General features: G+C 41.6%; 4 protein-coding genes across 7 annotated transcripts in view; 1 reads left to right on the forward strand and 3 right to left on the reverse strand.

Annotated features, from left to right (window-relative positions):
* The window catches only part of acbd6 (acyl-CoA binding domain containing 6), a 49347-nt gene extending 49216 nt beyond the window's left edge, over positions 1-131 (forward strand). The window contains exon 8 of the mRNA XM_019897259.1: positions 1-131. This exon is cut by the window's left edge and continues 641 nt beyond it. The gene's annotated coding sequence lies outside the window, so the exon portion shown is untranslated.
* A 7013-nt stretch (positions 132-7144) lies between these two features.
* lhx4 (LIM homeobox 4) lies at positions 7145-19621 on the reverse strand. The gene is made up of 6 exons (XM_019896450.1): positions 19382-19621; positions 16138-16309; positions 12953-13155; positions 11980-12134; positions 11132-11303; positions 7145-8793 (listed from the first exon to the last, which is right to left on the reverse strand). The coding sequence occupies exons 1-6, from the start codon at positions 19458-19460 to the stop codon at positions 8405-8407; spliced, it is 1170 nt and encodes a 389-aa protein (XP_019752009.1). The 5' UTR covers positions 19461-19621; the 3' UTR covers positions 7145-8404.
* Positions 19622-28104: 8483 nt separating this feature from the next.
* Positions 28105-55553, reverse strand: qsox1 (quiescin Q6 sulfhydryl oxidase 1). Of its 2 annotated transcripts, XM_019896945.1 has the most exons (14): positions 55125-55553; positions 53160-53260; positions 51638-51686; positions 50956-51058; positions 50757-50847; positions 50508-50653; positions 46665-46799; positions 46468-46597; positions 40471-40593; positions 38731-38869; positions 36193-36369; positions 30622-30783; positions 30184-30393; positions 29730-30070 (listed from the first exon to the last, which is right to left on the reverse strand). In XM_019896945.1, exons 1-14 carry the CDS (start codon positions 55504-55506, stop codon positions 29850-29852), a joined length of 2169 nt encoding a protein of 722 aa, XP_019752504.1. In that variant the 5' UTR covers positions 55507-55553; the 3' UTR covers positions 29730-29849. The 2 variants fall into 2 exon arrangements, with proteins under 2 accessions (XP_019752503.1, XP_019752504.1); XM_019896944.1 differs by having other exon boundaries at positions 28105-30393.
* A 4406-nt stretch (positions 55554-59959) lies between these two features.
* Positions 59960-72089, reverse strand: part of cep350 (centrosomal protein 350) — a 27146-nt gene continuing 15016 nt past the window's right edge. For 2 of the 3 annotated variants that reach the window (XM_019896756.1, XM_019896757.1), the window contains 14 exons: positions 71968-72089; positions 71716-71876; positions 70376-70498; positions 68615-68853; positions 67932-68122; positions 67647-67782; positions 67006-67166; positions 66773-66906; positions 66639-66691; positions 64913-66564; positions 63400-63936; positions 62634-62780; positions 62422-62544; positions 59960-61979 (listed from right to left, as the gene is read on the reverse strand). The exon at positions 71968-72089 is cut by the window's right edge and continues 28 nt beyond it. In XM_019896756.1, coding sequence (XP_019752315.1) covers positions 61824-61979; positions 62422-62544; positions 62634-62780; positions 63400-63936; positions 64913-66564; positions 66639-66691; positions 66773-66906; positions 67006-67166; positions 67647-67782; positions 67932-68122; positions 68615-68853; positions 70376-70498; positions 71716-71876; positions 71968-72089 — 3935 coding nt within the window. In that variant the 3' untranslated portion in view covers positions 59960-61823. The remainder of the gene's footprint in view (positions 61980-62421; positions 62545-62633; positions 62781-63399; positions 63937-64912; positions 66565-66638; positions 66692-66772; positions 66907-67005; positions 67167-67646; positions 67783-67931; positions 68123-68614; positions 68854-70375; positions 70499-71715; positions 71877-71967) is intronic. The other variant, XM_019896758.1, reaches the window with a different exon arrangement.

Here is a 72089-nt window from a genome sequence, read left to right on the forward strand (position 1 = left end):
CAATCGTATCCATTTTTTTTTTTCAGCCCAACACCCAAATTAGTTTCACCGTGTGACTCAATCTTGGAAAAATACAAGTGTAACCATGATAACATCGACCTATGTTTTTATCATCCTGGGAAGGAAAAAAATAAAATAACGGAGATAATTTGCTTGCACAAATGTGCACACCCACATTTAACTCTTATGTCACATTCAAACTTGGCTGAAATGGGACTGAGCACACATCTGCCGTCATTTAAATTGCTACTGATTTACTGATTACTACCAAGCAAAGTTCAGATGTTCTAGTAGGCTTTCCCTAACATTATTATTTTATTGCTTTGCCGTTTTCTGCTACCACTGACTGGTGTTTGAAACTGTTCATAATCCACTCTACCTTGACTTATCTCCGTTCTTTCATTTTACTTTCTCTTTGGAAAGGTTTTTGGGCCCCCCGAACCCAACTAGAGTTGTACAGGTTGCAGGTCACAATGATGTAAATAAAATTATCTCTGTCTCATTTTTTGGATACCACAAAAACCTGGAATTTGACGTTGCGTAGACTTTTTATATCCACTGTGACTTCATTGAGTTAACTACACAAACTAAACTGTACGTCATATAGGAGCCATCCAGATGTTCTGCAGAAATAACCAGCACATGGTGCATGTCCAAATCTGCTTTCCTTGTCAAGCTGCTTTGATCAGTATAACACACACACACACACACACACACACACACACACACACACACACACTGACAGATGAGAATAGGCTAAATCTGGATTGCGGTTCTTAACTACAGCTTCCTGATGAAGACACAAATACAGAATAATGTACAGTGGCGAGGGGACACGGCTTAATCCTCCTCTTTCTAGCGCACTGTCAAGCGTCTCACCCTTGCCCCCCCGTCTTTGGTGTTTAACTCAAATGTCAATCTGGCCTGATTGGAGGTGTTAGATAACAGTCTCAACGTGTCTGCTTGGAGTTTGTCACTCACCCGCGCAGCCAGCGTTTGCGCTCATTTCACCTTCGGTATATGTTTTGCGTGCGCTGTAGTGGGTGTGAAACGGCGAAACCCGAGTGAAATTAGATGTCTTGATTTTGCGTGCAAGCCATGGCCTCCACTTCTCAGGAGGCCCTCTCACAGAAGTCGCCTGGCTCACGTCTGGAGAGTCTCGCCCTGCTCTATAAATACTTTCAATGTCCCTTTTATGAAATCTCGAAGAAGAAACGATGAAAGAAGCCTCACGTGAGTTGAAAGCTTTTCAGTATTCTGAGGCATGAAGGGCTGCACTCCCACAGAGAGACTGAGTGACCATGTCATGGATTCCATTAGGCAGTGGGTGTATAGTTAAAGCCAGTTTTTTTTTGGGGGGGGGGGGGGCCCCTCGTGCCTTCCTAAAGCCTGTAATACCAGCTTGAATTAAGAGAGGGTGACGGCAGCCGCACAGCCCCCCTCGGCCTGTCTGCAAGACTCTGACACTAAGCCCATTATGTTTCCATTATGGGGCTTCAATTTTCCTCTCTGCTTCTTTTTTTTTTTCTGGGCACCGCAGCTCCCTCCCTCTCCACACCAAACCACCGTACCTGCATGTTGTTCAAACAAATTTAACTTTTTGTCTTTATAACCTCATTGTTGCTTCAGAGAGCTCTTACAGAAGCTTTTCAATGCCGGTGCTTGTTTGCCTATAACTACATTTAGAGAACAGGAAAATACTTCAGTGGGATGCTTGAAAACAATTTGAGTGAAACTTTTTACATCATCGTCTCCCCCCAAGGACAATGAGTCATGTCTAGGGACAAATCTGGAGAAACTCCTGCAAAAAGTGCCGATGTCGTCATTACGGAATGATTAGATTTTTTTAATGATTTTCTTTGGGTAAAAAGGTTCCGCTGTGAATACAATATATCCAAACCTTGAAAGTCATTGAAGAACAAACATGATACTGTACAGCAGGGGTGTCAAACTCATTCCACATTGTGGGCCACATACGTCCTCGGTAGATGTCAAGTGGCCCGGACCATTAAAATGATACCATACTCTGCTATAAATAACCAAAATAACATGTCTTTCCTTTGTTTTGGTCTAAAGAAGCACATGAACAATTGGAAAATGTTGAAATTCAATGAACATATCTTTTACAAAACATTTCATGAAACACTTGAGATTTCCTCAGAGAAATGTACAATTTACTTTTATCAATCACATATATGCATTGCAACTGATCCCACTGATTGTACAAAGGCACAAAACTTTAACAAATAATTGGTACAGAAAAATATAGTAATGCACTTTAAGATTGAACGAGATTTATAAAGAAAGGAATTTTGAAACCATTTACACATGTGCACATAAAATCTAAATTTAATCCCTGCCTACACCTTACAAACTAAGAAGAGTGCTATTAACCCTTGTGCTGTAAAGAATAAAGAATAAAGTAATGACATACTGAGACAGTGTGTCCTCTAGCGGATAATCCATGAATTGCACCTTATTAAAATATTCATACCGTGTCTTTGATGCATTTTTTTCACTTTTAAATTATCCTGCGGGCCTGATCGAACCTCCTTGGTGGCCGGTTCCGGCCCGCGGGCCCTATGTTTGACACCACTGCTGTACTGTACTATAATTCCTTTGGTATTTGTCATGTTTTCCTGGCCCGTGTGGCCCCGCCTCCTCTGGTGACTTGACACGCTGCTGATATTATTGAGTGGAAAAAGGCCAGTTTCGCATTAAAACAGCACGGAGCTCACAACCTTGAGGGTGTCATTGAGAGGCCTCTGTTTGACTGCGGCTCCTCTCTTTAAGACTCACTCCATCATGCTGAGCATCATTGTTCACTAAATGGAGGAGAAGAAGTCGGGGGGAAAAAAAGTCTGGTCTTACAGCCGCTAGACTGACTTCCAGGCCAAAACAAATTACGTCTGTTTTGCATGTTAATTTATTCATCTATTTAAAAAAAAAGGCTTCCCTTTAGAAAGTTAGTAATAAAAGCCCTGGCGATCGATGATAATGGCATTTGTGCTTGTGTTTGTCATCTTCTCAAAAGCAACGGTGGTGGAGTTGCCGCAGATTTATTTGTATACTAGTGCTGTAAGTGGCGTGTAAATTATCCTGACTGTCGGTGTGGCTTTTTGTCTTTGTAAGGCACTACTATTAGAGCCCATCCATTAATGCCCATAGTTCAGCCAATCAATGCTTAAATAAAAATCAGCTCCATTTGGAACATTTTTATGCAAACTTCTACGGGGGCTGACTCTTCGTTTTTTGTTGTTATTGTTGTTGTTTGTATAATGCAACACGAATAGCTAAAACGCACAGAATCAATATCACTTAGGTTTAGGTTTGCTTTGGCCCGCCCTCAGACTAATGCTTCATGTTGCAGCATACAGATGAGCTTATGGATGCATGCTGGGGTGTAATTTCATTGTGTTTCTGTATGTTCTTTGGAAAAAACAAAACAAAACTGAACAACAAAACCGCTTAAAGCCATGACATAGTCATGAAGCTCAACTTTTGTGCAATGCTTGAGATTTATGGAACTGTCATTGTCCAATGAAGAGCGTTTATCTCCAAATTTCTGCAGTGTTTGTCCAGTGGATATAAAAGGTTAACACACCCCTGTTCCAATTGCCAGGTTTTTATAATATAAAAAAAAAAAAAATGAAATGTTCTAGGAGTCTTTTCCTGACATTCTTGTAGTCACATGTCACAACAGATGCAGAGAGCTTCCACAGCATCGTAGTGATCTCATTCTTCAAAGGTATGAGCCGGGAATAAGGTACAAGAGAATTTCCAAGGCATTAAATATAGCATGCAACACAGTGAACACATCAAGTGCGAAAAATATGGCACAACAGTGACGAACCAGCCCTTCAAAATGGATTGGAAAGAGATGAAGAAAACGAGGCTGCCAAGAGACCGACAGTAAAATGTAAGGAGCTGCAGGAATATCTGGCTATTGACTACATGTGACAACAATCCCTCGTGTTCTTTATATATCAGGGCGTATGTAGGGTAGCAAGACTACGGGCTGAAACGAGCACCCCGGTTCAAAGAAATACTGTCGGCATGATTTTCTCCCTCGAGTACCTGCTCATTACGTTCACACTGTCAAAGAGTCAAGGCAACCACAGCAAAAGTTGTTCTTGCTGTGCGTGACAGTAATGCTCAGCCAATGCGGTGGGAGGGCCAACTTCAAAATAAAGCTCAAATTGTATCATTATGGATGGCCATCGCAGCCTGGGTGAGCTTTTATTTTGAAGTTATTCACAGCAGCGCGTCGCTGCATAATGCGTAACTTGACTTGTCTTTCAGACTCTTGTTTGAGGAGTTTACAACGTTGCCAAAAATGTCAGGAAAGCCCGGAAGTGCTACCATACAGTATATGGTAGACAATGCGGTTGTTTACCACTTTGCATTCCTAGTTTGGATAGGCCATGTTTACAGATCTGCCTGCCCAGAGAGATTATTAACACATATTTCACAAAGCGCCGCACAATTAGTTAACAGCATGGGGATTAAAGTGAGCTGGAACAATCTGCTGCAGTCTCTTTAACAGTGACAGGATCAGGCAGCTGTTTCTCTACTTGTGTGTGTTTTTTTTTCTCCTCGTCACGTCATGTGTCTTTGTGGTCGCCCCCACCCTGAGAGCGCATCAATCACTGTTAACTGACCCACCACTGTCTGCTGCTTCTGCTAAATGGATCTCCACAATTGAATCGAGGTCTAAGTGTGTGGTAAATGCTCTCTATGGCTAAATGAATTTGCGGGTTAACTCTCTCTAAAGAGTGTTTCGATACGGGACACCCCCCACCCCCAGAAAATAATGCAAACACCTACAGCAGCGCCTATTTTGTTGTATATCGTATTGACTACAAAGCAGCCGACTTTAACCCAAAGACAATCCATCTTTATTGTCCTCATATAGATTTGACTGTACACAGTTCATACCATTACACAGAAGGCATAAATGAATAAATTCAGTGCTCTCCTTTACATCTTTTTCCAAAGACACATGGCAATAATAAATAGCACTCATGAAACAAGACGATCAAGACGCCAAACTGTACACAATTTACAACAATTAAGATGCAAACTTTCGAGGCAACGCAGACAGAAAAAGCGGTTTGGGATGTTTTGTACATGTTTGTAACGGAGAGGGGAAAGAACAATGGGGTTTGTTTGATTAATCTCTTCAGTCGACAAAAGCAAAAACGTGTCGAGATAAAAATGCAGCAAATGTGTTTGACAGGCCAAACAGAAATTGACATTTAAGTCTTGTCACCGCCCCCCAAAAAAATGTTTCAATGCTGAGATATATGCCCATGCTGAAACTGTTTTAAAAATATCTCAAAAACCTGATAGGCTGGGAAAAAGGAAAGACATTTGTGAAATCAGTGTCAACATTTTTTTGATGGACACAAGCCATCTCTGATTACAATTTGCTGTTGACCATTTTAATAATCCTCCGTGTTGACTTGTGTGCTTGCTTCTCAGCATTGACACACTAACAACTTTCGATGCACAATAGCCTTTGTGGTTCATCCTCATTTCCGAGCATTCACACATCTATGGCTCCTCTTCCAGTTGGTTGAACGATTGCACTTTGAACAAACAAAACAAAAATCTGCTTTACTTTTGAAGCCCCGAACTGAACTGCAAGATATCTCAGCTTTGCCACTGTTTGCTAGACCGTTGGAGAACAGGCTGACAACACATCTGGCCTCAGTAAGTAGGATGATAGCGGGCGCGGCCAGCTAGATCCCCGCTTCACTGAGTAGATTACGAAGAGAAGCCCGGATCAGACGGAGGGGAAGTACAGAGCTGAAACAAAGATCCATGTGGCGCACTGCAATGTGTTTCCACAGGTCAAGTTGTCCTCCAAGCAGACATCCCCCCTCAGAAATGGCTTTTCAGTTTTAATAATGCTTCGTTGAAAAAAAAAAAAATGAATGTGATCAGTAATAATAAGGGCCACACTGGAGAAAAGTAAGAAAAGCATTTTTAGGTTCATTGATGACTATTAAGTTATGCAAATATTTGATTGTGAGCGTGTATGGTTGCTTGTCAGTGTTACCTGTGATGTGGGCTGGGGACTAGTCCGGGGTGTACCCCTTTCGCCCCAAGTCAGCTGGAATAGCTACAGTTCACCCATGACGATAATGAGGACAAGTGCGATAGAAATGCATGGATCGATTAAAGTCATACAAGGCAAAAAAAAAAAAAAATCATTGCACTGAAATAATGTAGAATAAAGACTGAATGACAATTGACGATTTGACGAATTCTTGGCAGGACAAAAACAAAAACACCAAATATGCATTTTTCATCATTCATTTTCCCATCCTTGATCAAGGCCGTGTGGTCCAAAGTCCATCTTTAGAAAAAAGGTGACCAAAACATTGGTCATCGGATCATACGAATGTTTTGCATTTGTAAAATCTGAAAAGATGGCCACGTCTCGTAAAAACTTACCACGTTACGTTGGTGCATATGTTAACTAAAACTAAATTAAATGCTTTCGGGTCATTTCTAATTGGCCTTCATCATCTCTTGAACATTAAACACTGACGCGTGTCCTGTAGAGCACACTGCGTTACACAGACGAGAACAAGTCAAGCAGCCACAGACGCACAAGTTTGAAAACATCAGCATCGACCTCCCGCCCGCCCGTAGAAAAAAAGAAAAAACAACCTCCACGTGGGTTTTCAAAATAAACACTTGTGCCACAATGCTTGTAAAATTCTTTCCCCGATGCGACACTGTCTCAGCCTTGTGCATACCCCTCGCCTGCGTTCTCCTTTTCCTCCTCGAAGTGGCGAGGAGAGTAAAGTGCATATAAAAGGCTCGGGACGATCCGTCAGAAATGTGCGGGCGCCTCCGGACTGACACGCTTGAGCGAGCCTCATTGTGGTTTGTTGTCGGCCAGTCAGCATTTGCAAGATGCACTGTTTGAGTTTCCCTTGGGCTTCAGTTGCCACACGCCACCACCTATGGAACGCCGTTTCAGCCTTTTAGTCCATATCCTTGATACCCACTTTCAGGTCCATGTACTACTACACTCTTTGTCCTCACCAGTAGAACAATTCATCGCACGTACTGGTATTTTTTTTTTCTCCCCTTAAATGCATGACATTTCTGGTCACGAGTAGGACAACTACAAGTCTCCAACAACGAGGCAAAATTCTGCTTCAGGTGACATTTGCACTCGACTAGGACTACTCGTTGGATATTAACCAGTTGAATTTTATAATGCCACTTGTAGTACTAGTAGCACGCATTTGTCCACTACTGCACTTTTTTTTTAAGGTCTCCGACGAGGAAAAACTATGTGCTAGTACATGAACCTGAGCTGGATACTAGTTGGATCTACGAGCTGGTTCTTAAAAGTAGCAGTAGTCGTGGAAAAATGTTGCTAGTAAGAATATGACTACTACTACTAGTGAGGTGTAGTGTCACCACTAGTACATGGAACTTTATTGAGAATATCCAGCGCAAAGTCCACGTACTAGTACACTCTTTGTCTTCACTAGTAAAAAAATGCAGCCTATTAAAAGAGAGACTGTGCCACACTAGTTCAATGTATTTTTTTACTTCTGTATGTCATTTCTGCTTACTTGTAGGACAACTACGTGTTACCAATAAAGCAAGACTGTGCTTAAGCATGCAGTTGTCAACTAGTGCGCAGTTTTGCCTCATTAGTAACATGTAGTGAAGACAAAAAAAAAAACGCACTAGGACATGGACCTTAAGCTAGAATCAAGGATATATTATGACACATGCCAAATACTTGGGCCTTCTAGTTTTCCTAGTGCCGCTACTACTAGTAGTTTAGTAGTAACAACTAATTGTTAACATGCAGGCCAAAAGTTGCAGCAGTTATGGAAGAAAAGTTATTCATAAGACACAGTCATTCTACTAGTGTGTACAATATTTGGCTTCATGTTCGAGTCCACTCTTTGTCCTTACTTGTAAGACAATTCAGCACACTAGTACAACAACTATTAGAAAGACTGTGTTTTACTAGTAACATATAATCTAATACTGTATGAGATCTCTGCAACTTTGACATACCAGTTGGAAAACTTTATATTACTCGTAAAGCAAAACCACAAGTGGGCTATGAGTAGGGTCATGGAGGCTCCTATTGCATACCAACTAGTAGTGTACTAGTGTAGCACAGTGGATGACGATTAAGGTTTAGTTTGTTCTACAGGGCAATCAGTGGCACCGGTAGCAGAAGAGGCGTTACTAGTAAGACACGGTCATTGTACTGGTGCACTGAATTGTCTTCGTGAGGACCAAGAGTGTACCAGTACTGTACATGGACCCTAAGTTGGAGATCGACTAAATGCTCCAACGGCTTTCCAAAACTGCTGGCGTGATGGAAACAAAAAGTCTTGCGTGCCTTTTGTCCTCAGAACTGGGACTGGTCCATCTCGTCCAGCCAGGACACGGGACTGGTGGGGAAGTCAGGGTAGCCCGTACTGCTACCCGTGGACAGGTCTGAGGTCGGGCCGCCCGCCATGGCCCTCAGAGCCTGGCCCACGCCGCCCGGCCCGCCCTGCGCCCCCAGAGCGTCCATGGTGAAGGCTAGGTTGTTGAGGAGGGGGGTGTGGCCGGGCAGGGAGGCGATGGAGGAAGGGGACTGCGGGAGGCCGTAGGGGCTTCCGGCGCGGATGTCGTGGTACGGTTGGCTCGCCGCGTCCACCGAGAAGCCGCCGTTCAGCACGGCGCCGCTCGTCATGTCGCCCACACTCCCGTAGAGTCCGTTGCCGTGGCCCAGGTCTGACAGCACCTGGTCGTCTGCGGAGGAGAGACGCGAGTGTCACTCAATGCACGAAGGAGGTGAATCTCCCAATGTACAAGTGCAGTACATCCCCCCCCCCCTTCTCTATGCAATACATTTTTTACTTTTCAAATACTTAGCGTACATTTCAGTTGTATTTAACTTTATTTTCAACATTTATTTACATCCAATTTTTATTTAACTTTTACATACAATCCATGTTCATTAAAGCTGTCATGATTCTGTATGTGACCAACAGGTGGCACTGTAGGGCTCTCCCTGCAGCTGCACACCTGTTGGTCGTTATGTAATTATTGCTTTAAAAAGACTCCCAGCACGACCACTCGGTGTTGGGTCATTGTTTGTTCATCCGTTCCTTCCTTTCTTCCTTCCTCCTTCCTTCCTTCATTCCTTCCTTCCTTCCTTCCTGTCATGTTTGTTTCAGTCATGTTCGGCCACTGTTAGGTTTTAGCTTCAGTCATGATTTTTGCTTGTTTTGGATTTAGTTTTGTGTTTTTATCAATACAATTCGTCAAGTACAACCTGCTCCTCCTACCTGCCTGCTTTTTGGGGTCCACCACCACCTCGCAACGTGACAAAAGCATTAGGCTTAGTTATTTGTTTAGCTATATTTAAGCACAGCGAGGACGTTCAAATGTCACAGTGGTGTAAAATTAACAGTACATAGGTGTAATTTCGGGAAATAAAACCTCTGCCGGAATTTTGATGAACATTTAGACCTTTCGTCCGTCATTATGGTAGTAATTGAATAAGTATTTTGGGAGTTGGTTTGGTCTGAGAACCGCACTGATGTATTCGGACAATGGCATTTAAATTGTTAGCGATTGGGAAATTTGATCTTATCTGTGTAAAACGAGTTTTTACGCTTGGTCACGATATGAATGAAACGTGTCAATCAGGTACCACTGAATAGAAGAATGAACGAATATATGAAGCAGCAGAATTATTCAAGGGTCATCCGTGACCTTAATGAGGATAAGCTCCGTGAAAAAGAGATGGATGGATTAAGGGTTGCCTCCAAATACTTTTGTCAGTACCTTTCTTTGTAATTCACTAAAAGCCTCGTGGTTTTGCCCCTACATGCTTAAATTGCAATTTCATTTATTTTATCAGGTAAAAAAGATGATATATGTTTTAAAACAGCCAAGGAAAGTGTCTCAGAAGATATATTAGGATATTATGAGGTTGTCTAATTGGCTTTCATCCTACTTGGGACCCAGTGTTTGGCTGCAGGACGTGTCTGAGGAGTGCGAGGGCAATGTGAATCAACAACGACATTTTGCATTTGCCGGAGAACAAAGAAGTCAAGAAAATAAAGACAGAGACAAATGTGATGGCTGATGCACTCACAGCACTGCGCTTTCACATCTTGCCGCGTGCCAGGAGACTGACAAGTCCCTTTCGGGAATGTTACAGCAGGCCAGTAAGTGCAATGGATACAATAAAGCATGGCTTCTCAAACTGGGGGGGGTCCACGAACCGTAGCTCGAGGGTCCCCGAAATAATTGGCAATGATATCATGATGTATCTTTTTTTTTTTAAATGTTCACGCCTACATCTGGCATCTGAGGCAACTATGTACAAATGTAATTAACCAATGACTTCTACCTATCTTGGGTCAATTAAAAGCTCTAATACAATTGATTTATGGATTGATTAATTGATTAAATAATTAATATTGTTTAGTGATACAATTTTTAAAAAAAATAATTTACTGTTTTCCCAGTTTTTGTTGTAAGAATGATTTTTACAGCACTTTGTATGCAGCAACGGTTGTTTTAAAAGTGCGATATAAATAAAGTTAAGTTGAGTTGAAAGAATTGTGACATCATCATTTTAGAACAAAACGTGTATTACGGGGATGTCAAGCTCATTTTTGTCCCGGGCCACATTGTCGTTACGGTTTCCCCTCGGAGGGCCGTAAATGACTGTGAATTTTGTAAAACCATGTCAACGTTTAACCACCTCCACATATTACATACACAGCGAACAACAAATTGATGGATAACTTGCTTTGAAATCAGAAGTCAAGAATAATGGCTTGTTCAAACATCGTTGTGATGGATTGGATATGACAATTTGAAATTTTGGTTCAGACTTTAGCAAGCATCATGGAAGTTGACATGCTTGATTTGCTTTCGCGGGCCACATAAAATGATGTGGTGGGCCAGATCTGGCCCCAGGGCCTTGACTTTGACACCTGTGCTGTATTTATTACAGTAATTAGGTCCTATTATTTCAAAAACTTCAAGTGTATTTTTTTAGAACGTCATCTCATTTCAAAACTAGAATTAAATTGTACTTGTTAAAATAATGACAGTAACACTAATTCACCTCTGAAGCTCAGCTCGCTGTCACTGAGGCCTGCGTCATCCGCCGAGCTCTCCTTCTCCACCTTTGGCCCTCCTCGGCTACGTTTGACACTTTTGTAAAACTGAGTCCATCGATGGCGGCCTGCATCTTTTTTGAGACGCTTTTCCTTCGCTCGGCGGTTCTGGAACCAAACCTGACAAGAGACGAAACAAAATGGTTTTCTAACTATGATTTTAGAGCAACAAAACCATTCATCTTGAGCCGAAGCCCGCCGACTCTGGGCGATGCGCAGGGTACACCTTGGACTGGTCGTCAGCCACTCGTAGACATTTTAATGTGACATGAAAGTTTGGCGTTTTTATAAACATGTCAGCCAAAGTGGACTATTCCTGTACTATGATTTTGAGTCCGATACATAAAATGGGAAAGTCGAGTCAAGATGTTCTATGCAGCCCCACTTGTCTAAACACAGCATTCTGATTATTATTACAATTGTGGAATATAAATCAAGCAGTAAAATCAAACCATTTGTATCCATCTCTCTCTTGGGACAAATTTTGCCACTTGCTGCCGATTAAAAATGATATCACAGTCGCTCCAGGGCTCAGGTAACAACCGTCACGGCTCACTCGTTTTCCAGGTTTGGTCATGTGATGTTCACAAGCTGAGCGCTTAGGCACTATGGTGTCATTTTCAAGAGCAAAATGGCTCCCCCCTAATGGATAAAAACAGGTGGATTTTTGATCTGCTTAATTCATATTCCACAAAACAATATTCATCACAATACCGTGTATAGACGAGTGGAGGCGCATTCCTGATATAATAAAGAAAGCTTGACAATCAACTGGTCTTCATATGGCGATGTCTACCTGCACGACTCGCATGTCGAGGCCCGTCTCAGAGGAAAGCTGCTCCCTGACGTGTCGTGCCGGCTTGGGGGAGTTCTTGTAGGCACTTTTGAGGGTCTCCAGCTGCTTGGCCGTGATGGTGGTCCTCGGTCGCTTGGTCCCCGCCTCGGAATCATCTACCGTAACCAAACATTGGCAATACAATCATGCCAGTGATCGCTTGTGTGTACTTCCTGTGCATGCGTTAAATGGAGTGAACGGTGGCGTCGGCAAGTGCATTATTGTCCTTGTGCATGTATATCAGCAGCACTGCAGCACAACACATAAATCTAAGAACAGGACAACACACTTAAACTCACTGCCGTACACTACACATTCAACTGAGTGTTGCTTCACTTTACATCAACAATGAAGCATGCAGCGAAAACATTAGTATAAACTCACCGTAGCCGCATTAATTTGAGTCATTTGATTTACCTTTATATATATATACATTATAAAGTCACAATACAATGCAGTATCAGGAAACAAAAGCAAGGAATAAGGTCAACTTTCTTATCCTTGCACTAAAAAAAACCCAACTAAAAACACACACACAAAATATGGAAGGTTGAAATTAACATTGCGTCACCTTCTTAAAATAACGGCATATTTCATATTTTGACAAAAAAAAATTATATATATCCTTAAACATCTCCTCATGATGCTGGACACCGCTGCAAAAATAAGCTGCATTAGTTAAACAGTTCATCCAGTTCTAGCCCTGAAATTTAATTCTTAATAAAAAATAATAGGATTCATATTTGGTTCAGTTCTAGAGGTTTCTGGAGGAAAAAAAGGCCATTATTTTAGAAAGGATATAAAACTGTATTTGGGCGAAAGGCAGACTACGTCCTGGATTGGTTGCAAGTTGATCACAGGGTGTTTTTCTTTTATCCGTCCAAGTTTTTTTTTTTGGGGGGGGGTGGTATATTTATTTCTAATGGTTGCTGACCGTTCTGTTTTGCCGTCTCGTAGTCCACCTTGCACACCAGCCTGCCGTCTTCCATGAGGTAGAACTCATCCCCGGTGGCCAGCTGCCTGCTGCACATGATGCAGGCGAAGCAGTGCAGGTGGTACACAAAGTCCTGCGCCTTCCGCACCACCTGCGTGGGAGGGATCCCCTGTTGGCACGATGCACATTTTGTTCCGAAGCGCCTGCGGGGAGCAAGAAAGACGGATGTCAGCTCGGGACCGCAACGATGGAGACCAGCTGAGATTAAAGTAGTTCCCCATCCTGAACGGCTACAGTATGTATTTTCCTCTCAACTGCAGTCAAGAGTGATGGTGCGCCCGCCTGTGTTAATAGAAGCTCCAGCTGTTGAAGCGGGAAAAAAATCAGCACTGGAATGCATTTCTGTTAACGATAGACCTGTCTGCAACTTGATGGATGGAGAAGATCAATGCACTGCGGCCCCTGTACGTGTGTGTGTGTGTGTGTGTGTGTGTGTGTGTGTGTGTGTGTGTGTGTGTGTGTTTATGTGTTTGCAGAAGAAGTACAGGGGATGAAGAGGAGGATGAGGAGGAGGGAAAAAAAGAGGAGGCTGCTCTCAGTAAACACACCCTCCGGAGGACCAATAAAACACTGACTCAGGAGAAGCTCTAAATCACGCCAGCGAGCCTCAGACAGTAAAAGAGCAAGGTGAAGCTTACACACACCCACACACACACACACACACAAACACAACCCAAAATATTAGGTACACTTCCACAGAGAGCTGTCAGAAAAATTTGGCCTTGACAGTAAAGCTCAAAGACTGATTTCTATTCATTTCACGCTACATTATGTTAAGTAGGAAACAATACATTTGGTTGTAGTTTGCGGTCGTGTAAAACTGTGCTGCATAAAACTGAACTGGTGATGCGGTGACATGGCAGAGTTCATTTCTATGAAAGAGCTCTGCAATGCAAGGCCAAGTGAACTGAGGATGTTCAGAATTATCAAGGTACATCCTGCATAGTCATCTGTTTGAAATACACTTGATAAGAATAATGAAGTGGTTCGGCTCTGGACAAATAGTATTAGTCCCACTCCTTGTCTTGTGCCCGCATCCTGAAATTAGCCCTGACCATGAAATATAATCATTGAAATCCTTTACATCTATCTATCTATTTTTTTTTTTTTTAGGTATTTCCAAACTGCCTTAAGGTATTGTCCTTAAATGAATAAATAAAGAAATACATAAATAAAGGGCACATGAAAGCCAAAAGTTCGCCCATTAAACTTAATTTGATGTGTTTTCAACTCTGATATGGTGCCTCGGCTCAGTCCTATACACCTAAAGTGTTTTTGATGTATGTGTTTCTTTTTTTAAATACATGTCAACATGTATGGCTAAATTTCACGGATGACTAAATTTCTATTCTTAAAAAGTCACTCATGAGTTGCAGTAATATAAAACAAAAAGTTGCCCAAAATGACTTTGGGAGTATATGTGCATTGATCAAGATTAAAAAATAAAAATCAGAAATTGAAGTTCAAGGTGCCAATGCCTCTGGCCTTTATATTTTGGGATGTCATGAAATGGTGCGGGTGTGCCTCATCATCATTTTCTGTCTGCTGACAAGTTATTAGATGTGCAACCGCTTTACCAAGATGCAAAAATAAAAGACTCATAAAAAGTCCATTCCTTTTCAGTTGGTCATGCTTCAGAAATCCAATTGCAGGAAAAAAAAAAAATTGGGTTTATAATGCATGAATTGATCATCTGAATCAGTGATTCTCGACTAGTGGGTCAGGAGCCGAAAGTGGGTCACGGATTCATTAAGGGTGGCTGTGGGTCATGGACAGGTCGGAAAAAAAAAAAATTACAAGGGGTGCTGCGTTTGTACTCACATAAAACTGACTGCTTTTCATTTGATTGTTTTCCAGACAAATACTAAATTGATCGTTTCATTGTAGGTTTGTGACTGACTGTGACACACTGCGATCTATGTAGACATTTGTGCAAGTGGAACTCTATTGGAAACTGAGGACTACCTGCAGGGTGAAGTATTGCACAGTATTTGGAAACTAGAAAATGAAAAGGTAATGCAACATATGTATTTCTAGAATTATTTAGAATATTTGTGGAACCTGGAACTTCCCTTTAAAAAAAAAAAAAAAAAAAAAAAAGAGGTCAGCACCAAGATACAAGTGAATTTTGGTGCCATTATTTTGTGCACTCGTCATATTTCAATTGACCCTCTTCATTTTTATCCAGTCTGTGAAATTGTCATGTTAATCGTGAGTTTCTTCATAAGATGCTGTGAAGTCACTTGGAGCACGCTGAAAAAAAAAAGAACTTGATTTTCGTTTGCACATGATTAAAATGCGTGAAACTCACGCATATCATTTGTTTATTTTTGAGGAAAACACGGGAAGATGACTTTGGTTTACCACATTTTAATGATGTGCAACCGTGTTCCAATTATGTAAATCGAAAGGATTATTTTTTGAGTGCATCATGGCGTCACATAATTTGATAATTTCATGACTTATTCATCAACAGTTTATACTTCTTATTTATGTATCTATTTATTAATTTATTTACTTGTGTGTATTTAATGTGTGGATCTATGTATGTATTTATTTATTTATTTCAATCACAGCCATTTTTGCTGTTGATCTTTTTTCAAATACATAGTGGAATCATTAAAAACGCACCATTTGTCTTCTTGGTAATTTGGTTATTCATTTTGATTCAATTATCTTAATTATTTTTAATACCGGTAAATAGCAGAAATCTTTTCAGTTACAATTGTAAGTGAGCTGCATGAAATATATATGGAGGGTTGAAAAAAAAAAAAGATATCCTTGAAAAACAGTGGTGGGAAAGTAACGGTGTGTGGGCCATGCATCACCCCGAGAGCATTTGATCTGGTCGGCGATAAACTTCTAAAAAAAAAAAAAAAAAATTAAAATGTCAGAGGAACAAGGGAAAACATTTGTTTAATCCCTGCATTATATATTTTTTGCACATTTAGCGCAATAAAAGATTCCATCACATTTTAACCACCCTTCGATGCAAACATAAGGCGCAATAATTAGCATTCCATAAGGAAGATGAAATGAACCCCCAGCTCATTGCAGGGAGGTCCTCAGAAAACATGTGGCTTAGTCGGTCATGACAAAGGTGAAAGGGCAAAGGAAAGACTGACTTGAAGAAATCCTCCTTGCAGTAGACGCTGCCGGCCCTGGAGAAACACTTGTCGGCCAGCGGCGTGTGGCAGTCGGCGCACTTGAGGCACTTGGAGTGCCAGTGCCGGTCCAGGACCTTCAGGATGAACTTGTCCACGATGTGCTGACTGCAGCCCGCACACTGAGGGATCTCTGCCGGGTGGGAGGGGACACACACATTTAACATTCATTGTCACCGCTTTGACTGTCGTTAACCCTTTCAGGGACAGCGGTTACTACAGCGGACAGCTTATCGTGTTATCAGGTTACGGGGCGCATGAAAGGGTTTAATTTGACGTCAAAATGAAAGAGCTGAATATTAATGACACGGAGTCAAATAGAGTCATTTTTACTTTGTCATGTACACATCCGTAAACGAAATTTGACCTCTATGTTTGACCCATCATGCGTTTGCAAAATATCACATGAGTCCCTCATGTCAAGAAATGGTTCTTCAAAATTGTGATGGGAAAAATCAGGTTTTGCCCCCACACACACACACAAATATCAAACTCTCGAAGGCTCAAAATATACAATGACAAATATTTATTTCACCTTTGAATTCCTTTTCATTTAGTTTGGCCCTTGGAGGACTTTTAAAAGCTGGTTTGGCCTGAGCCATGGGTGTCAAACTCAAGGACCGGGGGCCAGATCTGGTCCGTCATATTATCTGATGTGGCCCTCCTCTAATGTCAAGAGTGGGTCGACTCCTTGTTCTTTTTTTTTGGGCATAAAAATCTGGACTGAGATTACATTGTACTTCACTTTTGGCACTTTTACAACCATGAACAAATCCTTTCACAATATGAAATGGACAAGAGTCGTACACTAACAAACAGTGATTTTGCTTGCCACCATTTTCCAAGAAAAATGAAATTTGATGCTAAAATATATATAGTTGGCCACATGGCATAATTGCCATTCTTTTTTTTTTTTTTTTTTTTTGAGATTGTAACAAAAACTTCAACCAGATAGGAAAAAGACCCTACAAAAAATACCAACATGTGAGAACACATGTTGGTATTTTAAATTACGTTTTTCTTGTCCTCCAAAATTTTTGAAAAATGAAAAAAAAAAAGACAAACGATATGTAATAACAATAAAGTACAGATGTGGCCGCACATCCCACAGCAAGTGTGTCAAACTCAAAGCCAGATCTGGCCCATCATGGACAAAAAAATATAATTTATTTTGAAATTGAACCAGTTTTGAAAACATTTATTTTCACCAAATTATTACTTGCCATAAACTGGACAATATTTATATTTTCTGTGACTTCTGATTGAGAATTGTACTTGTTAAAAAAAAACAAAAACGGATACTAACAATGACTTGTGCGTGTACATTATACATGAACCGAATATACATTGACACTGTATATGATTTTACAAATCATAAGAGCCATCTCGGGAGAAACCTGAGCTAAAAGATACTGCCTGCAGTGAAAATGATCTTGATGCCCCTGGTTTAAATGCCCATGCAAGTCTCGCTATATTTCGGTAGGACCATGATTTAATAACCTTTAAAAAAAAACAGAAAAAAAGAAGGCGAAAATTATACCCAGTAATGATACAGTGACGTATAGCTAAACTGATTTAATCAACCATCTTTAATCGTGATTAAAATTACACTCAGGGACAGACTGGCAAGTGTATGTCTCTGTCCATGGTGCTGATAGTTTTTATATTTCGACACATTTCCTTTACCAGATGAGCGCGACACAGTAGTGGAAGTTTTAAAGGGGACACACAATGTAAATAACACCGTGACCGAGTTTTTTTTTTTAAAGACATTTTTGCGATAATACAACTGCGCAATTGGCTGCTGTGGCAAACATTTAAACGCAAACGTCGAAAAAAACAGGACAAACGCTGTTATTTAAATCGATGGTGGACGAGTGACAACAATCGCTTATTTTACCTCACAGAAAACGTGCCGATGTTTTTCGTCAATTTCACTACGCACAATATTGACCGTCTCGCATAGCCTCAACATTGTTAATATTTTGCAAACATCTTGATCCAAACAGCAGAAAAAAACATCTAAAGACTAAAAACTGTCAAAATATGCAAAACGTGTCCAAAAAAAGCTCAGACGTCAAGTACGCGGTTTTAAATACTTCCAAATTGGTTTATTAATAATATTATGCGTTGAATCTATGATCTGTATATCTTTTCGCTTCTGTTTTTTTTGTGACTACAAATGTAAGTTATTTAAATTGATTACAAACGAATCTTATTTAAAATATGCATTTAAAAAAAAGAAACAAGAACGATGGGGAGATTCTCTTATCTCCTACCGGTTGCCATGACTCCCCTCCCCATCATCTCGTTGAACCTCATCATCTTCATCACCTCAACTATGCAAGAGGTCACGCACACGCAATGTTTCCATTTTCTCCAGTTTCCACCCCCCGCCCCCTATTGAATTCGTTGGATGAAATTTCAAACATGATATGTAAAGAAGTCTCTTTTATTGCTCGAAATAAATAAATAAATAAATAGACAGGTTTTAAATCCACTGCAGGGGGCTGACTGGCAGGATCTTTCTCCAATCTTTTAATCTCCCTCGAATTATAACATTAAATAGCGTAATCCCACCACGTATGTATATGATTAAAAAGAATATCATAATTAAAAATATATTTATTTGGCAATGAATTAAACTATTAGGTGAATGTGGATTCATGTCTTTTTAACCTCAGCCTGTTGTTTGTGAGGAAGCTCGATATCATGACAGAATTAGGTCACATCAGAAATGTTTACAGTTGCAATCACGTGCTAACACGATTATTTCTTTATAATTATACATTCAAATTTTCACGATATTTTGCTGTCATTGGGAAGAAATATTGTGCAGCTTGAAGCGTGGGTGCGCACGCCAGGGCCCTTGAACAAACACAATGCACGAACCGTGTTTGCATCACGAGGGAGGCCGTGCAGTCCTCCTTGTAACATTTCAAATAAATATTTTTACTTAACAAAATTAACCAAGGTGCTGAGAAGTTTGGGGCTATTTTTTAGACAACCCCCCCCCCCCAACCAATACGAACGAATGTCAATGCAAATGTAATTGCGTGCAGAACATGGAAACAACAAAAAGGCACCGAGCGCAGCTAAAATGTGATCTCGCGTCCTCGTCCGGCACTCGACATGCAATCTAATCATGATGATTTATTTTTTTTAAATGTATCTCGATATAAACATGAACCGCCGGTGTCCTTACGTTGCAGTGGCACTCCCAGGATGTCCGGTAAACTCTTAACGGGACTCTCAGTGGGAAGGACCGCTGCACTTTGCATCATCGTGATCCCACACGCGCACGCACATACACCCGCAACACGGTGGGCGCACTTCCCCCTCTCGTGTCTTCCGAATGTTAAAAAGGAAAAAAAAAAAGGGAAAAAAAGGAGCAAAATAGTCGTGTTGTTGCTACCCTCTCGTTTATGTCCACCAAGGGATAGCGTCCGCGCTTATGCCGGGCCGTGCCGAGCTCTTTTTGGGACAGGATCAAGACAGGCTGCTGAGTTCTGCAGGGGCGGCGGGGCGTGACGTCATCACGGCGCAGACTCACCGGGGGCCAATGAGAAGACCGCGTCGCCATCGCGGCTCACCGCCCCGCCCCCTTCTCCTCCTCGGAGCATCCTCGGGAGGTGGAGAAGGAGAGCCGAGGCGGGACACTGAGCTGCCGGAGCCCATAAATAGCTCACTGCAGCGTGAGTGGCCCCCAGAGGGACCCCAGAGGAACCCCGGGGGCCACCATGGAGGACGACCCCGCAACCAGGAAGTCCAGGCCAGGTGTCAATTTAAACAACAACCTGGATGGATGGTGATGGGATAATGTGGCCTTCCAATTACTAATAGTTGTATTTTCTTATATAAAAATCATAAGCATGGATGCAGGTAGGATATTGATGCTAAACTTCACAATCAAGCTTTTCTTATAACCAAGCAAAAATGCGTCTAGATGGGATGTCATTTTGACTCTGTCCGAGACACACTCTCATTTTCTTATATCAAAGTTACAGTAAGTAAAAATGCAGGCGAGATCTTGAAGCAATGCTTACAGTCAATTAACATTAAATATAACTAAACAATCATGAGTACAAAGATGGGATGACATGGCTATGAAGCTTTACTCGAAACGCACACTTACTTTCTTACATTGAAGGAAACATAAATGCATACATTTAAGTGTGAATGGGATGTCGACACTTTCCATACAGACGTTGTTATTTTTCTGATATCAAAGTTACACCCTACGCAGGATTCAGATGGGATCTTTGATGCTATGCTACGCAATCTTATTTTCTTCAGCAACACGTGTAAAGGGTACATGCAGGATACAATTCAAATTATAATACAGGACACAATCAATCTGGGGCAATAATCCACGATTGGGATATTAGTGCTTCTCACCGAGCACAATTAACATCATTCATGTGCGTTTACAACAACAAGACTGAATGTTGATGATGCAGTAATATCTTAAGAATATTCATATAATAAATCGGCTTCGGGTTTGTTTGCACGAGGAGAGGGAGGAAAGCAGCAATGCGTTTGTTCGAGTATCGGGGTGACGTTTTTCGTTCACTTTGTCCATTAAGTGGTCCAAGAAGACATTGCGATCAGTCTGACACAACCCATTGGAGGTTTCAGGTATTCTTTGGACTGCGAGTTCAAGCTGCATGAACTCCGTCGTCGCATCCAATTGACATCAAGACCCTTTAGCACAACATAGAGACACACACACACACACACACACACACACACACACACACACACACACACGCCACTGACAATCAGACTGAAAAAAAATAACTTTGTTGAATTTACTCAATTTTATTTCGTCAAGTGGTTGCACGAAATAAAAGCATACGTTTTTAAGTAGATTATACATCTACGTAAAAAAATGCATCGAAACGGAGACGATTCTATTGTGTGCGGCCACTTGACAAAATAAAATTGAGTAAACTCAACACATTTTTTTTTTCACCACATGGCGCCAAAAAACCTACGTGAACGTACTGATATGAGTAGATTTGCGACTTCTAGGTATATCAAAATAAATAAATACAAATGCTCACCAAATCTGTATCTGGCTTTGCACATCCCCAAAGCTGAAATATTATTGCAAGGGAAAATGATGCAAGAAACATGATGTTTTGGTATTTTTACGGAACAGTTTTTAAACTAATAATAGGAACTAGAACAACATCTATGCAGCAATGAAATCTTAATTATGTATCTTACCCCTAAACTATTAAATCCAATTGCTGATTAAAAATAATTTCAGATTTCTTTTAATAATTTAAAATGCTGTTCACCAAAGTGATGCAGAATTATTACGTTGGGTACTAGATATAAAATAATATAAAATTATCTTTCGATAAGGAAAGAAGGGGAGTTTAAATGATTTTTTTTAATGTCAATATAAATGTGAAACTAGTCCAGTTTCTTTCGTTAAATAATATGAATACATGCGATTTCATTTTTCAAAATCCCCACGCACTGACTACACCCCTCAAAATTTCGTTTTTGTCCACGAGCAGCGAACCGAAACACACCCGTTCAAGACAAAAAAAAAAAAATACATGTTACCAAGTTGTGCTTTTCAAAAGAAACGAATGCAGAATGTCAATAGAAATGTGAAACTAGTCCAGTTTCTTTCGTTAATTAATATTAATACATGCGATTCCATTTTTCAAAATCCCCACGCACTGACGACACCCCTCAAAATTTCGTTTTTGTCCACGAGCAGCGAACCGAAACACACCCGTTCAAGACAAAAAAAAAATTCATATTACCAAGTTGTGCTTTTCAAAAGAAACGAATGCAGTCTAAAGAGGAAGCAGTAATTCACAACGAGGGCGACTCCTTTGCCATCGACGTTGACCCACCACCTCTTAATTAGAGCTCATCTTTCACTTTATTGACATCTGCGCGCACACTCCCACTCACGGGCTTTAAATACGTCATCTTTTGAGAATGATTCTCCCCCCAAAAGAGTCAAATCCATGACAGCTTTTCATGCACGAAATGTCACGCGTGGTGCGCATTTCCAACAATGAACAAAATGATTGTTGATGTTTGGGATTGTGCAGACCTACCTCACCTCTGCTCCTCCTCCTCCTCTTCCTCCTCGTCATCTTTCCCGACTGCACGGAGCGTTGCATCCTGCAGGTTAAGACAGCGGGTGGGGAAAAAAAAAAAGAAGATTCCCTCAAACAGCTCTGGCAGCCTTGCTACGATTTCACCGTGGAAGTCAGCAGAAGAAGAACCCGCGCACGTGCGCATTTTCAACAATGAACAAAATGATTGTCGATGTTTGGGATTGTGCAGACCTACCTCACCTCTGCTCCTCCTCCTCCTCCTCTTCCTCCTCGTCATCTTTCCCGACTGCACGGAGCGTTGCATCCTGCAGGTTAAGACAGCGGGGGGTGGGAAAAAAAAAGAAGATTCCCTCAAACAGCTCTGCCAGCCTTGCTACGACTTCACCGTGGAAGTCAGCAGAAGAAGAACCCGCGCAGCAGGGGAGAAGAAGAACCGGAGAGTGGGAGAGCAGAGCAGAGAGGAGAGGAAGGCGGCGAGACTGCGACGGAAGAGAAAATTAAATTGCACTTGTGGGGCAAATTGTATTAGGGAATAGTTATTGTCTCCTGACAGCTCCTGTCCATTTGGGTAATTAGTCGTCCAGATTGGTCCAACTGTCAGAAATGATATTTTCCCCATTCCCTGATTGAACCTGACCCTCGTGTACTGTACACCATTATACCACAGGCGTGTGAACGTGTGTGTGTGTGTGTGTGTGTGTGTGTGTGTGTGTGTGTGGACGAGGCGTTAATAGGCTCATTGCACTCTAATAACTGCAAAGTTCAGCCAACTTGTCAACCACTCACGGATTACTTATCACCTGTCCTGACAATCCCATTGATTTTATTACTCACAAAACACACAGACATGGCTAATTACATCATCATTAGTCGTATTATTGTTGTCATTAGCTTGTACACTTACAAGTGTATTTACCTTGTGGCTTGATTATCGTTACGGTTGTGGTTGTTACTGTGATGAGGATAAAGATGATGCAGATGATTACGCTGGTCAACAGCAATTTTTAATTCATCAGCGATGTCTTATGTGTCCTGTTTTTGAAGCAATAAAAAAAAATGTCTTTACTTTTTTATAGCCCTTCCGTCACGTCGCGAGGTGGTGGTGGACCCCAAAAAAAGCTTCTGTCACGTTGCGAGGTGGTCGTGGACCCCAAAAAAAAGCAGGCGGGAGGGAGGAGCAGGGTGAACTTGAAGAACTGTATTGATAAAACACAGAAAACTAAATCCAAAACAAAGTCCTAAGAAGGAAACGAATCCAAAGTAGCAAACAAAAACCATGACTTAAGCAAAACACTATCAATAACAGAAACATGACCTAACCATGACAAACATACATGACCCGACACCGAGTGGTCGTGTCGGGAGTCCTTTTAAAGCAATAATTGCATAACGACCAACAGGTGTGCAGCTGCAGGGAGAGCCCCACAGTGCCACCTGTTGGTCACAAACAGAATCATGACCCCTTCATTTTTTTTTTTTTTTGGGATCACTTCAACCATCATGCATGTTTTTGGAATGTGGGAGGAAATCAGAGTACCCGGAGAAAACCCACATGGGTAATGGGGAGAAAATGCAAACTCCACAAAGGAAGGCCAGAGCCTGGAAGGAATTATGAACAGTTAAAAAAACTGTCAATGTTGGCACAAAACTTTCAGGCTTCTGCAAGAGAGAAAACAAATGTCAGTGAAAGTCTCGTAGAACATCGGAACTTGAATTGAGGTTCATTCGAGGCATTCTAAATTGGAGCGTGTGCTGACTCTCATTTAACATGAGTTTGAATGGTAATTGTACACAAAGTCATGTTAAGAGGGTGTGCACACTTCTGCAAACATTTTTTTTAGTTGTCATAGGGAAAAGATGAAGACATTGATTTCTCTTAGTCTCATTTTTTTCATATAAAAAATGGCATTTGAACAGGGGTGTGTACACGTTATATTCACTGCACATGAGAAGAAGAAAATGCGAGGATGCAACTCAGCTCAGCTGTATTTATAGAGGACTGTAAAAAAACACTGCTGTATACAAATATATTTACTACATATATTTACATATAGATACTACAAATATATTTGCTGCTGTAAATTGGGAATTTCTCCATTATGGGACGATTAAAGGTTTTCTGATTCTGAAAGTGCTGTGCATGGAGCAAAAATAATTCATGCAACAAACAATCAAACAATAAATTAATAAGGAGGACAGTAAAAAGAACAAAAACAGTAACACTAAAAAAAATCAAGTCTCATGCTGAGTCAAAAAGAATAAAAATGACTTGAGTGCTCCAACACTTCCTCCAAACTAACCTCCTCTTTAAGACTAGCCAGTGAACTCATTTGAACCTTTCCCGGGTCCAAAGCGGGCACGTTATGTTCCCAAGCTATAATGCACAAAGGGTTCAAAAGTGTCACTTTTGCAGGTCCCGCCCTCGTGTGCCAGATCGTGGCAGTAAAACGAGCACCGGCAGATATGTTGATGGTGAGACAGGAAGTGTGACGTGGCTGAAAAGCAAGTTTGGGGGAGGGCGCTGGTGCGTGTACAAGAGCAGTAAAAGCAGATGGATGTGACCCTAGTTGACTCCCGCTTTTAAAAGGCGGAATATTGAAACCGAGGGGGGCCCGGGCTTATATTTGGATGTGATATATACCAATACAATATATTAACCTCCTTTTCTTCATAATGTATTCACCCAGCAGCCCCTCTTCCTCGTCGTGCTCCTCCACACTGGCCACAGCGGGAAGCTTTATAGTCGTATTAAAGTCAGAAAGAGAGATGACAGAAAAAAAAATGCATCAAGGTTCCCTCCTGCATCCTAATATCAATAGCGGCGGGGTAATAAACACGCAGGCAGGGCTCACGGCACTGAGGAGCCACTATAAAACCTTACATCTTCTAATTTATGGAAGACAACAACATGCCAGCAAGGTGACGTTTTTACCCTTCACGGTGTGCTCGGGGGGGATATTTGCTTTGGGCAATGTAAAGAAAACTTTGGGCAACTTTTCAGAGGGTTTTTGTTGGCTCCTGTTTTCCTGCCTCACTCAAAAAAAAACATTCAAGTTAGCTTGACGATGGTTGTGTATATGTGCCCTGCGATTGGCTGGCGACCAGTCCAGGGTGTCCTTCTCCTTTTGGCGAGAGTCAGCTGGGATGGACTAAAGCTCCATCTAATACTTGGGTTGTATGATTTTGAACAATTATCTAAGTGTTTTTTTTTCCTCCTAATATTGTGATTGCGATATTTTTTTTTTCACAAAGTGCAGCCGTTGCGATTTTACTACATATCAATGTCGATTTGAATTTGATTAATTAATCTGACACCCAAACAAAGACAGGCACTATAGAAACCGGTTGGATGAATTCTTCTGACCGTGGTATGCTGGATTGTGTGGTAGGGCCGTCCGTCCGTATCTCACTGAACAGGGAAGGTTTGCGAGTGTGCGTGCACGTCGCAAATACTATTTTTTTTCCGGGTTCGTATAATGCTGCAAACAGTTGCAGAGACATCTGCCAGACATTCCCAAACAGTTTTAATGGCCGGCCACAGTTTTTCTCGTCGCTATCAAATTTTGAATATCTTCAACATTTCTTTGCAATAACAAAAACTGTTTTGAGACCGTTAAAATAGTTGGTGAACGTCTTCTGCGATTGTTTACGACCTTGAACGAACCTCAACGAAATGAAGCATTTGTAACGTGCAAAGCCGCTCAGTGAGATACGCCCTGAAGGGTTCGAGTGAGACGCAACAATTTGTATTCGGGGTTATTCAGCTCCATTAAGAAAGTCTATTCGTCAATTCGCATTTTCAAGTCGTACATTTCATGGAAATCAGTGGAGAGGCAAGGCAAGAAAACTATATACTATACAGCACATTTCAAACAGAAGCCATCTCAATGTGCTTCACGGCACCTTAATGCCTTTGCAACAGAACAACTGGATCCATTCCTAAAGCAAAGAGAATCATATTGAAAGAGTAAATTTTGACACACAAACACATTTCCAAAGAACAGATTTACAGACATTTTAAAGTGAAGACATAAAATAGTTAAATGAGACAATAAAGTGGAGCGCTTTTTGTCTAATCCTGCTGACAAATGTGTATCTAATTGTTTGAGCAGACCAAACTAGAGCTAAGTAGCGAACTAACATGGCCGGGAGGAAGTGAGAGCACTTGCAGAAAACCTACAAAAGCACAGGGAGAACATGCAAGCGGCAAAAATTCCAAAACAAATTCTCTCTTTGGATTCGAACGGACCGCCCTCAGGGTGAAGCGCACCGCGTCAGACTTGGCAGCGTCGGGAAGCAATAACAGCGCATGCCCGAAATGCATCGCCGTCATTTGGAATCATTCGTTTGCAGCTCAACGAGGCTCAAGTGTGCAGCGGGTGGCAAACACAGGTAACGTTTAAACAGATTAACAGATCACTTGCGTAGGACAAAAGTGCTTAAGGGCAACTTGATGACTTTGTGACAGAACGTGAGCGAGCTCTGGGAACGACCTTTGGCATTGGACTCTACATCCAATCACTTTTAAACCAGTTCCGTATGAAGGGGAATCCCATGAATTACAGACACATCATGAAGAAATCCACACGTAAGAACAGACATGCTCATCATTCAGTCAATGTGCTGGCTGGCCAACGTTTTATTTTATTTTTTTAATTTTTAGTAATTGTGTTGTGGTCGGGCACATTTAAAACTCATTTAGTACCAGCCAATTCTAGACCAAGTCTGAAAAGACGTTTAAAAACGTCTTTGGGAGTGAATGAGTTAAGCGGCGGATGACTTCGAAAATGCAAACTTTGACGTGCTCTCAAAATATATTTACATGTTTAAAGCGAGTGAGACACCACCAGCTCTGTTACATTAAAGTGCATGGGAGCTGAGCGAGCCTCAATTTACCCTGCCCACCTGTTTACAATCCACTTCTTCCTTGATTCTTACTCTATGTTTTTATGGATTCAAATTTTGATTAGTGCTGTCTTTTAGTCCAGCGTTTTCCAGGCAATGGTATGTTTTTTTAACATCAGCCACAATTTGTCAATGGTACACGCCATGCAGGGGCTTGTCTTTCCATGACAGTCCATCTGGCTCCTTCTCCTTAGCGAGGCTTCTGATACCTGAGGAGTTCTTGAAACAGGTTGTCCCCGGTGGGCCTAATGTGTCTTTGAGAGTTTAATTCAGAGTGGTAGATTCAGTGAGAGCAGTAAAAGGCAGGTGGTGCTTCAAAGTGATCGCTCTTAAATCAACCCGCCTCTCATTGGGCTATTTCAGCAGCCGGAGCAATCATGCTGCTCACGCCCCAAGAAGTGAATGAGGAGATGACAGTGTTTGTTTTCACTGGGAGCATGAAGAGAGTTCAATCCAATGTTCCGGGAAACACAAAGCTCAAGATCACAAGCGTCCCCTCAGATGAGTCTGTCATAATCCCGACGACATCGGAGCGCCATCCATTTATCCCTCGCACACTCTTTCATCCAGCTCGACCCCTCCTCCCCCACCGAGGGGTCCCGTCGGAGTCCACCTCCAAGTGTGTGTGAGGGGAAGAAGGCCCGTGAAAGCCGATTGCGTTTTAATAAAGTTTATTATCTCCTGGGAGCTAATCCTCAAGGGTAATCTCTCCCCCTAAAGGAAAGCAGGATTACTCACTTGCTTTAATCCCAATGAAATTGTTAGGATTTAGCCTGTGCTGCGCAGCAGATGGCAACAGGCTTTTTCCTTCAACCTTGTGATGATTTCACCCCCCGCCCCCACCTCCCTCCTCACCGCCCACCACTCCCCATTTTAACATGCACACCCAGCTGCCTTTTGCATTGCGAGCGCAAAGCAATAACAACAAGTATTCTGGTCACACTTTTTAATGTCACAGACGATAGAGATGTTTAATTTCTCGACACATTCAAAATGAGCTGTCCAAAAAAACAAAAACAAAACAAAACAACTTTGTTTTCCACAATCCACGCATATGTTTGTAATGACAGCATTAGTCTGTCCACTTGACATGAACAGTTTCTGTCTTGACGACTCAGCAATGTGACGTCATCGTTGCGGATGCGATGTTTGAAACACAGGAGCTGCAAGACAAGTGGCTCATGGTCTCAACGGTAATTAAAGTGTAACAGTGAAACGGAATGAACAAAAAAAAAAAAGAATGAATATCAATTTGTAATTCAAGAGCAGTGGTGAGTATTTAGAATGCAAACAAATATACACGTTGGGCACGTCATTAGGTACACTGGCACAATCAAAGATTTCCTTCCAATGGGAGGCATGTTTACAAATTTCAAAAGATTTTTTTCATACCGCTATTAGACTGTATCTCATTACACCATGAGTGTGCTGTGAGAGATTATCAGTTGTAATTTTTTTCCATTTTATTTAACTTGTCTGACATTTTTAAATTTATTACAAATAATGTATCTTTGTCCATTTTTCTATGCCAGCGATTTATAGTGACAGAATCAACAATCACATAATCCTCCGCTCGAACTATATTTAATTTTCTGAATCACTGACCCTCAATTGGGTCAACCAATCTGTATATTTATTTGCTGCAATTCAAAAAAATAACAGCTTTGCTTTCAACTTTTTCAGGATAGAGTGAACCCCTGCATATTTGTGGTCCTGCATTTTGCAAATTCATTTGGGGGAAACCTGTCCAGTGTGTTCAATGAAAAACTCACCGAATGTTTTTGCACTCAGACCAAAGAAAGTACCGGTATTACTTTTTGTTGAAGTGAATTGAAGCGCTTCAGACAGTAGTAGTATTTTGTGGCCACTTTGTGGCAATATCATGCAAAGAAACGAGCGTGAGTTGATGAGTTTCATTTAGCTAAAGCGGCAATTTGTGACATTTAATGGGGAGTGGGTTGTGGGGTGTTATCAGATTTGCGCTATTCAGAGCAAGCATTTTTGTTTGGTGGTGATTTTTGAGATTTTGGTAAAATGCGCTTTGGCTCAATAAAGGTTGAGAAACACTGCATTAGTTCATACAGGTGTACCGAATGTTATTGCCTATAACATACAAAGTGTAACTCATGGTGGACGTCTTTCACCCAAAATCTGAAATAAAATGCTCATAAAGCTAAATAGAATTAAAAAAGAAATCTGTGGAATCACCGGAGAGAAGTTCAAGTAGTTCCATTGCCTGCGGATGTGTTGAAATGTCCTTCATGGCATAATCAAAAAAAAAACAAAACAAAAAAGGATCTCCTTCATTCACACCAGACTCATTGATGAAAATAAACATCCATATATGCACAAAGTTTTCACGGTAGGTCATTTGCTGAAAAGCTAGTGGAAGTCACTAGATGTGACTTGAAGCACAGAACCAGACCAGCAAGGAAAGGTTGTTGGAAGGGCCCGGCCCACACTTCAGATCAAGGCAGTGACGCTTTGGGCCGCCGTAAACGGAGGCGGGTTTTGAAGAAGAGGTACATGACAAGGAGACACATGGAGGACATGAAGTAGAGGATGACGCACAGGCTGACGTCCACTTTGGAGAAGCCAATGCTCAGCATGGACATCCAGCGGCCTCTCCGGCCCGGCCCGCCGTCTTCGCCCAAGCGCTGGGCCGACAGTTCTCGCTTAAGCACGCGCGTCCCCTCGTCGGAACCGAAGTCCGACTCCAGGGCCGCCACGCCGAGCCCGGCGTCCGGCTCCATGCGCAGCCCGAACACGGGCCCGGAGTCTCGCTTCTCCCGATTCCTCTGCAGGGTGCGTTGTTTGACTCGGCTGGAGGTGGCCACCTGCATGGCTTGGGCTTTGTAGTGCTGGTTGGCGAACAAGTCCAGGTCCACGATGTCCTCCTGCACATCTCGCACTTTCATTCCCACGATACTCGGCCTCCTGACGTTATGTTGCCGATCCGAGCCCAGTTTGATTTCCGCTGCGGCCCAGGGTTTCGGTTCAAGGGTCTTACCTTCCTCTTGGGCCGCTTCTGCCGCTTGCTCTTCTTCATCTGCCACCACTTCCTCTTCCTCCTCTTCTTCTATCAAAGCTTGCGTTGGAGGAGGAAGATTGGGAGGGTTCAGGGCCTCGCTGGCTTCTCTTTCGACACGCTTCTGAGCCTGCAGTTTGACACGTTTTCCCTTCTGCTTGGCCAAAACCTCACTTTCGTCTTCCAGGTAGTCTGATGGGGGGGGGGAAATAAAAACCAGTTCGAGTTACAACAGTATACAGTGGAACCCCACAGATAGTTTGTTGAAGGCCTCTTAGTTCTAAATTTTGTGGCGTCTTTAGCTCTGCTTCTAACTTGTGCCTAAGAGTGTATAAACATCATGTTTCATCTCCCACAATTGAAAAAAAATGTTTATCGCGTCAAGACGAGACAATATGGAAAATGGCGCTTAAACCGCACCTGTGAGGATACGTTCGGCAGAGTAGTAGTCCTCAAGGAAGGACAGAACCTGCTTGATGTGCCACTTGTGCTCCCCGTTCTCCTTCACGCCGTGACAGTCTGCACACGTGTCCGGTGGAGGCCACTGGATCTTTGGGAAGTTGGGGTCATCGCTCAAAGCACCTGAAAGGCAAGGACAAAGAGTATTTTATGAAAAAAAAAAAAAAACCAAAGTGGTATCAATATGTAGTGTACCAAAATTGCAAGATTATTATGAAGAAACCATCCAACAAGCACAAGGTCACGTAAAGATGTTGCACGCTGTTGTGTTGGCACGTTTGATTTGAGGACACGAGCGTTTCGACGACTGGATGCAATCTGTGTTGAAGCCATTTCATCTTGTCACTCGCCTCCATAAATCTTTGGGCCGATATGCATATGTGCATGTCGCTCTTTTAAGAGTGCGTATGTAAATCACCTGTCTGTGTTTGTGTGCATGTAATCTACGGATTGATATTGGTGTGTGTGTGTGTGTGTGTGTGTGTGTGTGTGTGTGTGTGTGTGTGTGTGTGTGTGTGTGTGTGTGTGTGTGTGTGTGTGTGTGTGTCTTAACAATGATCAATGGGCTTCTAGGATGTCCCAGTGGGAGGGGTGGTGAGATAATAGATGTGACCAAAGTGGACAGCTTCCCCACTCCCACACACACACACACACACACACACACACACACACACACACACACACACACACACACACACACACACACACAAGCGTTGTCATGAGGCAGAAGCCCTCACTGGTGCAGACCACCTGTCTGGTCCCTTCGCAGCCCTTTTCAAAGCGAAGTCCAATCTTCAAATTGAACATCAGAGATACCAAAGCCTCGGAGGGGACATATGCATCATCTGATGAATTAAGACTTTTTTTTTTTTTTTTTGGACATCTTTTCCTTTAGCTGACTGTTAGCATCACACTAACCTCAATTAAACGCAGCCTACAATTCATGCATTCACAAAAATTTGGTTGGAATTGGAAACCATAGGAAAAGCCAGGCACAAGATTACGGTAACATTTAGACTGTCGTCCAGCAACATGAGCACCATAACACACTTTTGCATAATAAAATAAAATTAGCATGACGGTGTGTTTTGTATTCAGTAACAATTTTTTTTTTGGGGGGGGGGTGGTGAAGTCTCAGGTGTTTACATTTTTGAGTACTGTACCATTCAAAGACTAGAAATTCCTGTCCATAGTTGACCACAATGTATCCCACCACACGTTTTGAATTTCTGATTGTCTTTTTTTGCGAAATAGAAGCCAGATGAGTCAGAAAAGTTGCTCAGTACAGCTAACGACGATTGTGCTTTTGTCTCAGGCTACGAGCTCCTCTCTGTTCGCAACCATGTTCTTAGTGTTAGCAGTGAATATCAGCCCGGAACACACTTTGAACTACGGAAGTCCTGACTGCCCTGACAAATAACATTTGAATCAATCCATAAAATTGATTATTCACCCAACCATAATTTTTAAGTAACAACATTGAAAGGCACATTCCCAAAAATATCTGGCAAGTAAACAAGTGTACCCAACTAATACCCGCAAAGACACACATATACACACACACACTCAAACACACACGTAATAAATTATTGTCACCTACAAACTATTGTGTGCGCGTGTGCGTGCGAGCACATGGCAGCTCTGTCACTTTACAGCACCGTCAATTTACCAGCCCCCAATTTTCTCACTCTCCCGCAACCCTTTCCCAATGCTACTCAGCAAGAATCTCAATGATATGCACATGTGTATGGACTCTCCATACGCTGCTTTACATAAAAGATACATTTATTTTACCCTGTCTTGGATGTCCTGCTGCCTGTGAGCCTGTAAGCGGCTAGTGGGAGGTCGGTGGGGGGGGGCTTTTATACATTTCAGCAGGTAGATGGAACACGCATGCACACTCCCCTCATTCTAATCAGACTGTCAGGTTTGTGGCCAGGGTGACTTTAGCCATAGAAGCCATATTGAGATTGCCACCACGGCCCGTCGCTGGGATGTCATCACCGCTAGCGCATACATATTCATCAGGTATAAATATGTATTGCTCAAGACAAACTAGCTTCCTCAGCACCGACTCTGTGAAGGGAGGATCACCTACCATGCAGCGTCATGCAGCCATAGAGCTGATGCAAATGAAGGGATGGTTTACGCCAGAGGTGTCAAACATACGGCCCGCGGGCCGAATAAGGCCCTCAAGGAGGTTCGATCTGGCCCACGGGATAATTTAAAAATGAAAAAAATGCATTAAAGACACAGAATGAATGTTTTTAGTAAAACGCAATTTATGGATTATCCGCTAGGGGGTACATTGTTTTGATCAGAGTAGAAGACAACATTGTTTTGTTCAGAGAAGAAAACAGCAGCCTCAGTCTGTCACTGAGACAGACCCAACACAGCAGATGGTATCAATGCGCCAATGCTTCTTTATACCAAAACAAAGGAAAGACATGATATTTTGGTTATTTATAGCAGAGTATGGTATAATGTTAATGGTCCGGCCCACTTGACATCTACCGAGACCGTATGTGGCCCACAGTGTGAAATGAGTTTGACACCCCTGGTTTACGCTTTGGCTGCCCTTGCAGCTGTTATGTGTAATTTAGTCAACTATCTAAAAAAAACACACACACACACTCACACGCAAACACAAAACATGGTGGAAAAGTGCATGATGAGCATGGTTCAATTCGTGCTACAGGCCCTCCTGTGTTGTGTTTGCATGTTCACCCCACGACGCCAATAAGACGAGTTGAACTTGGACCACTATGATGATCCTGATTTTTTCCACGGCAAGGTACCTTGTTGTCTCAATACAGTTCTACTTGACATTGACACTTTGCCATGGGGAAAAAGCAGGTACTACAAGGTACTACTCCTAGTACTGTGTGGGCTAGGGTGCAAAGCGCGTCGAGCCAATACCAAATGAAAAACGTTCCAACTGAGCTGCACACGTGAGCAATCGCGCACTGCTCTCATCCTCTCAGCGTAGCAATGACGTTAAACGCCATATGCAGGACTCATAAGTTAAAAATGATCATGTTTACATTTTAAGGCCTACTCATCATTCCTCAGCGGTCTATTTTTAGTAGCTAAATGATATTTTATATTGTTTCGCATTTGTTGTCCTGCTGAGGAAAAAAATGGTTTCATCAATTTTTATTCTTAAAAATGATTCTTAATATAATGCAGTGCGCATTTGTACACCACCAATGCAAATACGGTGGCACTTTGACTTACAAGTGCAGTGTGTCGAAATGTGTCTCCCTCTCAGCCTCTTGACAAGCAGCAACAGGACTGAGCTGCCGCCACTCTTAATGTGGCCCGTGCGAGGCGGTGTCAGAAGGCCCTTGGGCCTCTTTGTTGCCAGCTAAATTAATTGTTCAGCCGCTTTACAAATAGCTGCTCTTTCATGCATGGCCACTCCTGAAAGGCGGAGCGCGGCGGCCAGCTGAACAGCTTCACTCTGGGGTATTAAAATAAATAAACAAATAAATACAAATAGAAAAAGCAGAGGAGGGGCAGCATGAGGGAGAGAGAGAGAGCGGAACGGAGTGCGGCAAAAGAGCACGCATCCTTCCTCCCTCCCTTTGCTTTTGACTCCCCACACTGATCCCCAGTGGAAACAAGTAACCCTTTACTACAGCAACACCCCCTAGCACACGCCACAACCTGTGTGTGTACGTGTCTGCAGGGTCGACTGGAGGATGGGAGGCTTGGTGCTTGTGTCATGGTGTTTGCCACCTGCTGTCTCACAGTGCCTTGGGAATTGGTGTGTGTGTGTGTGTGAGAGAGAGAGAGAGAGAGAGAGAGAGAGAGAGAGAGGAGAGGCGTGGCTCCGGGGGGGGGCCAGGCGGGCAGGCAGGCAGTCGGCAGAGGGAGAGTGCATAAGTGCAAGAGAGAGAGAGAGAGAGAGAGAGAGAGAGAGACGGAAGAGAGGCCTGGCTCCTGGGGGAGCCACCCTGCCAGTGTGCTGTGCTATCACTTGTCAAGCGGAGGTTATGAGTCCCAGGGGATGAGAGGAGGTCTACTCGCAACAGAGACACGGACAACGGAGACTGCATGGGAGAGAAGACGAATTGAAGCGGTGTGCAGTGGTCTGGGGGGCCAGGGGGGGTCTGAATAGTGTTGAAGTGTCTGGGGAGTAGACACACGCAGAGGCGGGTGTCCCACTAGCCCCTGCTGTTCTGGACACAAGCTGTCCCAGTGATAGAAGAGGGGGGTGGTCCGTACAAACAAAAGACAGTGATTTAACAAAGTGGGGTGTTAATGACAGTGCTGGGCCTAATAACATCCCTGGAAACAAAGACGAGGGAGGAGGGTTTTGCTTTTTTTCAGAGTAATATACTTTAGTAATAAAGTTAAACAAGAGTAGAAAGTGAGTTTTTTTCCCCTTTTGCATTCAGTGCTCCAGACTATCAACACAAACATATATTTTATTAACACCAAGTTAAATTTAAGCCCATATGAACAAAAAAACCACTTTGGTGGTCAAATGCATACAAAAGCAACAGGTAATGCTAAAACGTTCTTTTAGCCAGTCATATAGCTAAAGAAAGAAAGAAAGAGCACAACCAACTCCAAATTGTAAACTGAGGTCCCATATGCATATTATTAGTTCCAAAAAAAATAAATACCTATATGACATCAAAAAGGTGAGGCAAAAACATGTAACCGGCGTTTAAAAGGTTTTCTAGAAAACGTATTTTAGTGGTCGAAAATGCAGTTATCGAAAAATGGTCAAAACCCAAATAATGTTAGTCAAAACACGAAAGACAATTCCATTTTTTGTGCGACTACGACCCAAGTAAAAAATGATCAACTGGATAATTCTGATCCTTCAAAGTTCCCCGTTACGGAGACAAGCAAGCTTCCTCAAAATCTTACGAAAACAGGAGGAGCTTATGGATGCAGGACAACAGTGGGCGGAGGCAAACTAAAGGAGGAGAGACAAATGAGAAAAAGCGACAAAAGCGATAGTGATGAGGTGGAAGGACGACGGGCTGGAAGTTCTCGAGGGTGGTCAGGGAGAAAACGGGTGACACAAACACCAATGATAGGTGGGGGTGGGGTACAGAAGCTTGCAGCTGCCAATGTGGAGCAAAAATATTTTGAGCGGCAAATACAGTCAAATATAATTGCGAGTACGTTCAAACGTATTTACGTTTTTACTCCACATTGGAAGCGCCACGCTTCCATAGTGGGGGTGGGGGTGGGGGGCCTGTAAGACGTAGTGACAGCTGGTGTCTGATCTGAGGATCCGTCCTTCCACCACCCAGCACCGTCTCTAGTCGTATTAACACGACCCGCTGACCATGTGACGAGGCTGGAGCCTAAATCTTCCCCACAAACTCAGTGAGATAACCGTGAAGGTCAGCGGAGGGAAGTCGTACTACGACTCGGTCCAAAGACAGTCATGCAACATGTTAGACGATATATCATAAAAATAATAGAATGGGTTTGTGATGAATATATCGTTGACAAATTCAAGATGTACATGTGCTGATTTAAAACTACCCGAATGTGCGCTCTTACCTGCTATTCTGTTGTTGACCCGATTGTGTCGGGCCCAAAGCCAGAGGATGGAGTCAGTAAAAGTGTTCACCTCCGAAAGGCTCTCTCTGGCCATGTTCTCAAAGTGTTCGGCGCATGGCCGGCAGCCAAAGAAATTGCTGATGTAGCCTGTCATCGCACTCAGCACCTCCGCGGGATCTGGAGGGGATTCATGAATTAATATTGCACAAAAATTCCACATTTATTTGAGTTTTGGGTAAAAATGTAATTAAACGTTGACATTTTTGAAACCGCAATAAAACAAAGTAAGGTGGGTTTCAAGCGCTGTGTGACGTGCTTCCTCAAACAAATGCTAGTGCACATTCAAATCTGTATTTTGTTTTTTCTTATTGGTTACACCACTTAAACCATCCATCCATTTTTTTCACAGGGCTTATTCTTATTAGTTGTCTGCTCCCAGGTCAGAAATGCAAAAAGGAATCTGTTCGCAATTGCCTCATCAGAGTAAGTCCTGTAAACGTAAATCCAGTAAATCCTAGTGGGGAGAAGTGCTATAAATAAGAGTGCCAATATTATAAATACTGATTGTCCAAAACTATTTTTGACCAATGAGGCTCCTCATCCTGGCTGACATGCGTCAACATACTGATTCATTTCCGGTTTTCCTGTGGAACTGTTGAATTATTATTTTCTTTCCAGACTACGGGTGGCAAACTCAAGGAGCGAGGGCCGGATGTGGCATATCGCATCATTTTATGTGGCCTGCAAAAGCAAATTAAGTGCATCGACTTCATGTTTCTTGCTAAAAAAAAAAACAAATCGCAAATTGGCTTCACTTTTAAAAATATTGCAAGCATTTATTGTAACCAACCCCCTTTTAAAATTAATATATTTGATTTTTTTTCTGGTCTCTGATTTCAAAATGAGTTCAGTTATTCATTCAGTTGGTGAGTTTGTGTAATATGAGGCGATCAATTTTACATTATTTGGGGGTTCACAGTCATAACGGGCTTCTGAGGGACAAAATGAGTTTGACATCTCCTTGCTCTAGACACTAATTGAAATGCTAATTTGCTGTTCAGAGCATGGCTTCTTCCTCTTCTTCTTCCCTGTTGTCTCTTTTTAACTAGTGTGCTGCATGATTAGCTCCTCCTCATCTTCCTATTGTGATAACAGTATTTACCAGAAATGTACCTTAATCGCCGACATGGAAGTGAGGATTCGTTTTTTTAGAGGAGTGACTGCATCGTGGCAGGACAGTGTTTAGCCACTCTAGCTAGCCAGCCGCAGCTCCTAGCTAGTGTGGAGCAAGTTAGTTTAGCGGCTAGCAATTCCACGGTAGTTTGTGAGTAGCCGAGGAGGCAGGAAAGGACGGTTTGCGTCGATGCAGGTACGTCTGACGGCTCGTTTACACCTCTGTGGTCAAATGCGCTTCAAGCCATTTTCACACTGAGTCAGATATGATGATGTGATCCTAATTGGTCACAAACCTACACCGGAGTTATAATCTATACAGTCTTCCATATATACCGCACATCCGTAATTCATGGAATCGGGATTGATATGGTGTATTCAAATTTATTTGAATTTGTGATCGTGTACCGTGATCAAATTGACATTTTATTGACGCCTGTGAGCAGTACCTTGGAGGCAACAATCACGCTGTGAATTGCGAACTTGTGCCGCGGCTTCCTGGATTCCCACGCTTTGTGGGCCGGGAGTCACAGAGAGCTGGGTTAACCCCATATTGAGATGAATAATCTATACCCAATCTGCAGATTAAAGGAAGTTAACCCTCTGTGTGAATGGTTGCCAGGTTGTTGTCTCAGAATCTCGACAGTCCACAAACATATTTTTCCGGCAGTAGTTTGCTTTTGTTCTTGGCTTAGCCGCCCCGTCGGGTTTATAAACCGCACAGCCGCTCGCAGAGCGTGCCGGGACAATGGGAAGACTGTGCCGAATTCACACCTGTAATACGGCATTCAGTGTGTGAGTTCATGCATGAGGTTGATGTCGTATTCAGGGGTACTACTGCATGTGCCTGTATCTGTCGTGTGAGATAGATGGTGGCCCGTGGGGTACCAGATGGACACCCCTTTTCGCCGGTCCATCTGCAGGTCACATGACGGTCCATAAACTCCAGGATTAACCCCCGTGTGAGTGTGTGTGTGTGTGTGATGAAGTGGGAGATTAACATGCTTGCTCGAAGTGGAGCTACCAGTCATCTGCCTTGTTTTATTAACCACTCACATTCCACTAATCTAACATCTATTTTCACACAGTCACAATTAGGTTCAATGCAGCAGTGACTAAAAGATGGGGAGTGCATAATAGTCTATTTCATGCCGAGTTTGTTTCCAAGTAGGCGTGTGTATTCTGTGTTCACTGGTGGTTGGATTTGTGTGTGCTTGTGTGTTAAGTTAAAATCAGGTCACTGTGAAAAGAGGCTAATTTGTGGACAAAGTTCTCGGCCCCGCAGACATATTCTAAGCCCCCCTCTTCTCCCCGTGAACTCTAAATGGCCCGTAGTAAAACAAAGTACACGTGAGTTGCCTGCACCTGAGTCACCAGCTTTCTTGGCTTGCACTGTAAGAAGGTGGAAGAGAGTCCACACGCCACAAGGATAACGTCGGAGGTGGGGTTGTGACCCTTGGCAAGCCACCCACCTCACCCCCTCGGGCAAGGCAGCATCTGGACCCTGAGAGAGAGAAAAACATATGACTGAGAGACAATTTTCAAAAAGGACCACCCACATCTCCAAACCTGTTCAACTTAATGAAAGCTGCTGCGTGTAGTTTTCTTGATCAATGAGAAGTCAATCTCAGGTTAATGGCTCGGCCCTGCACTAATGAACACAGGCAGTAGGGATATCTAACCAACCGAATCCGACAACATATTCCCTCTGACACAAAGTCGTTTCTCTCGCCGCCCCCTATTGCCGTCGCTGCCGTGACTGACAGGGTTACTCACATGTCAATAGTAAAGATTTTGGGTGAGCGTGAAGTCCATTTCCTCGGAAGTGAAGTCAATTCATACCTTCTCATCGATTCATTGATCCATTGATCGGGACAGCTAAAAGCTAATGATCTGAGTAAGTGACTCTTTCAATTTGCAAGGGGGCTGCACACAGGATGCATGCACACTTAATTCCAGACAATCGGACCTTCATTAAAAAATCTCAATCAAAGCTCAGTTTTGACTGACCTGACCGGGGGGAAAAAAAATGCCAAGCGAGGAATTCATTTTCACCGTTCATGAAAGCCAGCTTGCATTTTGGTCAAGCAGGGCAAACCCAGCTGCTGTGAAAAAAGCTCCTTGTGTGTTAGTTTTTATTTTTGAATGCACATGCTTCGTGAAAGTATCATTTGTTCACCACCAATACAACAATTCACATTTTTTTACATAACAGTAAACCCCCGCATAGTTGCGGTTCGGCACCTGGGGGATTCAAATATTTGCAGATGTTTGGGGGGGTTATTTATTTATTTATTTATTGACCCACCCGATTCCCCCCTATTTTATTTATTTATTTATTTTGTGTGGAAACGGCATACTGAATGATAATCAGTGCTGTTTGAAGAATGCCACTTCTGTTTTTTTTTTTTGACTCCTCCAAATGTATTCCAATGTCTGGCAATGATGCAAAGATTTTGGTTGTTCTCGGGCCAGATCGGTAGCGATCCCCCAAGAATAGTGATTTTGGTCAAGCAGGGCAAACCCAGCTGCTGTGAAAAAAGCTCCTTGTGTGTTAGTTTTTATTTTTGAATGCACATGCTTCGTGAAAGTATCATTTGTTCACCACCAATACAACAATTCACATTTTTTTACATAACAGTAAACCCCCGCATAGTTGCGGTTCGGCACCTGGGGGATTCAAATATTTGCAGATGTTTGGGGGGGTTATTTATTTATTTATTTATTGACCCACCCGATTCCCCCCTATTTTATTTATTTATTTATTTTGTGTGGAAACGGCATACTGAATGATAATCAGTGCTGTTTGAAGAATGCCACTTCTGTTTTTTTTTTTTTGACTCCTCCAAATGTATTCCAATGTCTGGCAATGATGCAAAGATTTTGGTTGTTCTCGGGCCAGATCGGTAGCGATCCCCCAAGAATAGTGAAAGGTCCGCTGTACTTCCTGTCTGACTGGGTTTTATTATTCTGAGGCCTTAAGTTCTCGTATTGGATCTAACTGGATGAAAATGCAGGTGTACAAAAATTGGATTTCGCAGGATCATATTTTCCTCATGAACTTGCCTTACAGATGTTTGTGTGTATTATTCTGTCACAACTCACCTGTGTCGAATTCTCCAGGATTTCACTGAACGCTTGATATGAAACTTGATCACCAGTCTGGTGTTGTAGCCATGAATCGAGGGACTTCAACAGGTTCATCAGGATGGGGCGGCCTGGGAAGTACTATTGAGAACACAGAGAATACTGTATGGAGTCCAACATGATGGGATGTATGGCGAGTTGTAACAGAAATTTTTAGGCCATGGTTTTGTAAAATCTGCATCATCCAACTAAACGGAAGCAATATTGCAAAAGTCATGACAAATTAATGTTTATTTACTCAAAGATGGGCCGCCCAAGAGGCCCTCTAGTAAATGGGAAGGTCACATTGACAAGACATCGAGCCACCTCCAACATCGGTGTCAGCTACAAGATTTACACAGCAAGGTGCATTGGACAAAAATACCACATAAAACACATGACCTTGTTTTTATGGTTACCCGATGGTCTAATTTTGCAAATCCACAAACATTTCCCCTGGAATGAACTGCGCTGACAGAAAATATCACCACAATGTCAAGAATGTGAAAATTATTGACCACGGATAAACAATCAAGATTCACCAGAGCAATAACAAATGTTAATCTCCTTATTAAAATCTGTAAACCACGCAATGGGTGTTAAAGCTATTATTCTAGGTTAAAATTGCAACCTCTAATCCTTGAAGGGCTTGAAAATCTAATTATTGTAGCATGAAATTTTTGTTACCATCTTTGAATGATATATCAGAATAATACAAATTGTGTTCTTTACGTTCACACAGGTTTCTGTCCATTTGAATTTATGTCAAAGTTACTAAGTACGGTTAGAAAGGGCTAAAGGGCAGTCTAATGAATTAATATAAATAAAACAAAAACAGAAGATTGGCCAATTTAGGACAATGTTACATTATCTTGAATAAGCCTTCCTTCCTAATCCTCCGGTTCAGTATTGATACACACAAATTGCAAATCAAGCACTAGAATAGCTTAATTAATAATGACCAAAATTTTCCATCCCAACAACTTCCGGAAGAATTCCACCTTTAAGCGACTTCCTTGGCTCAGATGCATTTCCTAAGCCGCTAACAACCACCAAACAACCGCGGGAGCTTTCACCGCGAGGTGTGTTTAGGTCTTTTCAAATCATGGCTACCATGGTGATGCCCCAAGAATGAAACACGATATAGTCACTAGGAAAAGTGAGAACACGGCGAGGAGGAGGAGGAAATCCAGTTGATGGGCGTTTGAGAGCGCTGATGACAGACTAAATGCAAACAGGCCCTAGCTCTTCTTCACATTAAAGACGCTGACAAAAGACTCACGATAGACTTTAATGAGTGTCTGCTAAATGTGCTTCCTGTTCTCACAATCAACCTTGGAATGGTTTCCAGTAGGTTGCTCACAAATAAACACATTTACAAGCTTTTTGAATTGAATGTTACCATGGTTACCACTGCTGTAATCGCTTCCAAATCCCGGGCAGGTATTATTTCTTCTAATATACGACGGGTATTTTAAAATTACTACCGTGAGCGCTCGCCAACAGCAGACAGATCCGGCTATGAGTCTCAGAGGAGATTTCGAAAACGTCATCCAAAAATGTACTCCTTTTTATTTGTCCCCGCCATCTGTTCACCAAAGTGCACCTGCATATGGGGGACAATCTTCTTCGTCTATTCATCACGCTTTAACAGGATCTGGAAGACACACCACTTAACTTAACCCACTCAGCCTGGTTTACGTGTTGCATTTTGTTGACAGTTTTATACGTACGAGAAAAATTCAGGATATGGGAATGTTTGGATGACTGCCGATGTTCCAAACGGTAGCAAAAAATAATGTAAATCTCGGTTGACCAATATACTCGAATTGATGCCGTTCCATTGCAATCACGTAAACAACGTCACCACACACACTCATGGCGGCATGTGTAAAGGGACACACAAAGGAGCCTGGTGTCCGCTACTTGCTGCTGGGAAAGTGACCTAATGGGTTTAGGTGTGGATCGGAGGTCTGAATAACAACCAGTCAGGAAAGCTCATTAAACAGTCATATGAATTTAAGCAGAAGCGAAGAGGCAGGTGTTTGCCAGTAATGGGCTTAGCCCAGCATCACCAAAGCAACACTATTCATGTGTCGATGCTGCGAGTGATCCCATCAGAAGCTCACCATGTTCGACTGGGTCATGGTGCTGAACCACTTACATTTGCCGTCCCTAACCCCCGGGCCGCGGACCGGTATTCGTCCGTGGGTCATTTGGTACCGGGGCCGCGCAGAAAGAATACATAACTTACATTATTTCTTTTTTATTCATTTCGGAATCTGAAAGATGTTTTATTTTGAAAAATTACCGGATTCTCTGTTACATCCATCTACAGTGTGTCACTCTTGACGCAGGTCAAGGCGGGCTTCTCAATCACGTGATAGGTTACCGCTAAAATGAAACTAGGGAGCTAGCGAAATGAGTATAAAAAAAAAACAAACGTCTTTGGAAAGGGGAAAAGGCCCGGCCAGGAGACAGAAGAGGAGCCTACGACTTTCAAGAAAAAGAAGGCTACATTTAATAGACAGTATCAGGAATGCTTTTTTAATACGGATTTATCCCAACGGGAGATTCCCACGCACCAAGCCCACTTTGCAATATATGCCGGGATGGTAAGTCGTATTTTTCATGCACTTTGTATTTGCGGTGTACTGTATGACAGGAATTCAGTAAAAAACGCATGAACTTGATGCTTGGGCTCAGACATGTGAAGCTTGCATGCTTTTAGATGGCCCCTATCTTTCCATTTGTTCCCCCTGTGGGCTTCTTTTCAAGAAAAACAAGTTGGTGGTGTAATCCCTAAAAAAACTCCCTTTAATGCTCGCATGCATCCCAAGATCCACTTTTTTTTAATCCTCAGATACATGTAGAGAGGATTCATAAATCCGGCTTCAGTCCAACAAGACAGTAAATCTAGTAAAATATTATGAGCATGTGCAAATGTGAAGCGCAAGCCAGTGTGAACATGCTTTGGGTAGAAATGCAATTAAGGTTTGACGGTGAAGAACAAACATTTCACAGAATTCTTGGACAAATGGAGATTACCATAAAACGGCGACTAATCATCTAAACACAGTCTTGACAATAGCATAATATGTCACAGTAAGCCTTACTAATGCAAAAACATCATCGGGCACCCAAAAACACTTCCTGAATTTTGTTTTGGGGACAAATAAACACTCTTCCCGTTTGTGTTCCCTTCCTCATTCTGTGCACAGCTGCGATTTAGTCCTTTTCATTTCACACTATTTTCCCGAAAACATGTTTCTATACATTTTTAATCACGTGACTTTTGTCAAGGATGTTATGTTTTGTTTGCTTGTGTGTTCTTGGGTGTGTTTGCCGAAACTTTGTGTGCAACTGGATTATGTCTGAATTGTAGTGACTAGTAGGAGCAAAAAGAAAAATATATAGTTGGGTTTTATATTTATGAAACGCTCTCCATGCCGCCATACATTTTGGTGAGGTCCACATTGATGTTGGTATGATTTTTTTTTTTAACATGATTCAGATTTGGCAAAATGACAAAAATAAAACGAAATTTATTTTGATCTGATCATCATTCCGAGAGAATTTTAATTTTACAGTGCCAAGTCCCAAGCAACATTTAAAAATGTTTATACTACAATCCAACATTGTCACCATGCAGTGATTTTTGGAGGTTTGATACCGTTTATTGTATCAATTTATTTTAGCCTTTGTTTTATTGTTATTTGTGCCTCATTAATCTGTATGGAGGGGGATAATTGAACACTTTTGGGATGAAAAAGGGTGCTTGAATCAGAATGAGAGTTAGCATAGCGCCATCACTTTGGAACATGACTGAAGTCTCTCCCCACGTAGGACGACACCATGAGTCACTTTTAATCTAATCACATGACTCACACACTGAGCTCCAGCGTCACATTTCTACATCTTGTGTCATCTATCCAAGAGGACATTCCTTAATCAACAAATATTTGTCACCTACTTCACTTCGTCAATTCAGTTCAAAATTTACACCAAGTCAACGAATAAGACAGCGGTCATGTATTTGACTCACCAATTGTTGAGCCTGATCAGAACCAACACCCCGCTTGTCTTACATTAACTATGCCGAACAAGCTAACTGGATGAATGGCTGGTCTTTGTCGTGAGAGCGCTCAAACGTCAACAAGGGCCCTCACAAGTGGACGACCATGACAGCCGGCTTAGCCACACAAAGCCCCGACTGGCGGCTGGACCACTCTGTTTGGGGAGGGGGTGGCAGGCTAAAAATACCATTGGGACTTGCTGCTATTGACTAAACAAATGGGAGCTAATGGGAGGCCACGGCACGTGGCCCGCACAGTCACACACACACAGCAGCTTGCTACAAGGCCTCCCTAGAGAGTGAGATATAATCAGGGAGATTGGTGGCAGTGAGACAGCCTGGTGTATGGCCAATAGGGATGAGGCTAGCGGGTCAGACCTCATCATTGCAACATGTTTGCCTGGCTGGCACACTTCTAGGACGGAAGACAAGAGTCACCACTCGAGCGGGAAAAGGGAGAGGAAAGACAAGTGGTATTCGTAAAATCCTCCGAGAGGATGCCAGAGGGGGAAAAAAATGACAGGCAGAGGATGACAACTCCAAGGGGAAGGTTTGTAGTCCGGTAAAATAGTCAAAAGTATCAAATGAGTGAGAGCATCCGGAGGAGAAGGAGTAGTAAGTAGGCTTGGGCACGAGGGTGTCCCAGAGAGGTTCTAATAAAGGCGGATCAATGCAAAGCTTGTGGATGGCGGCCACGCTTCTATACCCCTGGGAGCCAAAATCAAGAGGGTCAACAATGCCCATGAGAGTCTTTACGCTCCCTCTCTATTTATTCATTCACTTGAGGAACATCAGTATACCGCAACATTTAAACTTTGGAATAAATGAATAAAATAAAATAAATAAACAAATACGTAGATAACGGCTGTGCATCTCTCCAATAAAACACAATTCCATGTGTATCTCAATTCATGGGGTGCGATCTCCAAAATGATCCAATACGTGTCTTGATACAATTTAAAGTGGAAGGATTCTATTTGGTTCGACTCAATGCACTCACATCTTGTAAATCAAAACGGATTTTCCAGTTCAAATCCTACACCTTTAATATGTATACTGTACGCATAAGTACCCGCATCAGTGAATTGGAATATCTTAGAAAAGTTCATTTATTTCAGTAATTCAATTCAAAGGTGAAACTCTTTTTCTCGATTAATCATATACAGGTCCAATTAAAACTCTTGATTGTTTTTATGAAATATTCTCAGGTCTTTACAGAGTGAATGTTGGTTGTTTGTAAACTCTGAGCAAAATTATAAAACACTACATCGTGAAATAGTTCACTCAGTATATTGGATTGTGGGAGTTTCACGCTTTGAATGAAACACGAGTATTAATATACATGACATTTTCCTCCATATTCAAATTTATTGTGATAAAGCCGTATGTTTAGTATGGAGGTTGCGCATTCGTATACCCTTATACTGCATTGTGCCGTTTGGCATTAACTTGAGCTGGGTTTCCGATACGTCTCTACAGTAGTACTGAATCTGAAGTGTGCGGGTGCTCCTCAACGCTTTGTCTTGAGTCTGTGACATTTTGCTGTCTCACTCTCCATCTAGTGGTGACCTGCTTTAACTGCACTATGCTTTTACATGAACCAGATGCTCTCAACACATAAATTCCCACTGAAAAAAAAGTTGAGTGAAAAAAAAAAAAAAACTACATTTATAATCAAGGAATAAATACAGCTTAAAGTGTGTAAACGCTTAGGAGAGTTCAGGGAAATCAAACATGGTCAACCTGTTTTCACTTTAGGTGAGCTTCCTGAAATTAAGTTTTACTGATATTTCTAAATTAGATTTCAGCTTGCATTAAATATTGAAAAGTGAAAAATAATGAGCCTAAATCCGTGTGTGTGTGTGTGTGGGGGGGGGGGGGGGGCTCTATCTCTATCTCACCTTTGCCAAGACTGAGATGTACTTTCTGAGAGAAGTCAGCGCCTCTCCTGTGATGACAGGATGAGCAGCCAGCTCCACCCGCAGCGAGTAGTGCAGCGTCGACTCCAGGTCGGCCATGTACACCCTGGACCTGTACGAATATTAAACGCAGTTGAAGGCACTGCGGCAAGATGGAGAAGAATATTTCCGTTTCATGCCTGTTGAAAGGTCTCCACAGCTCCTCTTGATGCGTGCCGATGTGGTCTGCGCTGGCCGGCAAGGACTTCCCTGAACGCACCACCCCAGGAAGCCCCTGAAGGGCGTAGGAGTAGAAAGTACGGGTCTCAAATTTGCTGTGGGATGAGGGAGGAACAGGTTTCAAGTCAAGTCAAGACTTTGCTCCCTTTGTACATCATTAGTCGAGATGAATTTATGATTAAAAAAAAAAGAAAAAAGAGCACAGTGCAGGTATGAGTAGTCAGTCACTCACTTCTGGTGGTACCCTCTCCAATTCTATACCAAACGGAACCACCCTGCCCCACTTGGTTAAAAACCCTTGTTGCAGGCAAGGACCTCATCATGCCACTCCAGCGCTCGAGCCTTGCCAATGACTGGTCGGTTAGAGAGTAAATCCCAGGAGGAGCGAGACATTTACAGGCAACACATTTGGCAACGTGCTGCTTATTCACCGAGTCGGGATTGTTCAACAAAACGCTTTGGACTCTTTTTGTTTTCAAGTCTAGTGTTATAAAAATGCTTTATAGCCTTTTGTGCTTTTTGTGGCCATATATTTTACACACTTACTGGAAAACATTTGTGACGATGGGGCAGATGGTGCCAGGCTAGTGCGCGAACGGACGGAAAAGATCATCGATTATGAAGCCCACGCGCTAAAAGGCCGCAGCCTCGGCCATGACTTGCGCTTGTTCGTTTACGTCTCCTTCTTGGACCCTCATTTGAGTTTCTCCACTTGTGCAAGATGAACAAAAGACAGAGCATCGTAAAGCTGGAAAGGGGTGGTATTAAGGGGAATGGCTGCTAAAAGGAGGCCCGTGCTCACTCACACCAGCCCGGGACTCAATTACGCCGGTGGGCCTGCTGAGAGAGTTGCACATGTGGAGGCAGAAGAGCCATTTATCCAGTCGTTCCCCTGGGCTGGTGTCAGCGTAGACGGGGGACAGGGGACACATCCACCAGGGAGCAGCGCGCATTACACGCATGACGGATGTGCGCATTCTCACACAGACACACACGACCGCGTCTCTCCCAGGATCAATCAGACATTCAAGCGATGATGGGATGCCATCTGCCGCCGCCGCGCAGGTAAAGCCAGAAAAGCAATGGCATTGTTTTCATGCAAGAAATTAAAAACCTTCCCACCGCTTGTACAGTGATGGAGATGAGGGGGGTCGAAACAGTGGGGACGTGGGGGGTTGGGGGAGGGCGGGGGAATAAATACATCGGCAATAAATCATTTCCTCTTTGCATTTGTCAACTAAAAAGAGTCCTCTTCCGCATGCCAAGTTATTGAAAGCGCCAGACAAAGAGGCACGAGCGGCAGATGGATTTGCGAGGTGAGGAACGATGGGCGCTGCTTTATGATGGTGAATAATGGGAGCAATTTTGATGCTCTGATCCCATTAAGAGGCCAGATGCTTAAAAGTAGTCTCATGAATAGGGTTCAGATAATGAGGACGCAAACTTGTTGTGTGCTAAACATTTCAAAATGCAATGGGAATACATTTGTAGGGGTGTTGATGGAGGTAAACTGAATATACACAAACAGTTTTGTGAGGGTGTACAGTACATGCAGCTTTTTTCAAGTTATTACAGAATATGGACAAGCATTGCGACACATCACTACATCAACTCTCCATTCTTGTTATGTAACTCTCAAGTCAAATTTCTAATAGGACCATGCACTTCTGAATAGAGTGTATGACACAAATGCTTATAAAATATGGACAAAATGGCTGCCTTTGTGCAACACACATGCTCTTTTTATGTAGTGTAAAACATTTTTTCAATGCATGTTTATAAGATCCACTCTGCAAACCAAACAACAAAGGATGTGAAGCAAACAAAAAATAAACATAGAGTATATATTTTTTTCCCAGTGCAAAGGGCTCTTTCGGTTAAAAAAATGACCATTCAAGGTCAACACTACAAAACAAAACACAAGACCAACATAAAGTGTAAGAACTCATTTTGTAATTTTTTTTTCTCCAAATATTGACTCATTATAATCTATCCATCCATCATTCCATTTTCCGATCTGCTTTATCCTCACAAGGGTCGCGGTGGGTGCTGGAGCCCATCCCAGCCGTCTTCGGGCAGTAGGCTGGGGACACCCTGAACCGGTACCCAGCCAATCACAGGGCACACAGAGACGAACAACCATCTGCGCTCACACTCCGACCTAGGGACAATTTGGAGTGTTCAATCAGCCTGCCATGCATATTTTTGGAATGTGGGAGGAAACCGGAGTACCCGGAGAAAACCCACGCATGCACAGGGAGAACATGCAATCTACACACAGTAAGGCCGGAGCCGAGATCGAACCCACGACCTCTGCACTGTGAGGTCGACACGCTAACGAGTCGCCGACTGGGCCGCTCCATTGCATTACAATATTTTTAATATTATGGGTACGATGATAGTCCTGCATTTGATTCAAAAGCCGCAAAAAAAAAAAAACCCTACATTGTCATACAGGGCAGTATAAGATCCAGTGTCAGTGCAACTTAGACATGCCTGCCATCCAGTGGCGACTGGTGATATTAAAACTTAAAACTCCAGTCAACTGCATATTCACAATTCGGCCCCTGCTGATTAGAACATTGATGGATTTTATTTCTTTTCAATATTTGATCACATTTTGGATGTTTTTTTTTCCCCTTTGTTTCACCCCAATTCTCCGTTTTTCGTGGACAACGTTTATTGAATGTTTATCAGCATTTTCTGAAGATCCTTCAATGTTTGTACATAATCATATATTAATCAAGGGGCCACTCAAAGCCTCATTTTGGTGTATTCTTTATTTAATAATGTATTGAAAAGTGTCCTTCTGGGTTGTCAATTGGGTACGATGATATATTTACGACAAGAGAACCATGTTTCTGCTCCCAGCTTCTGCATATAAAGGTTACACAAAACATGACGTATTTTGGCTATCAGCAAGCATTTAAATCAAATTGCTAGTCAGTTTTGTTTGCCGCTTGTCAATTTATAGCTTATAATGAATGTGAATTTGCAAACAGGAAGTTGCAGCTGGAACTTGGCCATACAATGCATTCGTGTTGCGTCGATTTATGAGCCCAAACAGCCGACGCCTACATGACAATCCTTCATTACAATTTTTTTTAGTGGCCGCTGTCCGATCGATTACCGTTAAAAGTGACATCAATCTATGAGTCATGTTTGGGAATGACCTAAAACGATTCTGTGCCCTTCACATTTGAATAAATAACGAGGTTGCAAGCAGAGTTGCTCTTCCTCCATCCGGCAGGTGATTAACATATTGTCATCAGAAATCTGAAGATCACTAAGTTTGTGAACAGATGTTGGAGGAAAAAGACAAAAATGTCATTTGGCTGTTCCTGCTTGATGCACGTTATTTGGAAACAGGATACACAGATTACAGGACAATGTCTGTGATGTTGCTTGGGGCTTTTTCATTGATTCTCGAGGATCATGGCCGATTTTATGGCCGATCAAGTAGTCGGCATAACGAACTAAATTTTTTATTTTTGTCAAACACACATATGGAGTTCAGCTACAGAGAATCCCAGTTGCATCTCTAAAATGTTACGTGGAAGATAAGCCTTCAAAGATTAGCGACAGTTTCAACAAAATTCAATTTTGTGACCTAGGCCTGTTTAAGATTTTTTTTTTAACGTGGGTTTTTTTTTCAATTATTGCAATACAGTGTGAAATGGTGTGCTGAACTGCTTTATATGGAATAAATCTAGTAGTGTCGAGGCTAAGAATAACTTTTTTTTTTTTTTTTTTGAGGAGCAGCTTTGCTGTTGTTGTTGTGTTTTGTTTTTTGACTAACTTACACTTTGAGTCTTGTGAAGTTGCCTCCAGGATAATAAAGGTAGCAGGAAGGGAACTCGGTTACCCCCAGTTTGGTAACAAGGTCTTCCTCAGTGCTCAGGACCCTCCGCACTGCAATGTTCTCAAACTGCAACAAGTCCAAGGTCACCTAATGCACGGAAGGAATACCGATGTGCTTTGAGAATGTGGGTGATGCCAAGCCTTTTTTTTTTTTTTAACAATACAGAATTGATGGAGACGGGGGCTGCTACCTCTCTGCCGATGTAGGAGCTTACATCCTCAAAGATCAAGGCGAAGTGTCGAACGTTGTTGTTCTCCAAGAAGGTGTCGATTTCAGCTTGGCTAGGAATAAAAACATAAGGTCACTGGACGACCTGTCCGGCCAACTGAGCCACAGCTGCCCAAGGAGCTAAAGGGGGCCCCTCCTGTGGTGGTGGGCTTTTTGTCTACCTGGTGGGTTCAAGCGGAGGGCAGGCCGGAGGCCACGGATCTTGGTGTTTTTCCATTAGCTCTACAATGTAGTGGCGGAGGGATTGGACGTCATGGAGCAAACCTGGAGGTCGGTGAACATCAAACATGGGACATTAAACATTACTGTTTGTTTTAAAACATTGCCAGCAGTCACCCAGTCGCAAAATGAGCCGCAAATAAACCGACATTAATATTTAATCCACATCGGATTGGCCTATGGTAACTGTGTGCTCCCTAAACTGACAAGACGCTGCCGCTCATCCCTCATGGGTAAACTAGCTCCTCTGTGTTCACCGCCAAGTCGTCAGTGTAAAAAGTGTCAGCTCATTTGGGCAGTAACATTAATAATTAGGCTCAAAAGTGGAGCAGAGGAGCAAGTTTGGCAGCGACAAAGATTTGATCTGAGTAATGTAAATAAATAAAAATAAAAGAAACAGCCCAATGTACTTGCAGTGTCTCAAACTTTCGGGACAGAATGTGACAATATGGAGTCTGAAGCCTTGGCCCCGAGTTAAATCCGCAATAATAAATACCAGTTACAAATGTGTAAAGGCACAATACCTGATACAACTCTTATGTTGGATTTCATTTTCCGGGCATGTGCAGGTGTATCTAAATCAGTGAATGTACTCATGAATGGGCTCTGTGTGCTCTGTGATACCTGTAAAGGCCTTTCCAGTCGAATCCTCCTGGCTGTAGGCATGGAAGAACTGAGAGGTGAAACAAAACAAGACAGTTTTGGATTACACTGAGTGCCGAGGAGGCAGAGAGATCAAATTGGGAAGTCCTCACACAGCCATGAAAGAAGCAAAGCGACGTTATGTAACGTTTGGCTGGCACAAAGCCATCCCCCTTTGCCCGCCTCGACCCCTAAATCCCTACTGGCTAAAATGACTTGTAGATGTTGAAGCTTCATTGTGGATTGGATTGGTAAAGAAGGAGCCCTTTGTTCCATTCAACTTCACTAGGGGACATTGTTTTTTTATTGGTGAATGAAAGGGTTAAAGGGGTGGGAGGGATTTGTTTGTTTGTTTGTTTTATGAAGGGTATGTAATTTAGGACATGTCTTGTGCATTTGAAGCATTTGATCACATTGTTGAGATGTCACAGGTCGTAATGCATCCCCTGAAAAAAAGAGGCTTCCACAGAGAAGCGCCAAATTTGTACCAGCTTTTTCTCGGCGTTATTTGCATCATTCAAACTGCGTGTGGCTATTGCCGTTGGCGAATTAGACGTTGTTTATCAATGAGGCTCATTTGCAAAGAGGTGGGGTAATTTCTCCGCCAAATATATGCATTATTACCTAATTTAAATACGCACAAATACCACCGGCGCACCGAGACACATTCTGCTTGGTATCTCAGTTTGTGACGTATTTCCCCATCTGCGCGTCCTGTGTGGATCAGACGCTATCCATTTGCTCCATTTTTACTCCACATAATCCTTTCGTGAAGTCCTCGGTGTGCTTCACATCATGAAATGCACCACATTTAAAAGCATTTACAAACAAGAGTTCAAGAGATTGAAAAGTAAAGAAACCAAAAGGAGCTTACTAAAATTACAAGAACATACGATGCAAGAAAATTTTGGAAAAATGTGCTTAAAAAAATGCTTTCAAAACACCATAATCAAAGGCATTGGGGAAAAAAAAACTGTTTTTAAACCAGACTTAAAAGCATTTACACATTTATGGAAGTATAAGTGATCCAGATTTGCCATGGCAACCACAGAAACATCCGTGTCATTATTACTAGGCCAATGTATCAGAACAAACATGTTTAAATAGTTTGCATCGAGTTGCTTTAAAATTAGGGTATAACTTCTATAATAAAATAAAAAATGGAAGTGAAGCTTTTGTCCTTTCTCTGGTCCACTGGAACTTAAAATACTTGCTCATAGTGTCAGGTGGAAAAAGTCTGATGCTTCACTCTGTGATCGGATCATGATAATTGTATTGTGAGAAAAGGGCTTGGTTGCGACCAATGACAGCTCACACAATAATGATAAATGCTTTCCTAAACCCCATCTAATTATTTGAAGCATAACAAGAAGAGCAGAGCACTGAGGCGGTGCCAAAAATTTCAACTTGCCAATGAATGACTTAAAACTTCACTTGGAATCAAGCTCAACCCGGAATATATGAACTTTATGAGTAGAAGCGACTTGTAGGGGACTCATGTTACCTTCAAAGTTGGAAATCCTCTGATGCCGAAGCTTATGCAGACCTTCCTGTTATTCTCATCAGCACAGTCAATGGCTGCCAGATCAACGGCAGGCTTCCACTCTGAAAGACAGAACACAAAATATATTATTAGCAGGTCGAAAAAGGCCACATTATATAACAGACCATTTCCTAATGTTTAAAAAGTTTTTTTTTTGCCGCCACTGTTGAAGTTATTGTTGAAATCCTCTGATTTCAGCCTCTCAACAGTAAATATTTTCTGATTTCTGTAGTAAGCATCTTAATCAAAATAAAACATTTGCAGGCACCTGCTTATATTTTCGAAAACAATGAACCAATATGCTTCCCCATTTTCTGAATTGTAATGAATTTATGGAAAAAATAATAATGGTCTACATACTATGAAAATAATCGTGAATTGCAACTGTGAAATTTGCATGTAGTTGAACCTATGGCCTGAGGAGTGTTTATCAAATTAGAAGACCATCGCATTGATCAGTACCAAAGTAGCTCACCGTTTTAAAAACGTTGGTGAGTACAACATCACTCCCCTCTCATGTGATATTACTTTTGAGTAATTGTTGCTTATTTGCCTTTGTTAAATCATTCAACAATAGCACATAAACAACAATAAGTGAATATAACAGCGACGTGAAAAAAATATATTGCAATAAACTTTAATGCAATGTTTTCATCTAATTATTTACCTGATTCTAAAAATATTCAATGATGAGATCCCTTACGATAAGGTATTAGATATTGTAAATAGTTGCACTAAATCAAGTTTGACATTGCTCTTTACTTGCATTTGTTTCGGTTGCATTCGAAGGAGTGTGGGCCATTAAAGGTCGCCCTGGTGATCGGCGGTTGTGAAGCCATCCAAGGAAAATTTCAGATGAACGTGCAAAAGATTCAAGTCCAGCAGTCAGTCAGTGAGTGGCGTGACTAAGCATGAGTTGTTACCGATAGGAGTGTACTATGCTTCCGCTAGCGTAGGGTTAAACAATTTTGAAAAATAATGTAATGTTTTCCCTCAATATTGCGATTGTGATTTAATGTGATTATTTTTCCAAAGTCCTCTTCCAATGTAATTTTGTTTAACAAACAAGCAATAAATTAATATTTATTACAATAAACAATATCAGATTTATTGGAAATAAATGTTTTGGTTTTACAGGTTAGGCTTAAACTAAAATGAAGGCAAATGAACTATGATTTAATCTAAAAGACAAATGTTTACTTACTTCAAATAGAGTTGTTAACTTAGTAACACCGTGAAGTGCTTCCAGCATTCACTGGCACGATTTCACAAAATTCTTAATAAGAGTGGCATAAACATTGGCCAGTTAATCGTGAATCAGATTACAACAATAATGTAAACAAAACTGTGGCTTTACAACTTTAGCTTTTCATGGTTCATGAAAAAAATTACATGTAAACATGGACTGCACTTCCAAGCACCGAACCTACCTAAACACTATGTAAATAAATAACATATAGTATAAAAAATAAAGACTATCGAGCAATCAAAATGAATCACCCCCTCCCCAAATTGTATCTTATGCCTGGTTCTTGCCATTCTAAAAGTATGCATTCTACTCTATTGCAATGTCGATTTGAATTTAATTAACTGCTCAGCCCTTGACCTGTGTGAAGAAAGCAACGTAAAAAAAATCAGTGACTGTGTCATCCTTAACGATATACGGGGCGTTACAGTATGATCAGATAAAAGAACAGAATAAATCATAACATAAGATTAGATCAGATTTAATGGCACAACACAAAATACAATAAGATACGACAAAATAACAAAACAACATCCAATCAGATGAGATAATACAACAAACCATGACGATCAGATAAGGTAAAATAAGATGCCATAACAACAATAACATACGATCAGCTACGATAGCTAGATAGATAGCTAGATATATAGTGTTAGTGGTGGGTGCAGCTTGGTACATACCTTTAATATCTCTCGCCAGACGTTTATAGACGGGCGAGAAGGAGATGCAGTGTCCACACCAGGACGCATAGAACTCCACCACTATAGCTGAGCTGGAGTTGACCAAAACAGACTTGACATTGTCCGTCGAGAGCGCGACGATTTGATCGGACTTCGTGTACAGTCCGGCCTCCGCCGCCGAGGATAGCAGAAGCAGACAAAATATCAGGCAGAGCACGGCGACGTGTCGGGGGTATTTGTTGATTTCTCCGCTAAATCGGGACGTGGCACAGTTGTGGCGCCACGCCATCTTCCCCGGTTGTGTCACTCGAACGCAAGGTTGACCACCACTGAGAGGAACTTTTCGACACAGCAGAAAGTTGCCGACCGCCACGCACAGCATCCGATTCTTCCGCCTGCGCTTCTACAATGCCCTTTACGGTAAATGGGCGGAAATGACCTATGGAGAGCAAGTGTCACGTACAACCACCAACCATGGACAACTACTTATTTTCAACGTAATTTCGTTTGGTTTTCAAACCGGTTTGCGGCTAAATTATGGTATATCCGTGAAACGACACCAAAGGCTCTTACATTAATCTAAGACGAACACTACATCATTTAATTAGCCACGATTTGCGGAAATGCACAGGCACCTACATCCGGGTATGCAAGTGGACCATGATTCCTCCTGTGCCTTTACACTTGCCTTTACGGTAAATGGATGGACAGGAACCAGGGAGAGCAAGTGTCACGTATACTGAAGATTGAGGAACCATCGACAACGACATTTTAATGACGAAATTTTTCGTTTGGTTTTCAAACCTGGCAGCGTCTAACACATAAATATGTGAAACGACACCACAGAATACATTAATCGGAGCTCATCACATAACCTTTCATTATTCCGAATATTCACGAATTTTGGAAATACACAGGCAGCCACATCTGGGTTTCAAAATAAGAACAGGGAAACTGTACGGTACATTTAAAAGTATCAGCTGGTTCTGGAACTTTGTACCAAGTGTTAATTCAAAAAATACCACCATCACCACCAACATTAAAATGCAATACACCCAAGTGTTCATCAAAAAAATAAGGCAGAAATTTTCCACAGGCGACTGTAACACTGCACAATTTGAATTTTAACGCTGCTTAAAACAGAAACATTAACTTTTCTTCGGTAATGATGTAATTAAAATACATCCCATATTAAAGTTGAAGATAAATTGTAACTAAATACATTTTCAAAAACAAGCGGCTCTTAAAAGATTAAATGCAAATTAGTTGTACTTAAAAGTTAAATACAACTGAACGGTATTTACCAAAAGTTTTGTCCTGGATTAACCAAAAACGTTTAGACCACTGCCTCTGTCACATAACACTGCCAACTTTTATTAATACTGCATTAGTACAGGTCAGTGAGTGTAGAAAAGGTCCCGAAGATATTAAACATGATGGAAAATAGTAACAGACTACTCTGTGTTGGTTTCTAAATATTCGTAATAAGTGCATATTTTACTTTAGTATTTATTTAGAAGTTTATAGGCAAGGCAGGTTTATTTGTATTGCACTCTTCATCCACGAGGCAAAGGTCTATCGTGCTTTACATTGGCACAGAAATAATGATTAAAAACAAGATCAAATGAAAATTTGAAAATCAAGCCTCTTGCCTCTCAAGTCACCTCGGATAGGCTGCAGCTCACCTGTGAACCTAATGAGAACAAGTGGTTTAGGAAATGGATGGATGGATTATGAACCGCAAAATGCTGTATTTACGGTACTTTCTGGATTATTCTTTTTACTATTATTATTTTACTTGTATGTCGGTCACTAAAATGTCATTTTAGCACACTCTAAATGGGTCAGCAGAATGGTATCCATTGATACAGCAAACACAAGATAACACACAACCCTCACTCTGAGGATGGTGGAATGGTGTTCTGTGTGCTGAAAACCTGGCCTATTTTTGTTATTTGCATGAATTCAAGGTTATCAAGTGCAGAATGTCATGAGAAACAAACAAGTGCTTTGCAATTTGTTGACAGTTGTGTGCATGTGCTCTGTTGTTGCAACATCATGTGCCAGCGACTCTGGACTTTTGCCACCGGTGTCTTGCTGACATCGATTTGGTTTTGTAATCATGGAAAAGCTGATGAAGACACCAACAACCAATTATGTCCCCAACCTGTCAACTCCACTTCAAGATTGTTGTGTGCACATACATTACCGGTATATGTACAGCAGAGAGTCTAGATCAGGGATCACCAGCCTTTTTGAAGCTGAGAGCTACCTCTTGGGAAATAATTAATGTGAAGGGCTACCAGTTTCATACGCTCTTCTGAAATAAGAAATGTGGTCAAATGACTTTTAATACAGGTATTGCTATTATTAGGACCTGACCTATTTAACTGGCCATATTACCTGTTTTAAAATGGTCGAAAATCAGGAAAATAAATTGTAAACATTAAAGACAAAGGTAACGACATTCAACTATTACCCCCCAAATCGGCAGAAAAATCTGCCAATCTTTCCAATTTTCCTCCGTTTTAATGTTCAACAAATGGTGAAGGACAACCTTTTGTAAAAGTCAAAATGTTCTGCTTGTCTTTCGTAATGTTATTGTAAGTTTTAACAGAGCAAAAATGATGTTATTTTATTCATTTGATTTTTTTTTTCATTAATTGGTCGATTAGTCGGTTATCAGAATTTGAGCGTGCCACATATCGGAATCAGCACAGTTAAATATACCGTAAGATAAGAAAATCTTTATTTGTCCCCCCAAAGGAGAACATTGCAAATATCAATATGCAACATTTTGTTTCCGTAAATATCTGCCATTCCTGGGAAATCACAGTTGTCCCATCACTGGTGAGCTATTTTTATAACATTAAAATGTCTGTTTTGTGGTGTATAAAATGAGACATGGATAAATTTCAAACTTTCTCGAACATTAATGTGACCTGTGCAATTCAATTGGAGGAGCGAGGGGACTCTTTGAGAGTAGAAATATAAATAACTGAGATAATCTATGATATCTATGTCATCTATTCTATAAATTCTGTTGACTTATGTAAGAGTTTGAGTGTGACTGGTTCATACTCAACACAGCCACATCCCTGTTTGCAAATGGGAGTGCACACTTGTGGAGCCACATTATTTCTTCAGTTTGTCAATGTACTATAAACCTGTACAGTTGATCTTAATTTGACCTTTGTTAACGTTTTGAATGCACGCTCATCCTCCTGTTCTTTAACAAGGAGCTGAACAGCAAAATTCAAAGCGGGGGTTGGAATTCCTGGTTCATTTTGTCTTTGAATTTAAACAGCCCACTTCATCATGTTCACATTTTGACGTCAGATAAAGATCAGATGAACAGTACCTAAGACTGAAAGGGGCCCCTGGCTAAGAGTATCATCAGCAAGTTTCAGGCATGACGGCATAAACGTGAACATTCTTGGACATTTTGTGGACTTTTGCAGTTCAGCTCCCTGCGACAGAATGCAAAGTACAAAAAGTTCAGAAACAATGAACACTTGAACATCCATCCATTTTCCGATCCGCTTTATCCTCACAAGTGTCACCAGCCGTGCTGGAGCCTCTCCCAGCTGTCTTCAGGCAGTAGGCGGGGCACACCCTGAACCGGTTTCCAGCCAATCGCAAGGCACACAGAGACGAAGAACCATCCGCGCTCACACTCACACCTGGGGACAATTTAAGTGTTCAATTAGCACTGTCATGCTTGTTTTTGGAATGTGGAAGGAAACCGGAGTGCACACAATTACTGGGTGAACATGCAAACTCGACAGCAAGCTCGGAGCAGAGATTTAAACTCAAACTTGTCAGGAAGATGTGAAAAACAATTCAAATAATGGAATCACTTGTCATTTTATCAAATGTTGGATCCGTGTCTCAACCGTGCTGTTGCTTCATATAATCATGAAAAATAAGCAATTACAATTGGATATTTACAGCACAAGGTAAATAATACAGGCTTAATTAGTTCTTGCAGGTCAGTTAACACACTTAAATGCAATGAGACGATACTGGAAACTGGAGACCCCCAAGTAAAAAAAAATTGATCTGACAAAAGGCAGAAAGCGTTTTTAATCCATGACATGCAGTGACCTCTAGTGGTAAAAATGTTTTCCTTGTAATAAATGGACATACTGTAATGTACAATATATTAATGAAATAGGTGATCTTAAAAAGACCAGATTTAAATTCATTCAAAAATTCTCGAATCTCTAAATGTAATTTTGTTTGGGAAAAGTGCTCATTGAATTTGAACTGATCTGGTGATTCTAAGGCATTGTTACATTAATATTTTGCCATTTAAAAGATATTTCCGTAACACTGCCAGTTCACAGATGGGGCTTCAATGTATGTGTGATTAGGCATGTGCAAGTTTGCTGAGTAAAATAACTTGGGCCACAAACAGAAACAACCATCTGAGTTGTGAAGGGATTTTACAGCTTGTACACTAAATACCACATTGGTGAGGTCACTGCTGCACACGCACTTTCACAACAGGTGATTGATGCAAATCTTACATTTGATGATGCCGTTGCACGTATTGAAATGTGTCGGTAAAAAAAAAAAAAAAACTGCCACAGAGCGTTGCTTTACAAAGCTTTATTTACAGTTCCAAAGTCTACAAATATTATGTACATGTTTGCAAAGTAAACCATTCATTCGCCAACAATCACCGAGGTTCCAGAAATTGAGGGCCTGATAGGCTAACAGTATATTTACACCCAAAACAAGTACTTTACAAGCCAAGTGCACTTGGTGCACACTCACAGCATATTAATATAAATATTTATTGACATTTCAAACAATAAAAAGGGGAAAAATAGCGGCATGGGGGTTAATTTAATAAATCTAACTAGGACCAAATATTTGGTTCATCTCCTGGTTCAGGGAGGAAAAGGCTCCCCTCTACACCAAGACGATGAAAGAATTAGACAGACAAGGGGTCTAAAAAGGTGTTCAGTCTACTACAGGACGCACTGCATAGTTACAACAGAGAAGGTTACTTTCTCTAATATACAATCAATTCAAGAAGACAATCTGGGAGACTTGAGGTTGGCATCACATTTTTGGTACATGATCTAACCAGCGACTACAACAACAAAAAAAAAATATTGAGGGTAGAACAGGTTTAAGTTAAGGTCACTTCAGCTTAAAAAGAGTCAGAAAGGAAAGAGCCGTTGAGCCAATAACGAGCTAGAAAGAAAATTATTGGTTCAAGATAAGGTCACACCGAGGCCTGCAGAGTGGAAAGCTAGACGGGGGTTGTCCATAATAAAAAAAATGATCGGAGAGTCTTTAGCGTGTCATAGTAACCACTCAACTGTCTCTACGTACATCAGGTTGAGGCACAGAAACACAGAAGGTTAAAAACAAACACTAAGTTCAAACATGCGAGGAGTGATTAGGCCCAAACTGAAGTCATGGGGCTGGCTGTACTTGGTACGCCATTAGAGAAGAAGAATTTTTTTAAAAAAATGATCATTTACAGCAGTTGGAAAAACATGACATTCAAAGGAGGTCCAAAACATGTTGAGCCATCAAACCACAGTGTTCGAACAACTTAAAGAGGCACTTGAACAGTGTTGACCGCCGTCGTCACCTGGCTATGTGGGCTACGTTCTTGGCTGCTGTTTGTTCGTTCATCTTAAAATGTTTCACAGCACTGAGGATGAGGAGTCGCTGTGCGAACCAAGCGTGCACTTTGAGAAAAGCAGGTGTTCCCTCATGTCGTAGAAACGAAAAACACTAAGAATGAGAAAGGCTCAAATCCAGCATTTCGGTACCGTAGTGCAGTACATTATCCTTTTTTTGTGTCTCACTTTCACACTGTATGCTAATATGTAGTGTATCTACTTGAGAGCATCCTATACCTGCTCTATATCGGTAAACGGAAGCGACGAAGAAATGCCAAAAAAGTCTTCAAAGGAAATCAGTAGTATTTGACTCGCAGGCTGTATGGATAGTTTTAACACACACAGTGCTGATATTAACACACAGCACAAAAGTAAGACACAATTGTCATCAATGTGACTCTTAAATATGAAAAATGTTCTTTTCATTCTCTTGAATCTCGGACATTAAGTCTATTGCCACGTTCATATTCCTTGTGCTTTTAAAGTTACATCCTCAGATTCTTTGATAAAACATTTAAACGCTCCTTTTATATTTTGACAGAATAATACACAATTTCAGAGGATACTTTCTCTTCTATTCAATTGTGTTTTTTTTTTTTTTTTTTACAAAATAAATAAAATACTTTGTTTTGCACAATATTGCATCTGTGGTGTCCCAATACAGAGCAGTCTACATGTTTCCGATCAGTGACACATTTCAGCCACGGAAATTAAAAGTATATTACAAGACGCCAAAGTTTGAAGTCCAACACATCTTGTTGGAAAACAAGGAAGAAGAAAAGCCCCCCACGGAGGGAGCATGACTGACAGTAAGATAAGTTTAAGGCAAATGTCCCGCCCCCCGACACACAATAACTTCGAATAAAAAGGCGAAAAATGACATCACTGATTGTAGTGCAGACTGTATAAAAGAAAATGTGCCACTGATCAACCAACTGTTTACCTACATTGGTTGCTATATACATATATGTATTATTTTGTTGTTTCTCAGGAACTCTAAGACTCTTTTCAAACCCATGTTTGTATTTCCGACATTTAAAGTGGATTACATTCAACTGACGGCAGCCCTCTTGGTGATGAGACTCAGCGAGTTGGCGGTGTCCTTTAGCAACAAGTCAAAGATGCTGTCTGCCAATTGCATCTTGACTGACAGCTCATCTTCTTCGTAGCAGACCCACTGAGCCTCCTCCTCGTGGAGCTCCTGTACCTGCACAACAAATACGCAGGGCAGAGTTTGTGGTGTGTTCAAGACTGTTTTGAGAATTACTTCCGAAACCACTGATTCTGAATGATGGGTCTATTTGAAGAGGGGGGGGGGGGGGGGGGGAAGTCGTCTGTTTGCAGTTTTTGGGCAATAAAAGTATTACATGATTTCAATATTCATCCAAATAATCGTGATTATTATTTTTTCTCTTCCATAACCGCACAGCCCTGTGTGTGATGTCACGTCAGTTTTTCCAAGCGTGTCATTTAGGCTCGTATGCGAAGATAATGTGTGTACTTGAACATGATTGTGCTGTATGATGACTGTTTCCTTTTCTTTTTTTTTTACACAATTTTACTTATCTTCACTTTCTGTCCATTTATTCCTGTATATTTTTATATGTTCAATAAACAAACAAGCAAACAAATAAATAAACCATACTTACCAGTATCTGATCAACTCTGTCTCGTTTCTTTCGACCAAATTTGAGCATCTTCTGCCAGTCAGATTTTTTACTCTTGTTTTTGGTCAAACCGTAAAGTTTTAGAACTTCTTCTGTGACAAATTCCTGAACAACAGACAATCAAAGGTACGTGATTTTTGGGAGCGACAATGTTTTAAACGTGTGGTGGTGTTTTGGAGACAATCAAATCATACCTGTACTTTATTGATGTCTCCTGGCATCTTGACTCTGTGGGAAAAGGCGGGTCGGATTCGCTGTGGTTTAACCCACTCGGGCTGATTGGCATTGGGGTCTTCGGCATAGATTTCCCGGAGGATTTCCCACGTCAAGTCATACACAGCCTGTGGGAATACAGGTGTTTTGTTATCTATTTGTTTGTATACAAGAGTTTGGTTTGATCGTTGTGCATAACAGAATGATGTCTACCTTAGTTCACAATCATGGAAAATTTACTACAATTGATTGTCTGCAGTGCCTGCTGAACAATTAAATGTGAACCCAGAAAGTGGGCACTAAATTGAATGTTTCACCTGAATAGGTTGCACAATGTTCATGGGTGTGTGCGGGTGACCTACGAAGATTGCGAACTTTTAATAAGAGCCCGAATAGTGGGTGCAAAATGGTGTATTGACCCAGTTTTACAGACTGTGCGCAATGTTGGCCTATAAATAAAAGTGTTGCAGACCGTGGTAATTAAAAGAAGGTTTGGTGCTTTAAGCACACAAAGGAAGGTTAGAGTTGAGCATTGCAAGCGCAAAATTAATTTTCAAGTGAAGGAACTGTAGTGTTAGCGAAAGAGGCAAACAAACATATTACTGAGCAGTTTGGATAATGGGAGGATGGATATTTCTCCTTTAAGACAATTATAACCTTTATTTTTTTTTTTTATACGACGATGCAAGTCCAGTTTGCAGTAATTCGGCAGGTATGAAGCACATGTGTTGTGTGTCGTGTTTTCACCTGCTTGTAGCTGCGGATGGAGAGGGCCTCCTGTTCTTCCGTTCGGTCCTCAACAGTCAAAAACTCTTGAGAAGGTTTGGGGCAGGCCACGTGTGATAATGAAACCCTTCCTTCCTTTGTAAGGCCACAGCTCTTCCAGATATCCTGAATGGCAACATGGACCAACTTTTCAACCTCGCCGGCTGAGTGGGGCACCACCATGGCAGGTTGTTCTGGCAGTTTAGGGGGCAGGGGAAGAGGGAGTGCAGGTCTCGGTGGCGTCTTCGCTGACTGGTCCCCATCTGGGTGCGATGCCAGTCCCCTCGGGGGATCTTCAGCTGAGGAACCAGACCTTCCCGCACCTGCTGCCAGCCTCGTCTCTTTGCCCTTCTGCTTCTGTTGGAGTCGCTGCTGTTCCCTCCGTGAGCTGAGGCCAAAGTCCTCATCAAACCAATCCTGATCGTCGCCGAGCTCATCGAGCAGATCACGGTTCAATTCCAGCGCAGCAAGTCTCTTGGCGAGCTCTTCTTGCCCACTGGCTCCCAAAATTGGACTTTCCTGTTGTAAAAGAAACATGCTCTTATATGCATTCGTCTATTCTTTCTATGCTCAATTAGATACATCAGATCATCAGCATAACATTGGACTTTGGTTGGTGGAGGGAAAAATCAATTGAAGAGGGCAAATCAACAAGTTATGTTTGTCAGTGGTCTGTAACATCTCAAAAATTACTCTTTGACACTGTTATTTAAACATGAAAGCACCATCTTTCATGGGTTTGTGCATCACTTATTCAACTAAAAACAGTACTTGAGTAAGCCTAGCAGCTGACAAAAAGGGAGGAAAGGGAAACTTTGAGTTCCTATCACTTGCCGCTTACGCTAATACAGTAAATGCACATGCACGCTAATAAAGACGCCTGACACAGGACCTGCCTTTGCAAAGACAGTAATGGTCAGAATTAAGAGCGTATTTATTATTGTAGTTGTAGTGCACGTCTTTGCATTTGGCATTTCAAATAGTTGGCTGCCTCGTACAGCTAAATTGGGTGACAACTACTAAATACCGGTACACAACTCAGTTTGTTCATTAAAACTGAGGATGATTATTTTACATATTTCACTAAAATTTTACATATAGCTCTTGTAGCTGATGAAATCTGATTGTGTGGGTGTTTTTAAAAAGTCTTTCGTGACGGTGTACTAGTACACGGAGCTTGCAGTTCACAGTTTATGTGAACACCAATTGTTGGGAATTTAATTCAAAGCTATTATACTTTCTTCCTGCATAAGTGGTTAGTTGTCGTCTTTCTGGAACACACTCCCATCGACGACATTTTAAAACACTTGAATGTTTACGTTATAATAATGGATCACATTTTAATTCACATTTATTGAGGTATGCATTAGTGGTTACTTGTCCTCTTTCTAGAACACACTCCCATCAACGACATTTTAAAACACTTGAATATTTCCTGTTATTATAATGGATCACATTTTAATTCACATTTATTGAGGTGAAGAATCGGACTCACCGGTCGGTTACAATATTCTGGCGATGATGGCTCGTCTTCTGGCAAAAAGGAAGAGAGAACATCATGTGGCTCCAATAGTGAACTGAGCCCTCCTCGTTCTTCTGACTCAAAGACGACGGCTCCATTGATCTGATTGGAAGCTTCAATTTTCTGCTCTTTAGCCCTTTTAATCTGAACCAATTGCTGAACGGTGTCAATCACAAAGTTACTTAGTAGTTTGTCTGCTAATATGTCTGGAGAAATTTGATCCTTCTGCGCCTCCTTGTGATCACCAGCTTCATGGAAAACTTCGGAAAAGATCAACTGGTTATCTGGGCCCGCCTCTTCTTTCTCAGCTACCGCAGAAACGTCCGGACTATATGATGGCACATTGTCTTCCTCAGCTAATGCAGAAATCTCTTGACTGTCTGTTGGTGTGGACTGGTCAAGAGAATCGTCCTTCTCAAATATGGAAATTTTATCCTTACTTAGTGGCGAATACTGATCCAGCACATTTTCTTTCTCGAGTCTGTCCGTTAGCTCCTGACCATTCTGTGGTATGGATTGGTTGTGATGTTGAGAAGAGAGGTGCGTTTCCACTTTTGGTAGTCCCTGGCTATTGAGGTTTTGCTCTAGGTTAGTGACTACATCTGTCAACTCTATCAATACATCACTATGAGAGGTTTCGTCACTTTGCATCTTTTCCGATATTTCCTCATCGCTTTTATGTTCATCGTCACATGGATCTAGCACATCATCGGAGTACGAGTTGTCATGTCCCGCAGCATCTGTGAAGATCTCAAACTTGTCGGACAAATGAGTGATCTTTTCAGGGGGAGCAAAGATCCCATGACGTTCCCGGCACTCAAAGTATACAACTCCATTGTAAGTGCCACAGTTGCTCCCCTCAGACTTGTCTAACTCCACACCAGCCCAAAAGCCTCCAGCAAAGCTGGTCGAACCTTTAAATCTTAGTGTCCCAGGTTGGACATTACCAACAAGAACACGGTCTCCAATGTTGTAACTTGGCATTTCATCTAGACTCAGAGGGAGAGGGCTATGAGAGTGAGAGACTGGTGCTGGGGAGATGGAATTAATGTTCTGACTCTCATTGTTAGATTCTTCAGTTTTCTGAAGATCGAGTAGTCGACCAGATTCATGGCTTGCTCCACTAGTCACAGAATGGTGACTCAATTCTTCAGCAATCTCCTGTTCAATTTCTTCATCTTGACTGGTAGACCTGGTTTCAATTTGGCAAACTGTATCCGGCTTGGAAATATGTTGGTCCTTCGTAGGTGAAGAAGGTGCAGATGACTCAAAATCATCTTGGTAATCTGCCAGAGGAGAAGAAGCCTGGACATCCCTTATCGTTGGCTCCTTCCCTGAGGAAATGACATCCAAGTCCAGTCTACAGGAATGATCAATGGATGTGGGTTTGTCATTAGCGTGTGCGATGAGGTTCGCTGCAGCAGAATGTGCTTCCAGCACACTATCATCCTTCTTAGACTCCATTATTTGTGACTGGGCATCTTCAGTAGAGGGTCTTAAAGTATAGTCTGGTGACTGACACCTCTCTTGACCCGAGGTCAGGAAATCTGGACCGCCGTGTACAGGGGATGGTGACACAGCTTCAACATTGAGCCCTTCAGATGCCAAGGTAGATCTAGTACGACCTAAATGAGGGATAGACATTTGTCAAAAACCTCAGTACTGCACAAATAAACAAATATAAGAGGAAAAAACGTACTTTGGTGGAATGATGAATTCAGCCCCACAGTAAGTATTTCACTGGTTTCAGAGCTGAAAATATGATGGTTTTAGTTTAGTTTATTTTCTAACTGGAGTATAATAATTAATTTGATTTATTACATACGTTTGTACCTTTTGACAGGAGACGAGGAATCGGATTGACCTTCAACTAACGTAGAATCTTGCTTCTGAGATTTGCTATCAGGAGTTTGCGTAGGTTCTTTGTTTAGTTCTGCCTTAGTTTTTCCAATGAAGTTGTCGTAGTTCTGAAAAGAAAAAGGAGAGAGGGCAAAAAGATGACTCTGTAAAGAAAAAGAAAAAGAAAAAGGCAAACACTGCACCAGAAGAAAATGCACAGTATTTACCTCTAGTTGTTTCAGCAGGCTGGCCTCTTGTGCCTTCAGGAGCTCCTTTTGCCTCATCTCCTGCTCCCTTTTGAGCTTACTCGCCATTGACTTACGTTTTCTCAATTCCTCTTTCAGGGCCCTGATACGGCCCTCTATGTCACTCTGCTCTGAAATGGGTTCTGAAAAGCAAAAATACATCACAGATTCTGTGAGCAAAATCAGACTCCTGTGATTAGCAAAGTGTAATCCAACTTGGGCCCACACGAACTAAAACCTAATTATTTAGAGATTAGAGTATGTTTTCTTTATGTCTAAAGTTCACTTTTAAGCTACTTGTCAAACTAATTCTCCGTAATGCAACAACAGAAACTCACTTAGAGTTACATCCTTTTAAAATTGAGTTTGTGATTTAAACCACACCAATTTGGTGATTTGGAGATTTATTTCCCCCATTATCTTTTCATTGAACTGAGTGAAGCAGTTTGTGATCTCTGTTCCTGCTGCACAATGGAAATTGCTTGCAGCATCACATTGTAACTGACTACATAGTGCAAGCTGTGCAGCTTCTTTATGTTCACCCATTGCACTTGTCCTCAACCTACTTCTTGGAGCAACAGCAAAAGCTATCATATTAGGCGATGCTATGTTGTAAAACTCACCAGTCTGTGAAGGTGTTTCTGTTGGCCTATTTGGGGCCTGCTGGGATATTTGGAAGGAAGAGTGAAGTTGCATGTTTCTTGCGCTGCTGGTATCAGGGGGAGAGGCATGATTGTGGCTGCCTTTGACTGGAGAAGACTGAAAAGAGGATATGAACGTTTAGTTTATGACTTTGGGGTGATAATATCCGTGATAACTAAGTCAGAACATGTTGCATAGACATTTTTATGTTGACAGACTTTCAATGTAAAGATCATCTTGGAGTAGCTAAATGAATTTGTGCAAACCTGCTTGCTGAGTGTGAGGGAAGCAAAGTCCTCAATGTAATTTGTCGGGCTGCTCAGGTTCGAGGCAAGCGTGATTTCAGCCAATGATGCAGGTTGTGCTGAGGATGGACTTCTTGGTTCCTGACAGTGTCCTTCTGTGTGTATACTGCACTCGGATGTTGCTGAAGAATAATCGTCTTCAGTCACATACTCTGAAAATCACACCGCATGAAAAAGTACAGTCACGTTTTTTTTTCCCTCCTACTATACCAACAGATGCCTTTGTATTTGATACATTACACTGGTCAACAAATGTTAACTGCCAGTAGATTTTTAAAATCAGAGATGCAAGTAAACGTTTCTTGATAATTTTTTTTTGGCGCAGATTCAGAATCTGGGTTTTTTTCCATAAAAATAATATATTGTGTAATATATTTAGTAATATTTATGAATTAAGGAGAATTTTTTTCTGAAATGTGAAAGCTATTAATTGCAACGCATGATAAAATACCTACTGCGCAAGCTTTTATAGGTAAAACTTAGGAATAGCTCTCATAAACCTGATGTGCTGAAGTAATTTTTTAAATGAGCACCAAAAACACATTAAGGGACAGATAAAGCATCACTGATTAAAATTTGTTGTTGATCAGTGTTATTGATATTAATCACAAGTCACTTATGCCGCAACTAATGAATTTTATCACCTTTCTGGCTGATTGCTCTGGGTTCTGAGTTTCGATGGTGACGGGACTTGGGGATAATTTTCGAGACGCACTTGCTCCGATTATCCGATACGGCACCGCCCTCTGACCAACTAGCCAGGGCCTCTTTTTCTATCCTCCGGACCTCTGCCTCCTCTTGATCAAGACGCTTTTTCCACTGCAGCAGTTCTTCAGCGTGATGACGCCTCTGCATCAACTGCTGCTCCCGCTTAGTCAGGAATCTAATAGGTAGATGGTAGGAATAATGCAAAAGAGAACAATGCAGAGAAGTGTGTGGGTGGGGGGGAGAAAGGAGAAAAATTAAGATGGCATTAAAGACAGAAGAAATGCGAGAGTTAGTATGGGCAAATCAGGAAAAACGGCAATGAACAAGGTACAAGTAGGAGAAAGACGTTTAGCATAGCAAAAAAGTTCAAAAAGCAGGCAGATTCAAATCTCCAAGAACTGTTTTCACAGCAAATTCATATCAGACATGCTTGCTCGAATGAAACAGTCATACAAGTGAGAAGGACCCATTGACCAAAGGTGATTACAGAATAGCAAGGAAAAAACTGTTGATTTGAGCAACAAACTGAATGCCTGAGACACTGCATGCCTAAGTACACATTTAGTAAAATAAAACTCTTTTTGCATAACGGTGATATCAGGCTGAAATGCCCTACTGTCCATTAAAATTTAGTACATTTCATACTTTTCACAACACAATATTGATCAGACCTCACTTATTTTTACAAAGTATTGACCGAAATATAGTGTTGAATATGTCTTGTGCTCTTTGATGATGCACTGTTAATGAGTTAACAGCCATGTCGGGTTTCATTTCAGTGTTTCTTTTGTTTGATAAATTCAAAGTACTTTACTGTAAACAATATAAAGGGACCAGTCAGATATACAAGTTGGATCATGCGCTGACTCAACACAGATGCTGTTGTGCCTCAGTATTTAGTGTTAATCGAATTTAAAGGCTATTCTACTTTCCTAATTCAAACTAACGGCATATCAGACCGTAAAGAATCACCGCCCTATTCTCTTCCAAAGAACGGCTTTGTACTTATTAGCCCAAGCTATGCAACAGTTAGCCAATCGAGGGACAATTAAGATATATTGGTCTCACTCTTCGTAAACAAAATTCTTTTAACTTCATGCGATAGTAGGTCTTAATTTGAAACGTTTTGTACTAATGACTGCCACAGTTGGGGTATAAAGAAACTGAATCTGCAACTCTAGTAAACCTGTAAGTCGAGAAGGAAAGAGATTGTTTTGAATTCAACACCAAAGAAATAAGTACAAATTGAAGAATGCAGTCAAGATTTCCCATCCAACAAGGAAAGGTACAATGAAAATATGCATCACCTTTGACCTTCTCCAAATCAACCACTGCCCATTTACTTACTATTCGCGTTTGCTGTAGAAAATTAGTGTGACTACATTTAATGTCCTGCAAAACCTTTTAAATTCAATGTGAAGTTGTCAAAAGTTTCGCTTTTTTCAACGCATCTTTCCTTGGACATTTAAAACGCCCATCAACACAAATGCCATCCTGGCAAGAAAAAAACCCAAAACAAAACCTTGAAACCTCAGAAACCCCAAACTCATCACAGACATCATTCTCCACCACACCCTTGTGACGGCCCAGTGCCAAGTTTTTCCATTGGGAGAGGAAGGGGATGAATGTGAGTTGTGGGTGGGGGGCCCAGGCTAGGTGCAAGTGCGGCGGAAGGTGTAGGGAAAACTACACAGTACCTGTCCAACTGGTTGTAGATAAAGAGCTGGAATTTAGGATGAAGGTTTGGAAGACAGACACTAAGGGAAGCCCAGTGCTGGGCTGTGAACACGGAGAAAAAGCAGTGGACGGGAGAACAGTGTCTACAACACACAAACATGCAACAAAGCAAACAAATCAAACACACAGACAAGAGAAATGTAGGGGAAACGTAAAAAGACGAGAATTGACAAAGGAAAAAAAATAATCAAAACAAGGGGACAAAGGGAAGAGAGGGAGAGAAAAGAACCACATGAGTGTGTGTTTTGTGTGTCTCATTGGAAACATTCAGCTGTCCACTGGAATAGAGTTAATTTTCTAACTTTGACGCATGCATTCACCATAAAGTTTTATTCGTATAAGGGGCCGCCACGCCAGTTTCAGGAGGATGAATATTAGAAACCGCGATAAACTTATGAATTGGAGGGAAAGTGATTGTTAGTGTGTTATTTTAGACCCTGTGCACAAAGGGGAGAAAGTCATGAGCAAAAACAGGCCAGTGGTCATAAAATAACACAAAAGTAGACAATAATTAATTCTAAGGATCGTGGGGAAACAACAAAGCTCCCCAATAAAAAAAGCCTGATCAATTTCAGTTTTGTTTGTTTTGTCTGTTACAGTATTTCCAAACATATCGGACATATTGATGACCATTCAAGTACCGATAGATAAATGCCATATCAATAATTGCAAAGCTAATATCATAATATCACCCAGCTAAAATAGCCATGACATGACAGAAGTGAAGTGTGAAGTCTTATATTGCAGAAAAAAAAAAATGTGTGCTGTAAAAGGCTCTGCAATCACATGACCTAAGCTGGTAGCCAAGACAAAAAGACAGATTAATTCCAATCACATGCAGCTACTGGTCAACAAAAGCAAGTACCAAGTTTGTTTATCGGGCACAAAAAACAACCATTGTTAAAAAGACCGAATAAAACACAACAGTCACGTTGTATGGTGCAGATGCAGCAAAATATGGGTCATAAAAACGTAAAAAGTCAGCTCATAAAAAAATTAATTAATTAATTAATTAATGAATTTATTTTAAAAAAAAAAAAAAAAAAAAAAAAAAAGGATAAATGTTCCCAGAGCTCAAGAGTTTCTCGATCCCCTATGCCCACAGCTTCGTGATGGAGCGATCAACATTGTTTTCACAACCATAAGAAAAAGAGTATGAATGATTGTTAGTTTAAAATTGTTTAGTTTCTAATCAGTTTTCTTTTTCTCTCAACACTCAGCATTGATAATTTCAACCAGGGTGAGGGAGGTTTGCAAAAACAAATTCAGTAAGATTGAATTAATGAAGAAGAGCATTTACTTTTCATCCATACGGGAACGCATCTTCTTGAGCTTCTGCATGATGCTGCTCGTCTCGCTAGCAGAGACGGAAGGCGATGGCGATGGGGTGCGGCTGTCATCGGTAGGTCTCATGTTGGAAGGAGCTGCTTCTGACACAGGCGTTTCTGACACTGGAGACTCCTTGAGAACAGATGGAGGACTTATTTTTTTGAGTTAAAAAAATTCAGTTAACTTTTTCTTGACTAGACAATGGTTCTACTGTACTACGTACAGGGGGCACTTGACCACCAGCAGACTTGAGACGCTCTTTTAGTCTCTGTGTTGAGGTCCTCATTCGCTCAATCTCTTCTTGCTGCTTCAACAGCAGCTGCTTTTCTTTCCTTGCTACTTTAT

This window comes from Hippocampus comes, unplaced genomic scaffold (assembly GCF_001891065.2).
Source record: "Hippocampus comes isolate QL1 unplaced genomic scaffold, H_comes_QL1_v1.1 scaffold22, whole genome shotgun sequence".
NCBI classification, from domain to species: domain Eukaryota; kingdom Metazoa; phylum Chordata; class Actinopteri; order Syngnathiformes; family Syngnathidae; genus Hippocampus; species Hippocampus comes.

Excerpts from the sequence above, each read along its gene's own strand:
- qsox1 (XM_019896944.1), bottom strand. The coding sequence starts at position 55,506 with ATGCTGTGCGTGGCGGTCGGCAACTTTCTGCTGTGTCGAAAAGTTCCT. Across the intron at positions 51,059-51,637 it reads GACTGGAAAGGCCTTTACAG|GTTTGCTCCATGACGTCCAA; the intron begins GTATCACAGAGC and ends ACCGACCTCCAG. Across the intron at positions 46,800-50,507 it reads AACTTCACAAGACTCAAAGT|CAAATTTGAGACCCGTACTT; the intron begins GTAAGTTAGTCA and ends CTCATCCCACAG.
- lhx4 (XM_019896450.1), bottom strand. The coding sequence starts at position 19,460 with ATGATGCAAAGTGCAGCGGTCCTTCCCACTGAGAGTCCCGTTAAGAGT. Across the intron at positions 16,310-19,381 it reads CCTGGGAGTGCCACTGCAAC|AGATCCCTCAGTGTGCGGGC; the intron begins GTAAGGACACCG and ends CCCACCCGGCAG. Across the intron at positions 13,156-16,137 it reads TGCAAGGAGGATTTCTTCAA|GCGCTTCGGAACAAAATGTG; the intron begins GTCAGTCTTTCC and ends TGCTCCCCGCAG.